The sequence below is a fragment of the Talpa europaea genome (genome assembly GCF_964194135.1).
Source record: "Talpa europaea genome assembly, chromosome: 13".
NCBI lineage: Eukaryota > Metazoa > Chordata > Mammalia > Eulipotyphla > Talpidae > Talpa > Talpa europaea.
Window position 1 is genome coordinate 96766061 of NC_140080.1, and position 72089 is coordinate 96838149.

Consider the following 72089-nt stretch of genomic DNA (forward strand, 5'->3'; position numbering starts at 1 on the left):
TATTATAAGAGTTATTAAATCTTCTGACTTCCCTATAGTTAAGAAAAACAACCAGAAACTTTATGAAGATTTGGCCATAATGCTCTTTTTTTAATTGTAACTGTGCATGATTATATTTTAACTATACATCACATTTAACTATACATCATATTTAAACAATAACAGAATTAGAACACTAATTACTGTGGGTAACACCAACATTTTAAGCAATTGACATTTCCAGATCCTCCCTGGTGCTGTAACTAACATCTGTCCAGCATCAGGACACTGAAAGCAAGAATGTTAGTTGACCCTTGTATCCCAGAGGACATCTTCTGTGCACCAGGTGAGAACTGTGCAAGCCACTGCCGTTATTTCTTAACTGAAGCAGAACAGAGTATTGGCAGGAAAATGGTTGTCTTTCCTTTATTTAGCTTTTACTAAATATCAGGTGCTTTTCTAAGATTTGAGAAAATTGTATCACTTAATCTTCACAGCAGACTAATTAGGTAGCCCAGTGACCATTTTAAAGATGAGTTCTTTGACCTAGAGACCGAAGAAGAAGAGAAAGCAGTAGAATCGCGTACACAGTTCTACTTACAGCACAATTTGGTTTGAGAGACGGCCATCTGCAACACTACGCTGTCCTAGCTGCCAGATATGGTGAGCGTGCCAATGTCTGTCGACTCTCAGCTTTACCAAGGAAAGGTTCTTCTCTTAATAAACAGAGCCACAGAGGCCATAAAACGTACCAACAGGAAAGGTATTACTCGGACTCTGGGGAAGCTGATTTTATTTGTTTAATCCTCTCATATAATATGCTAGGCTTTCCTGAACTCTAATTCTTATTTATATTTCTGAAATCTGCTAATAAGCAGTTGATTTATGGAAGTTAGAGACAATGGTTAGGCATAGATTCCCATCTATTGAAGTGCTTTTGGTGGTTTTGTGATGTCATTTCCTTGATGGATTGATGGTGAAGAAGGTCCTGCTGGCCACCTAATTGCCAGCAGGCTCCCAGGTGGATAATATTAAGCCCCACTTGTACCTCCTGTAAACATCTTAGTGATGCCTCCACGCATGAGCTCATGTCTGACTGTCACCAGCTGTTGTCTCCCAAGTCGTGTGCCTGTCCGCAGGTCCACTTCCCCTTAGCGTGGCCATGGCCAAGGTGAAGCATCCCTCATAAAGCACCTACGGAAGCGTCTGTGAGGGCGTCTCTAATGGAATGGCTGCAGGCCCGGTCTTGCAAACACTGAGTGGTGACATCAGGCTTCCATCACAGATGGCAAGATGTGATGTCGTGGAATTTCTCCTTGGAACTCAGTGTAGTTGTTGAGTTGGGGGTCTAAGCCTTTCCTTTATCTCAGGTCTGTCCACCAACACCTGGTCAGCTCACGACCAAATACAGCCAGTCCTTGGCTGGGCCGCTCCAGCACATTTACTCTCAGCCCTTCGCCTCCCCGTGCCTCGATTCTTGGGCCCTGAGACCTGTGTTCCTCTCCCAGTTCTAGCTGTGCCTTTTCTTTGCACATAGCCATTTACTCCACCTTGGTCCTCCAAAGGTTGTAAAAGCTTTTTCATTCTGACTTAGATCCAAGAGAAGAAATGAAATGTGGCCATTTGAACAGCTGCTTGGTAGGTAATAGTAACAAAGCAACTGATAAGATTTATTTGACCAAACAATTACTTGTACATAACAAAAGCATTTTCTTATTTAGATTTTGATGTCAAGGCCTGTCTTGTTCAAAATTAAAGAGATCTTCCTTGCTTTTTGGCTGCGTGTGAATTCTTAACTGGAAGGTCAAACTCTATCGAGTGTCATCAGCATTAGGTTTAGATTCTGTGACTTGGCATTGGAGGTGTCCCCTCCAGGTATGATATATTGGGATCCCTAGAGTCATATCTTATGAAAATGCCTTGCAATGTCATTTAGGATAATTTTGCAACATTAAAAATATTGTAATATATTCCTAAGTAAATGCATTTTCTGGCAACCACTTCTTACAAAGTGATTGTTAAGGTGACCAGTATGTAACATTTGTGCAATTATTTATAACTGAAAAACAAAATAATGGATTAAGATGATTTTAATTTTGAAACAACATGCTGGATAAATGATTAAATGGTAAATAAATAGATAATTCATATTCCTACTTTCCAGAAATCGAATTTTTAAAGTTAATTAGTAATTTGAATTTCACATATCTATGTAAAAATGTACAAGTTATACACAAAATAATGCCCAGAGGTTGATCTAAATATTCTTCATGTTATGCAAAATCATATCAGTCTTTGGGAGTAATGTCAGCTTTATGCTGATTTACAAGCACTACACAGGAGTTTATTAGATTTTATAAATGGTACTCACAGGAGTTATATATTATTCTCAAAGAACAATACATATTTTTTTGTAATAAATGCAAAATTTGCTCTTGGTTTAGAAAATCTAACCTCATAACAGAACTGAAATTAGGACTGTGGATGTGTTCTCCTTCCATTTCATTCTGAGTGTTACAGTACTAAACATCAGATCAGGTGACTGATTTTTAAAATAGTTAATATTACATTATAGGCTAATTACTTAGTAATAAAGACTGTCAGTATTCCTAGAAGAAAAATCTAATTGCATGGGGTTGACTGCCAAAGAAATTGCTCCACCAATAAAGTCGCTTTATTGGCTCAGCTGTGTAAATTGCCACAAAGAAGCAGCAATCGGAAAGCTAATTTCGTCATTAAATCAACATGTGTGAACAAGAGAACTTTACAATTATCCCACCTAAATAAGCTTAAGAGAAAGTTAGTGACAGGCATGTTGTGATTTTGATGCTTGATAGTGATTATAAATCCAGAGTTAAATCTATCAGTCAATTAAATAAAGAGAATGAGACACTGAATTCTTCCCTGAATGAATTTGCCCGTTTATTTCCCTTTACATTCTATTAAATGAAAATGGATCAACCTTTGTATAGACTTTGTTTTATGTGTTACCACTCCAGTACTTTACTGGCAATAAGTTACTGTCTTCTTAGTATTACTTTTCTAGAATGTCACATAGTTGGAAGCCTACAATATGTAGTCTCTTCAGATTGACATTTTCCCCTTAATAATATGCATTTACTGTTTCTCCATGTCTTCTCGTGGCTTGATAATTTACTTCTTTGTAGCATGAATCCTATTCCACTGTGTGGGTGGACCACAGCTTATTTATCCATTCACCTACTGAAGGACATCTTGATTCCTTCCAAGTTTTAGCCAAGTGAGGACACGGCTATCAACATCAGTGTGTGAGTATTTATATGGACATAAGTGTTCAACTCCTTTGGATAAATGTCAAAGAGCTCAACTGCCAGACTGAAAGAAAAGTATGTTTCATTTTGTAATGAGCTGCCAAACTGTCTTCCCAAGTGGCGGATTGTACCATTTCGCAGTCACTTGAGTGATTGATAGAGTCCCTGTGTCTCCCAGTCTCGCCAGCACCCGGGCTGTCATTGTCTGGATTTGGGTGTTCTCATGGCGTGTAGTGATATATCCCAATTTTTTAATTTGCTTTTCCCTGATGACATATGATGGGGAGAGTCTTTTCATATGTTTATTTGTACATCTGTACATCTGTTTTGGCAAGGTGTCTTTTAAGGTCTTTGTCCCACTTTTTAATCAAGTTGCTGGTTTTGCTGTTGTTGAGTTTTAAGTGTTTGTTGTATACTTGAGAAGCTACTCCTTGATTAGATGTGTCTTTTAAAAATATTTTCTCCCTGTATTTGACTTTCTTTCAGTGTTTTGACACTGAAAGTGACCCCTTGCAGGGCAGAAGTATTTACTTTAATGAAGTGTGACTTATCAATTGTTTCTTCTTGGATCATCCATTGGTCTTGTATCTAAAAAGCCATCACCAACCAACACAGCAAAAGAGACCCCTGAAATCTATTAGTAGAGGCTACCAGGAGGGAAAGGGTGTGAGAGCCAAGGGCTGAGGGTGCTCAACAGACAGTGTAGAAGGTTGCTGGGCTTTGGTGGGGGTGCAGGGTGAGAAGGTACATTGTGGGAGCTGTGAACTTACACCTCTGAAATACACGCAGTGTTGTAAATCAGTGTTACCTCAACACACGTCATTGAAATGAAAAAATAAATTAAATAAATGGATAGTCATCACCCAATCCAATACTGTTTAAAGTGTTAGCATTTAATTTTATTCACGAATACTATTTCTTCAATTTTAATGTATTGATTTTATCTCCAATTGCTAACAATTACCTCCCTTATTAATTAATAATATTTCAATTTTCTGGTTTGTAGATTAAATCTTTTATTCACTTAAAGTAATTTTTATGTAATAAAACTATTTTCTAAATAAGATAATAGTCAAAATCACATTTTACAGACTTTACATAATATCCTCATATTGGTAATTTCCAATTTTTGATCTTTAATTTTTTTAATTTAGCATTACAATTATTGTTAATTTTAACTTTATTTTGTTGTGGTTACAGCTTTATAGATCTGTAGCTTTATAGAACTCTTTTTTGGAAGTTTCATCATGGCTAAGTATACTTTGTATATAAATTAATTTTATGCTCATAACTTCTGACTTGATAATTCAACAACAGGAATGTGAACTTTTTTTCTGAGAAATTAAAGGATTTGTGCACAAGTAAGTTCATCAGTGCATTACTTACAAAATAGAACAATACAATCAATCAAATTGTAATCAAATCTGAAGAAGGACAAGAGTTCCAGAGCAGTTTCAAGAAAAGTGCTTGAGCATCAAAAATCTGGGGACTGGGAACTCCCACAGACAGAGGAAACACTGATGGAGAAGTACATAAACTAACACATTTGTAATTTAGAAAAGTCCCCATATTGAACAAAAAAATCTTACTGGAATATACCAAAATAGTTAATTATGATTGCCATGCATACTGCGTTGGGCACTCTACAACTTGCCTTCCTGATTTGATTGTGGAAAAATATTTTGGGCAGACAGATGAGCAAATCATATAGAGTGACACCCACCCAGGTACGGAGCCACCGAACCAAAGTGTCACCTTCTCAGTCCACCAACATAGATTAGAAGAGCTTCCTCACCCCCGGTCTTCACCTTCAAACACCCAATTTTAAAGGCTTTAGTGGAATTCTTAGTTAACGCTATTGGAAATCAAGTCTAACCAGAGAAAGGCTACAGATAATAGTTATACATGGTGCTCAATATTGTGATTTTAAAAGACTCACTTCAATACTAGGTGCCTTTTCCCCAAAGGACACACAAAGCAGAGAGGCAAAGAGAAGGTTGGCAAGCGGACCCTGCTCCCAGAACTGTCCTCAAAGAAGCCCTGGGCCACAGCTACAGGCTGTGGTTTTTAATGTTCCTTTGTTGGGAAATGATCAGGCACAAAGAGCAAATACCAGAATTTTATTCAAGGATTATTGTGGGTTTTTGAGGCATGAAACAGCAGAGGAGTCTGCATATGGTCACCACATTTCCCAGAATATGAGGTGCGTGTCCTTGAGGATGAAACTGAGGACATTTCAGAGAGCTTAGACATTAAACAGCAATATCTTAAAAGAGATCATGTTAAAGTTAAAATTAATCTAAATGAAAGAATGTCCTGAAAAAAATATACTTGAAAGGTCTCAAATGTATCAGACTGTTTTTCCAAGTTTGAAATCCATTAATGACTTATTCTTCAGTTTTCATTGTATGTGTAACTTTCCTGGTATTTGCCACTATCTATGTAAATGTGCATATTATCTATCCTTACTAGATTTAACCTTACAACACTGAATTGTGTAGGTCAAAAAATGATCAAATACCAGCAACTTCTGTGATTTGCATAATAAATGTGAGAGAATCTATATTCCATACCAGCTCAGAGGCAGGCAGGCCAGCCCCAGGGAGGGAAGCAGCGCCTGCACATGCCCTTAAAATGACTAAGTCCATGCCCAGAGTAACCTCTCTGGTGGGCACAAGGCTGGACCCAGCCCAGAGCCAAGATTCACCTCCAAGGATGAACCAGAGCTCAGGTGCCAGGATTATGACAGCCACATCCCTGACAGCAGCTGGAAAGAACCCGGACCCCCGACACTCAGATGCCAGTCTAGCAAGTGAGGGCAGGACTCAAGTCTCCACCACCACACAGAGCGGGGCACCCCCGGCCACAGCCTGTTCCAAGGCATCAGAGATACATTCTTGATACTGGGCTACTGGGCTTCCTTCCACCAGTTTCAAGGATGCCTCATGTGGTTGGAATGCACATGTGAAAGGGCTCAGCCACCCCTAAATCATAGTGTGGTGAGCTAATGTCGCCTCAATAAAATGAAAAAAAAAAACAAAATAGATTCATGTGAATAAATACATATACATGCATGCATGTGTGAGTGCGTACACTCACACGTGAACAGGTGCCACTTCAGCAGGTCATGCTGTCACCTGTCACTGTGTCTGCTTTGCACAGACTCCACTTAGAGCCTGGCAGGTGTGAGGGCCAGAGTGAGCATGGGTGTGGGAGATGTTGGTGCTGACGGCAAACAAGTACGTTTCTTCTTTCTGCCAGCAGCCAAGGTGTCTACAGTTTATTTGGGAGATAAAAGAAAATTATAAATATTAAAATGAAATGTAGTTAAGTCGCATGTGATGCCAGGGAGAAGAGTATCATCACTGTTTCAAAGCCTTACAAAGATAGGAGCTTGGGGGATGAGGGACAGAAGTCACTGAAGGAAATAAGAAAGGCTTCAAGAAGAAAGGACTCCCAGGGATCTCCCTGCTGGCATAGGCGTTTGTCCCATTGCCATCACCTCCATGGCCTGAGTTCGATCCCCTGTCAGGGAGCTGCCTACAGGGCACAGCAGACCTCTCCTGTCTCCCCGCTGCTCCCCTCAGCAGTGGATTTCGGTCAGTCAGCCTGTTCTGTTCCCCGCTTTGTCTCTGGTGAATCCTCTCAACCTCTCCACCCCCGCACTTCTGTCCTACACCCCTATTCTTGTATGCATAAATAAATAAAAATAAATCTTCAAGAAGAAGACAAGAAAGGACTCCCAGCTGAAAGGACTTTCACGGTGTGAAAAGAGACAAAGGAACGGGAAGACAGCGCGGTCACAGCACAGTGATAAAAGGTTTTATTTGGAGCACATGGCTCTTGAGGAAGTCATGGCAGAGCAGCTGGAGAAGATCATCAGCCTGAAGCCACATCCACTTGCCCCAGCAACCTCTGCACCAGGCCCTGCCTGCATGTGGTCTGCACCCCAGGCACGGAGGACCGGGAAGAAGAGGCCCGCAGAGCTCTGAGGAATCCGGCTGGTGGTCTGTCCTCCGGGGATCTCTTGACGTGCTCCCCATATCTGCTGGGCGTGTAAGTTTCTTCTTTGTGCAGAAACATATGACAAAGGGAGATGTGTGTACTCTCGGGGGGTCGGGCCAGCATTCGTGTCTGGAGTGCCCACTTCTGCTCTCTCCTTAACTGGTGGTTCTCCAGGAGAGAAGGGTCCTGACCGGGCCAGAGAGGGGGGCAGGTGGGGAAGGGCTCTCCTATAGACAAGGACTTTGGGTTCTGGGGGTGTCCTTATGACACCCCCAGAGGAACAGCAGCAATGTCCCTCCAAAGAGCTACACTTGAAGTACAGATCTGAAAAGTACTGTATTTTACTTTGTTTACCTAAATCAACATTGTTTACATCTGTTACATGAAACTAGAAGAAGAGAAATCTTGTGGTTTATTGCCTGAATTATAAATACCTCGCAATTCATTTACTCCAAGATTTGGTTTTGGATTAGTAAGTTTTTATTGATTTTTGGATTTCGAGTTTGTTACCCAAAGTGGCTGAGTCATGGTAGGGGAGGGGGTGTCCTCCACCGGGCATTTAGCTCCTTCTCCAGGAGTGGTTCTCAGCCTTGGCTTCACCTCAAAATCTGTAGAGCTTTCAAAAGCCCATAGCCCCAGGCTTGCCCCAAACCCATCCCCCTGGGAGAGGCAGCCAGGCAGTGGTGTTTCTTACAGCTTCCCACATTCAATAAGCAGCCAATACCGAGAACCGCGGCTCCAGCCAATTTCTCTGGGTCGCCGTTGGCTGAACTTCCTACATCTGAAATGCAAACGCCACGCTCCCTTGACACCAGACACAGTACTGACAATTCAAACGATATTTATATAAATCCAGAACTAATATGCCATCAATATGTTGTGAGACTGCCAGAAAATGACCCCAAACTGAAACTGACAGACCCTTGACCTGCTAATAATCTATTAAAATGCATTGACATTAAAAAATTGATTTCCCAAAAGGTAGGCTTATGATTTTGTCTTCTGTAAAGCAGACAGGAGTTCTGTATGGTGTGGGAAATTTCAACATTAACTGTTCCCAAATTGTCAGACATGCATGGTTCTGCAGAGAGAAGGGGGGGAGCTTTCCAGAACATTGTTTCCATAGCACTGGCATAAGCACTAGAAATTTCTTAATAAACTAACATATCTGCTGAAATATTTGAAACTATAAAAAACACAAGGAATACGATTCAGCCTCTTTAGATCGGTCATGTACAAATCACCCATTTTGCAACCACGAAGTAAATTTTGATGTAGTTATTCAACATTTAAATGCATAACAAATAAATCAAATGTACCTGTTATGAACTTATAAATCAAAGCAAAAGGATGTATGTAAATATATGGATCTTGCTTTTGGGAAACAACATGAGAAGCAGCAAAATCTGAAGACGGAGAACTCACTCCTCCCTGGGGATAGAAACTCCAGTGAAAACCCACATCACCCACTGTGCAAGACCCGGGAAGAGACACATCTGTGCTCGTTCCTTTACCCTAATATGGCGATAACAGTGGCATCTGCCTCCTAAACGCCTTTCAAGTTCAATGGGACAGTATGTGTGGAAAGCTTGGAACGGCACCTCACAATCACACAGGCCCCAGACGATGTGATTTGTCGCCCAAGCTGATGTTCTCTGGGGAGAAACACGTTTTGGAGCTAATATTGAATCATGTCAATTTGCTTTGCTTAAAAGGCGACCAATTAGTTTTGCAAATATAACTGATGAATACACACACACACACATGCATAAACACACACACGTAATGGTGTTTGACAAACTTCACATCCCACAGGTCTCTCTGGAATCCTTTTTCTCACATTTACTACAGATTTGGACTCAGATAAGTTTCAATAATCAATCAGCACAGTGATCTTTTTCATTTTATTAGGTGCCCAAGCAGAAAAGTACTGATTTAGCCATTGACAGTCACCTGCTAGGAGCCGATTTCATCAGGGAGATGTCATGGGCTGTCCAGGTAGGGGAACTCAGGCACACTGTTTGCACTCTGGGCTTGCTGCCCTCCGGTCCACCCAGGTGTCTTTGTACTTCCCTGCCCTTGAGCCTCTTTCTTTCATTCTCTTCATAGATAAAATGGGGCTATTAACAGTACTCGTGTTGTACGCCTGCTCCGAGGCTAGATGTTAGCTCGTGTGAAGTATAGAGAATCATGCCTTGTGTTCACTTAGCTTTCTGCAAATATGGAACTGGGGAGCATGGCCAGCTTTTAAAAATAATTCCAGATTCCAAAGAGCACATTTGAAAACTATTTCAAAAGTTCACAAAAATTAAACCTTATTTATGAACAGTTTTTGAGATTACAGACGTGCGTTGTCTATATAGTTAAAGACCCTCAGACCCTCACTTTAAAAGATTTAATAAAACTATTTTGTGCCCCCAAATGATGCTTAAAACATGCAGGAGAAACATGTTAGCCTTTGCATTATTAGAATTCTTTTATATGTGTCAAACCTGATTCTTGGCAAGGAATCAACACATACATATGCCGGGGATTAGTTTAAACACACTATTGATGAATCATATCTTAAGAGAAACTTAGGCATTTGAAATTGATTTTCAAATTTTATGTCACTTAAAGGGATGTGAATATGTTGATAAATGCAAATTTAGGCCCCTTTGTTGATCATTTTGTAGAACTGGTTCTATAGCTTTAATTGAAGCCTTACTTAGTGGCCGCGCTATCAATAGCCATCTTTAGAGATACAGATTTTATTGTTTATGGGCAGCGGGCAGTTTAGGTAGCAGCTGGGTCTGATACAACTGTGCTGTGCTGATACAACACAGCAAATTTATGAGAAAATCTATTTCTGTAAGTTGCTTCCAGAGGATTGTCTAATGCTTGGCAACCCTAGATCAACAGGGATGAAGGCATCAAAGACCCTTTGAAGACTTGAGTATTTTGTCCTTTGTAAAATGTACAAACAACTTCATGAAATTATTATTCATGAAAAATATCTCATGAATATAATTTTATGCACAGTTTAACATGAGATATTTAGAAGCTAAATGTCTCATAAATTAGATGCCTTAAAACATCATTTATGAGACATTGAGAATCAGGTTTCCTTAGTGTCTGTGTTCTACTTCTGCCTTATGGGATGCTGAATAAGACTCTTCATTCTCTCGCGTTCTTTCATTTATCTTTTTGTCATGAACTCCCGGACAGTATTTTCTTGGCACTTGCAAGAATAAAAATGACCATTTATTAAACACATTCTGTGCACAGTACAGTGTTAGTATTTAAAGGTATTATTTCTTCCTCCTGGGGATAGGGCACGAGTTTCCATGTGACCACTCTTCTCCCTCACCCCCCAGGGCCAGGTGAGTCTCTGCTGCCTTTGGAGTTGACACACCGCCTGTTACCTCCATTACCACAGGGTCTGTGCTTTTGTGAAACCTGCTTTGAATCACCCAGTCTCCATCTCGTCTGCAACAGCCATGCTGGGATTCCAGGTGAAAATAAATAGCCTAACCCAGCAGGCTGACTCAACTCCCGACTGGGGACTATCAAAGAAAAAAAACAAATCTCACTAACTTCTCCTCAGTGCCTAGGAGAACAGAAGCCCCCTGTTCTCTCTTATTGGGGACCAGGGCAGAGCCAGCAGGGCCTCTGCTGATTCTTATGAAGACCCCATTTTTTAAAAGATTTATTTATTTATGCATACAAGTGCAGAGGTGGGGGGCGGGGGTGAGAGGATTCACCAGAAACAGTGGGGAGCAGAACAGGCAGACTGACTGAAATCCACTGCTGAGGGGAGCAGCGGGGAGACAGGAGAGGTCTGCTCACCATGTGGATCAGCTCCCTGGCCAGGGATCCAACTCATCCTGCAGAGGCTGCGAATAGCTTCACAGTGCTAAAACTTAATCCTTTGCACCACCGGGGAGGCCCCTTTTGAGGACCCCATGTTGCTGCATTTTATCTGAAGACTCCAGTCAACAAGCCCCAAATTTCAAACACATGAGTCATTGTTTATAGCATAATTGATTAGTAAACCAATTAATAGACATTCTGTCAAGATCCTCAGTTTGTTAATGAGTTCGAATATACGTTGTGTGTTAACATATTCCCAGGCCCGCCTTATTTAACTTCTCTGCCAGAAACTGGTGCTTGAGCATCTAATACAGTTCACTGCTTATTCTCACACACAGGAGAAAATGTTTCTTATGAAATAACTTACTCAGTACAAAACATTTACAAATCCTGTGTAACTGGCACAGGGCTTCATTTTTAATAAATTGAGCACACAGTGACCAGTATGTCAGAAAGCACCTTATTGCCAGTAGTAACTACACATCTAGACTAGTGGTGGATCAGAAATGTGCTCACAGCCAATAAGAATGAGAGTCATCCTCACATACAGCATGTCAGTAGCGGAACTTCACTCATAAGCACAGTAGTTACCTAACCATGGATGGAAGCCCATGTCCTACCCAAAAGGAAATGACTCTGTACTTCCAAGGTGTTAAGGTATACACAATCCCTTTTACAGCTTAAAAGCACTTGACTTGATTTTAAAATCAAAGTCCAAAAAATAAAAAAAAAAAATCACTCCCAAAGCTGATAGATTTAAACAAATCATTTAGACTCAAATAAACACTGCAATCCCAATACTTTCTAGATTATGATATTATCTAATGCAAAATGACATTGTGTTTACTCACTCGTATTCCTGTGCAAATATTTACCTGCAAGATTTTTATACCTCATGTAAAAAGCACAACACCAGGGAAAATTAGTTACACATTGCCGAGTGTCAAGAAGACAACACAATAGCATTTAGTACCACCAGATAAGATCAGGGGCTGATTTATGGTGCTAGTAACCAGCAGAAATGCAGTGAGGAGCTATCTCAATGTGACCAGTGGGAGACTGCAGCAGAGGAAGGTGTCTGGTCTTCAGAGTTAATGCAGTGGCCTGTGTAATGGGATGTGGAATCAGAGTCATTATTTTTGGCCATGGTTTGGTGAACTTCTAGCCATTGCTTTGGGCCGTTTATTTGAGATCATCATAAAAATATAGAGAAGGATAGTTTGGAAAGTTAATTTTATTCTTTTATGAAAGATTCAATAAAAACTGATCGAAGACATTTTACTGTCCGCATGAATTACATATTGGTAGTCTTTTTATTACTTATATAACAAAAGATCTTTACTTTTGAGTTCTGTTTTACGCATCAGTGACTTTTAATATCTGGTAAGTGATTAATATGGATCCAGTAGGATAAGTTGTTTCCTATTTAATAGATAAGACACAAATGTTTAAAAATAGAAAAATACTCTTGAGATACTAGTTGCACATACCTTCATTTTTTTCAATGAAATTCAAAGATAGGAGGGGTATTTATAAGGATTTATTTCTTCGAATTATATGTTAAGCCTTGTTATCTTTACTAAGTCACCTCTTTTGTTACTTTTCCCCAAAATGTTTATATTTAATAAAGAATGGTACTACAACAGAAATGAAAATGGCAAATACGTCAGTTGTGATTACCACAGTTACATCATAGTATCTTCCTTCCTTTTTAGACTAAGCTCAGGAATTGAACACATTTCTCTAACTGACTTAATTCATAGAAATGTCTGTTAATGATCATTGATCCCTAAATGTCTTCATAGTTAAAATAACAAAATATTTTCCCACTCAAAATTGAGAGTATATTTAAATTAAGTTCTGACAGTCTAACCATGAAATCCGTTGTGCAAAATAAAGACCATTCTGAAAAACATGAAATCAGCCCTACCCTATTAAGATACAGAATCAACTTCCCATCTGATGAAAGTACAATCCATGCATGAAGAACACTTCCCCCAGAGGTGAAGCAATAATGTAGCTAATTATTTGACTTCACAATGGGTCATGAAAACTGTCCTGTTTTGTTTTTTTTATATATTTCTACTAGAGCCTTATATTTTCAAATTAGCCCTTCATTCTAAACCCCTGTTATTAAGCACCTAATCCATTATTAACAAGGGAAACAGCTAAATCCCTCTGCTCAAGAAGCCAAACAGCAAGTAATTAATCAATAATTGTAACTCAGTAGGTAAGTGGTCTCTGAGCTAGGTAAAAGACACAATCAAAACACAAAGAACTCTACTTTGCATTCCTCAAAGAAGATAATCCCTGGGATATGTTTTGCAGAGTAAGAGCTTTATTACTATCTTTAATACCCAAGGGAAGAGTAATTCCTTTAAATATATATATAAAAGGACTACACATTAAACAAAAACAAAGAGTAAATTAAATCTAGTTACATAAATTCTTGTATCTCTCTTACTAAGCGTGGTTAGAGATGAGTACAAGTTGCCATGATCACCATCATCAAAAATACAAATATTTACTTTAAGAGTCTCAAGATAGAATTCTCATCATAAAATGCAAAGATTTGTGGATAATACTGTATATGGAGTTTTTTGATGAAAAAAATGCAATCTCTTTCGCATCTAAAATAATGGGCACATGTAATAATGAGGAAATTTCTAAATATGAAAATTAAGTTCCTCCTACTTAATGTATTACATAGTCCATGCTAAAATGTGTTACCCATAAACTATTTACACGTCTCTATGATTATGAAGGGGCACATCAGAATGCAAATATCAACAAATTATATGTATAGTAAATTTTGCTGCTAGAGACTAGTTACTGTTTCCATCACTGACAAAAGATAAGATGCTGGTACCCATTTGTAATTCCACATAATTTTCATCTTTTGCAGCCTAGAAAGTTATTGTGTAGGAATTCCATGCATGATCCTAAATAGTTTTAGAAGGTTGGGGCCACCCTGGTGGTGCAAAGCGTTAAGCCTCAGCACTAAGAAGCAATCCCAGCCACTGCAGCATGAGTTCGATCCCTAGCCAGGAAGCTACCCACATGGGGCAGCAGACCTCTCCTGTCTCACCCGGTGCTCCCCTCAGCAGGGTATTTCAATAGATCCACCTGTTCTGCTCCCCACTCTCTCTCTGGTGAATCCTCTCACCCCTCCATGCCTCTGGCCTACACCCCAGTTCTTGTATGCATAAAAAAAATAAGTCTTTAAGTCTTTAAAAATAGTTTTAGAAAGTTGATGGTGAATAAAATAGATTTTCAAAGCTCTACATCAGCAGAATATTAGTTAAAACCAGTTCTCCTTTTGGCCTCAATGTGTCCATCTACAAAGCAACAATTTCTCTGGTTTGCTGGCACCTGCCATCTTTGGACAGAGACCCTCCTGATGCACAAATTCCACAGGCCCAGGCAAGCCCAGACAGCTGGTCAACTAATATTAGGGTGTGAAGCTGATGCTCAGAAGTCTGTAACAATCCTCCTGAGAGCACTCCCACAGAGTCAGGGGAAAATAGCCACTCTAATGTCTAAATGCCAGGCACTAAAATACAGAGGTCCTAGAACATTACTACAGAAAACTTAATCAAGTCATAAACATCCAAATGCTGATATTACCCCAAGGAATATATTAGAATAATAAACAGGAAACACTATTAAAATATATGGGAGGTTAAAATTGTGTTTTCATGAGTATTTTTAATGTAATCTTAACTAAGACTTTTATTAGGAATACCCAGCAGTAAACTGTTAATATGGACATCTGTTGAGTATTTAGACGGTAACTAGATACATAAAGGCTTAATCGGCAGTTTCTTTAGCATTTAAGACTATATTGTTATCAACATATTTTTCATAAAGAAAGTCATACACTACTGTCACTTATATTTATTACACCGAGGAACATTTTAATATAATAATGCAGATGTCTTCATTCTATTAACCCAATGGTGTACTTAAAGCCAGGATTTTATTACTTGTGCCTAGGGCCAAGCAAAGCCATAAACCTGCTAAATTCCAACTCAGCTACTGCTGTTGAGTTGTGCACATTTCGGTTGTAAATTATAATACAAAGTAATCAAATATGTATAAAAATGGTAGTCATGGAAGCAGTCTCCTGGATTCATCATATTTCATAAGAAATCAAGAAAAGAATTTGTAAACATCAACACTCTGCTCTGGGTTTATGAAATTCCCTTCCCGAAATATAACGCTCTTCTAATAACTGAGGAAATGGCCTGTCAATCAACACCACCTTCACTCTCTCCTTGCATCTCCTTTATTCACAGCTTATTTCCAAAGCAATCATATTAGCCACCCTGTCCACCTCCCTTTCATCCTGACGGTGACCACTCGGCCCTCCTGTGCTATTAAGGAGATATTAAAACCACTACATGATCTCTCCAGTGGCATCAGGCACACGCAGGGCATTTAGAAACATCGATTGCAAAATAACAGACTTAAAGGATGGGGATTTTTTTTGGTTTTGCTTCGAGCTGGAACAAAACAACAAAACAACCAAAATAAAGCTCACAGAGAAACATGGAATTTTACACTCGTGAGTACACAGAACAGGTGATGAGTTTGAGTATAAACGAGCTTGCTTTCTTTGCTTCCCTGAGAAAAAAATAAATTCTATGAAACATTGCATATGCTATGACCACTAGAACAGGAGCCACTTTCCACTCCAGTGCTCTTGGTAGCTGCATCACAGAAAATATAGTTTCTGAAGTGGCTAATTTAGGAAAGCATCTTCCCCTCCATTATGAAAATAAGGAAGAGTAGAAGAATGTGACATTTATCTTAATGTTGGAGACTGCTTAATAAACCTTTATAAAATTTAGATTTGTCATGTATAATGCATTGACAGGAAATTCATATTATTTCAGCTTTGTAAAATATTTCTTCTAATTATGAGGAGCTTGGAGTCCATCAGATCTTTGAGAGAATCCTAGTTCTGTCACACACTAGATGGAAGACCTTGGGCAACTTATCTAGGCTTCTGTCCTTAAGTCTGTTAACTTACAAGCTAAAGATAATATCAATCTAATTTGGATCACTAGGCGGAAAGTGAGTTGATTATATACAAATATTATGGCACAATGAGTGAAACATACAAAGAACCCAATAATTGCTACCATGTTATTAGAGTTTCATTATGATCATTTTAATCAGATTATTTTTATCATTGCAAAAACATTGACTAAAATTTAACAAAGCCAGGTGTAGGCATTATAGTTAACAATGTTTAAGTGTTATTCTTCTATTTATAAATTGTGGAGTTTATGAGTAGAAAATACAATATTCTTTAAATATTTGGAGACCCATATTTTGTGGTTTATCATTTTAAATACATAGTCATGGATTCTTCATTATATATTAATTACAGGGAGAGAATAACCTTCCTTTCTTTCTGCATGAGAATATCACTATAAATCTGTCTCCTCTCAATAAAGTTACAGCCTAACGAATGGGTACATCACCATGACATTGGTAAGTATTCACTGTAGTCCTTTCTAGGTAACAAGTGCAAACACCCCATACCTTCTGTGTGACACACACTCAGTGCCTTCCATGGCGCACCCAACAACCTTACAAGGTAGGTGCTACACCATCTGCTGTGTGGAGAGATTGTGGGACTTACCTAAAGTCACAGAGAGGAGACATGGCAAAACTGAGATCTGAACTCATGTCACATAATTCCAGAGTTTGTGCTCTTGACCCCTAAGTTACACAGGACTTCTGAGTAACTGATGCTATGAATCATTCATGACTCTGACTATTTCAGAACTCACAGTCAGTGTCCTTGATCTTGGGCCTCTGACCTCAGGAATTTATATATCAAGGAAGAGAAATACCCTGCAGTTTATGTCCATAGATAACCCGGTTTATCTCAGTTCCCAGAGTGACACTGTGTGCCTTATTTGTATTTTAAAAATCCTAGTTATAGATGTGATAAATCTGTCTAGACAAATTTGACATTCACTCCAGTGTTTGTGTGTTCTGGGAGGGGGGTGTGAGGGATAATGTGGTGAGGAGGTATAGGAAGTCATTATTGACAACTCTGGAACCTGTATTAGGACACTGAGGGAATTAATGGTACCTTAAAGGTGTGTAAAATGTTGCATTAAGCTTTAACTGCGTTTAGTTAGAAAATATGTTAATATTATCACATCCTTAAAGCATTTTGTGCAAGTATTCCAAAATATGTTGTGAAACTTAATGTCAAAATAATTGTCAACTCAAAATTAGAAATTTACTTCAAGTCAAAAAATTGTATTCCTCTTTTACTTTGTTTTTGGCAAACTACTCAATCTTCCAAGTAAATCAAGGATGAATAAACATCTCCTCCTGCATAAAGGAATGGCACAGATTAAAGGTAGTGTCACTTCCTGATGCAGGTAAATAGAACAGTGTTTATTTTGTATGAAAGAGATTGAGTTCACTGTATGAGAAGTCAGGGCCAGAGGAAAGGAACAGGCTATAATGAGATAGTAGCTTGGAGGATCTTTTCTTTTGTAGATTTTTTATTTATTTTTTAATTGCAATAACACTGGTTTACATCACTGTTCGTGTCCCTGAGGACTCAGGTTGCCATTTGTTGTGTTTTTTCATCTCCCCATTATTTACTTTCTGAATATTGAGAGTGCAGAGAGTCTGCTTGCCAGTAAATGGTGCTATTCTCGAGCTGGGTCTTCAGTACCTGGGCTTGGCTCAGTGTCAGCCTTCCTCTCTGGACCTGGCCTTGTCTCTGCAGTGCAACCCAGTGCATTCTAATGTGCACCTGCTCAGTCCCCATGTCCATCCTCTCCTGGGAGAAAACAGTGGAGGGGTTCACATCTTTCTGAGCTCTGTCTTCCTCACTGGGAGCCTGTCTGCCTGGCTGACCACAGCACCCTCGTTGATATCCCCCATGGTTAGATCCACAGCAATCAGCTTGGCCCTCCCCAGGGTATTAATCATGGTTTCCATCCTGATGGCTGCCTCTTCCCACACTCACCCTTTTGTTTCCCTAAAATGAACTTCTTCCTCCTCTCTTCTGTCAGGCTTGGTCAGCACTGGTCACTGGTGATCATGAAGGACTGCTGTTTGACCCCACATCACATGATGGTGTGAGTTCACTGCCTATCAAGACATTTCAGCTTCCTCTCCCAGTAGCAAAGTAGAGAACTTGCTCTGAGGACATCATCCACCATCTGTTCTCTACAGTATGTTAGTAGTTCTGCTTTTGGAGGAAGATTGGACTTGTGCCATAGAAGAGTATCTTTGAGGGCCTCCCTGGTGGCGCAGCGGTTGAGCGCTGGGTTGCGAAGCTGCCTGCAGCCTCTGCAGCACCGGTTCGATCCCTGGCTGCTCCCCGGCCACCGGAGGAGGGTCCCACATGGCGCGCAGGCCTCTCCTGCAGCCCGCTGCTCCCCTCAGCAGTGTACCTTGGTCCTTCTGCCTGCTCTGCTCCCTGCTCTGGCTCTGGTGGATTCTCTCACCCTCCCACACTTCTGACTGTACCCAGTGCTTGTATAAACAAAACAAACAAATAAAATAAATAAATAAATAAAACATGCCTCTGTAAAATAAAAATTAAAAAAAAAAAAGAGTATCTTTGATTCTCTATCAGACCTTGGTGGCCATGCATCAAAGCATCACTTGGTCCATTAATCCTGGTAGGAGCTCTGGAACCCAGATGCTCTTTTCAGAAAGTTCAAGTTTCAGATTTGACGTCACAGATGTCATCCAAAGGAAGATGGCACAGAGGCAATTTTGAAGGATCGGTTTTAAGAAGAGAAACATTTTGGTAGGCAGAATCTAGAATGAGTAAGTGACTGAGAAAAAGTAATAAATCAGTGAATTCAGGACTCAGGTTCCATCAGAAGAAATAAGAGAGCTCTCAGAGGCACATTAGAAACAGGTGGGAAGACTTGTAGACAGGTGTTGAGATCTATATAGAAGCAAAAATTGGCACAAGATAAAGATGCAGAGAGGTTTTCAATTAAGAGATAGGTAATTAAGTCATTTGAATATTCTTGAATTAAGAAAAAAATCAGAATGAGGTCAAATAAAGAGTGAAAATGGAGTGGAATTGTGCCCTAAGAGTTGAGGTTTTAAAATAGCAATTTTGAAAAAAAAATATATCAAGATAGTACAACAACCCAATCAAGGTTTGCTAAAGATTAATTGAAATAAATCCCTCAAAACCCCACCAGCACAGCAATGAAAAATCATAGAACATTAGAACTAAGTGAGAAGACTTCTTTGGAATTGTGGGTTAATCACTTATTTTCTATATTATTTTATTCAAGGTACTTAGAATTTTCAGAGATCTATCTGTTAATTGAGGAAAGAAGCTTGTGCTCTTGACCCCTAAGTTACACAGGACTTCTGAGTAACTGATTATTGTGAGGATGAATTTGCATAGATATATCAGATATACACATAGAGATCAATATCATCTATTATATAACAATATCTGTTATCTATTATATATCTATGTATATATTGCATATCAGCATGAAGGAATTCTGCAACTGTTCAAATCTTAGTTGTTACTGTTGTTCTATTCAATAATGCATGATATGGGAAGCGAGAAAATGGAAAATAAAATTACCCGGGACTGATAATTAGCAAGACAGCAATTGAGGAAAGAAGTGTGAAGCTGTCCGTGCAAGAAGTGAGGGCATGGACGTATGGAAAATCCAATGAGTTGAAAAACAGGAGTAAATTCAAGATTGATATCAGAGAGAAAATTCACATGTCAAGGGCAAAGTGCAAAAGAAATGGAAGGTGTAACAAGGAACTAGAAACTGGAGTTGAGATGGGAAATTTCAGGATTTCAAGACCACTGTCCAGTGGATCTGTGCTGAAGGTTGCAATGAGGCACTAACAGGTCACAGTAGATGTGTCTGCAAAGCTCACAGACACCAGTAGATGTCTCCTCCTTAGTTTGTTCATAAAATAACCAGTATTTCATGTCTGATTCAGTGTAGGAAGGCTTTATTTTTTGTTTTACATGTGTCACCTGTACACTTAGGTAGCCTGAAGCTGCAGATAAAGTTTAGATTAGGATGTATCACCCACACCTTGTCCAGGAGGTCCATGCCAGCTCTTCCAGGTACCAGGGTCCATGACAGTGAGCTCTTTGTTCCCAAAGAAAGTAATGAGTGAGCACTTGGCTAAGGCATGAGCACTGGGCGCTGCTGACTAAATGCTACAGTTCCAGGACCTCAAACAAAGCTCTGTGATGGCATCTGGAGTTGGCATCTTAATATTCATCACTGTTAGCTTTGAAGTGGAGACATTTTATGAAAATTTTTTTAACAAAGAATATTTTTAGATTTTTAACTATGTGATCTATATTTATTATTAGCAGACAGCTAGTGAATTGGTATTAAACATATTACTTCATGTGAGTGATCATTTAATTCCCATATTACCATTAACATTTAACTCCCAGGTTGTCTTTCTCCATACCTCTCTGCTCCGCACCCCTCCTTTGATTGCAAACCCTATAGCTTCCACATAGGATACAATTTTCATGAAAAAGGTTTATTTGCTCTTTTTCATGATTCTATCGTGTCCTAAATCAGGTTTTGTGAAAATTTCCAAACCTCTTGTCATATTAAGAGACAAATCTGGTCAATGAAAATTATTCTAAACTTGCTTATAACTATGGCGTAAATGCTGTTATATAAAGGCCCATGAGTCACTGATGCAACCATCCAAGTGAACAGACAGACAAAGCAGGGCAAGCCCTCCCCACGGACGGAGCTGCTCTCTAAAACAAAGCTTCTGAATAAATTTTCTCAAAATTGCTACCAGCTACAGAGAAAAATAGGGAAGAACAATAATCCTCCCCCAATTCGAACTTAATATGTTTAAGAGCAAAAACTATTTTTCTCTAATTCACTTCACAGCGCGTCCTCGGGGGCCCTATCTCGCCGCCACCCGTGACCCACTTCCACCTGCCTACACGTCTCTCAGTAAGAGACAGGTGTCGCTGTGGTTTTCCTCCCGTTGGGATGGACCGCCTGGCCTCACACCCTAACCATTCCAAAGTATTTAACTCCTCTGTCTAAAACTTCTGCCGTGCCAGTTGCTCGCCCCTCCTGCTAAGTGAGTCCTGTAAATAGAGGTGGAAGTTCTGGCCCAGGTTTTTCAGCTCCAGCCAATTCAGGCAGCCCATCTTGGCCAGAGTTCCTTGTTCTTATATTCCGTGTTTTTATTTTTTTACTTGCAGGGTGGTGGAGTCTTACACATCCTTGCTTCTCTGTCAACGTTTTGAAAAGGGTTGCCCTGGCTCTTAAGGAGGTACCTGCCTAATGAATGGGATGGAACTACATGCAGATGAATGAGGGATGAATACCCTGCAAAGGGCCGGGGCCCCCCAGACTCTGGAGCCTGACCCTCATCCTCCCATTCTCTGCACCTCCCTTTTCCCAGCCCCCCACCCCACTGCAGGACAAAGATGCAAAACAAACAAACAAACAAGCAAACAAAATGCTGGGAAGGGCTGGGAAGCAGCAAATGGACTGAGACAGTGTTTTATTTCCTCTGATGCTGGTTTGGTTTGCATTGTTTTGTTTTATCCTCTGCTCAGTCTCCTTGTCTTTGAATCTTTGAAAGTCTTTTCAGGATTAGCCTCAGAAGTTGCAAAAGCTCAGCACCCTTTCCTAAGGGCACAGAAGTAAAATACCTTTTAACTTTTTTAAAACCAAGAGCATGATAATATTTTAATGCTTTTGTTTCCAAGCTTAGCGTTGCCTTTCTTTTCTTTCTTTCTTTTTTTTTTTTTCCTTCTCTAAAGCAGGGCCATTTTACTTGGGGGGAAGAACAGAAGAAGCTGCTTTCTAGAAAATTTAGATTAAACCCCTCCCTGGAGATCACACCGATCTCTGAGCCTCACTGCAGGGCTCCTCACTGCAGGGCTCGGCACCTAGGAGCAGGGCCTGGTGGAGTTTCCAGTGAGCAGCTTCCCTGACCTGTTTCATCTTCAAAGGGGACAGACTATCCCTTCACTCTCTGTCCTTCAGCAACTACAGGCCATTTAGACGTTTTGGTTAAATAAATACCATGACGCCATAAACTGCCTTTGCAGGGAGCACTGGGAGGAGACACTGGTTGGGGTGATTCTCGGGATCTCTCTTCCCCCAGAGGCAGCAATAAGAGCACAGAGACCCAGGCTGACAGCCGGGCGCCACCTACCACAGATCTGGCCGGTGTGGGGCACTTGGCACGTTTTCAGCCTGATAGTGCATGGTCTGATAGTGCATGGTCTGATAGTGCATAGTCTGATGGTGCATGGTCTGATGGTGCATGGTCTGGTAGTGCATGGTCTGGTAGTGCATGGTCTGATAGTGCATGGTCTGATGGTGCATGGTCTGATAGTGCATGGTCTGCAGGACCTGCCCGGGGGTCAGTGAGCTCCCATCTCTCCAAGCATGTCCACATTTTTTCTAACAAATCCTAAGAGGTTAGTGGTCTGTGATTTTCTCTATTCTCACTTTCCTCGCCTTACTCATAAACATTCTAGGACGTAATATATCAGCTAGTGTGCATCGTAATCAGCTACAGTTAAAAGCATTTAGCCTCATCTATATTCTGCCCAGTTAGAGCCGTCTTTTTTACATGAAGTGTGATTACGTCTTCTCGAATGCAAGCTTTCTGAGACTTTGCCCCTGCAGCCTCACTTTATTGCTCTTTGCAGAGATTGCCTCTGACACATTGAAGGCTGGTGACAAGCAGGCATCCGGCAGGTCTACGGCGGCATTTCTTGCAACAGCTTTGGCTCTTTTCATGTTTTTCTGTCACATTATTTTAGCAGTAAAGTATTTTTAATTAAGTCACAAGCGTTCTTGTAGACGTAAATGCTATTGCACACTCAACGGATGTGCTATTGCACACTTCAGAGTGAGATGTGAGCATAACATTTATGTACACCAGGAAAATAAATACGTCGTTGGCTCACTTTAGGGGGTTGGTCTGGATCCACACCCAGAACACCTCCCAGGGGTGCCAATATGTAAAAAATAGTCATAACTTAAAGCTGAGTACAGGTTCATTCTGCTTCTTGTGGCAAAAGAACTTTGTGAAACAAATAACCACAATACACTGTTTTTAAAAAAAGACTGATCTTTATTGATTTTAATGTCTATAGAGCCAGGGTGGTGGGGTGAACCTAAAGCAATATCAACGGTCCTTTGGAGGCCCCAGGGACTTCACAGCGGAGGGGCAAGGAAAACTGGCCTCTCCTCGCTTTCAGAAAGGCCAGAGGCAGCAGCCCCTCCCCCTCCCTCACAGGTAAACTTCAGAAATGTAACAGGTTTGGCCCTGGACCATGTAAATCAAACCTCTAGGTGATCCAGATATCCCCAAGATATCCGCATCCTTGGACTTCACTGTTTTTTCCTTCTTTCTGGACAGCTGTGCAGTCCTGACAAGGCGAGTACCCAGGTAGCTCCGTGCCGGAGGCCTCTGGTCCCGAGTTCTGGGAGGAGGGCTGGAGTCAGGGTGTGAGGGGGGTGAGCTGTCAGGCAGTGTGTGTGGGGGGGTCCCTGGTGAGGAAACCTCGGGTCTCAGCCCCCTGTCTAGAGTTCATCCCAAAAGATCTTCCTGCTGACCCCAGTCTGGCCACCAAAAAGCAGCCTCCAGTTCCGTTCTCTCTCTGTGACCCAGCTCCAAAGCCAGCACCCAGGTACGGAGGGGTTGGCATCTGCCCCCAAACTCTCCTCCAGAAAAAGTTTTTCTCTTCCCAACGCCGAGGTAACCTTGGTCTTCATCTCCCAGAGACCGAGGCGGGGCTCCAATCGCAGGGCCTCGATCCCACTGTAACAGGGTGGTCCCCAGGAAAGGGGGAGGTTCCCTGCCCCACCCAAGGAAGGGTGGAGCTGAGCGGGGAGAGGAGAAGAAGGAAGCAGGATGGAGCCAGAAGGAGACCTGGGGGAGGCGCATGGAGCCTAGAGACACATGAAGAAACTGTGCTTGTCTTTTGGTCGTGGACGGGGTGATACAGATGTGGGTGAGACCCGTGGGGAGATGACAATGGCAGCTTTTATCTTGATTTTGATTTTGCTCTTTTCCTTCCGGGCTTGTCTGGTTGTTTCTGACTCTTTTCTGTGGGTCCCCACTGGAAGATGCTTTAGACTTGGGGCAGGCTTTGGGGCCTTGCTCTGGGCCAATCCCATTTGGATGCAGTTTTACCCACGAGGGGACGGGTAACTTTGGGTGCTTCACTTAGAAACTAGACTCTTTGCCTTACCTGTATTGTTTCCTAGTTTTATTAAAGTTCCTTCCCATTAAAGTCTCATATATTTTGTGTTGATGCGGCGGGTGGCAGAACCCATTTCGAATAGGCAGGTTTGGGGGTTTGGGCTGCCCCTCTCCCTGTCCTATAACACCACTACGAATAGCCAGGAAGAAGATCTCAGGTCTCCTGGAACTTAGTCCAGCTGTAACCTGGTTTATCCAGGGGGAAAGGAGAAATTATATTCTCCTTCCCTGTGGGGCTTAGAAAAATTACACGAATGGCCACAGGTGTGTAATGCTTCTAGACACAGACTCTCAGAGGGCTGGACTGACCAAGCCAGGCAAGTCTCAGTTTCCCACATCGTCCCTCACTATTAACTAATATTACCTACTGGGTCTAATTATAGTTGAGGAAATAAAGGAGTGACAGCTTTTTATTTAAAATACTTTCTATACAAACAAGTTCAAACAGTTAAACAGAAGAGAATTTTAACTTTTGCGTGGAAAAGGTGGTCAGTCAGCTTACACACTTTTTTTAACACTTAGTCAGTGTGTTAAGTCATAGGAATTTCAAATCCTATACTAAGAAACTTATTAAAATAGCCGCTCCCTTTTTCTTTGCTTATTCATGGCCAATCTGTAAGGTTTAAAAGAAAGAATAAAAATAACTACGTATAGTGTACCAATTAAGGAGCATGTTTCCTGTGTTTTGTATATTATAAGGACAGATTTGGGGGTCATGCATGGTCATTTAAATATATACTTTTACACATAGAACTGAGGGTGCCCTGTGTTCAGGATTCCCAAGTGTTTCTTTATTTGCCCACACGTAATATGAAATGATGGTAATGACAGGTTGCTGAGATCAATAACTGTCAAGATGCAGACTTTGTTTTCATAGTTTCATCTAACCTGTCTCTTATTCACTTTGAATTCTTAATACAGACAAGCATGCTTGAGTCCATTATATGATATCCTGTTGAAGATAATATACAGGGAGCAGCTAACACAGAGTGTGGAGTATCATTCACACATAATAAATTGTGGCATTGGTTGTTAGAGTATTGTTTGCTCGAGTCTGAGGCAGATTTGGAATAAATAGGGACCTGTGCAGAAAAAGGAAGCTTACTTTATGGACAAACATAGCCAAGGACCTGATGGCATGTCATCTAATTAGGTGAGTCATTAACACCTCATGATACCCAGGCTTACCTACCTCAGTGTTAAAAGTGTTCAAGAAAATCAGGACAGTTTTCTTACATAGCAAGATAAGTTAGGGAGGAAGAAAGTATTTTAGAAATATCACTTGCTAAAATTATCCTTCGTTGCTGCGTGGGATGTAGAAAATAACCTGGGTGTTAGTTACTGTAGCTCTAAAAGCAAGTTCTCTGAGGAGCCCTGCAGTGATACAGATGTTATGTGCTCGTTCTGACCTCACAATTTCCCACAAACCTGCATATTCACCTTTAAACATCGGTCTTTGCCTTTAATATGCCGTCGGCTGTCCTCCTGCTCTCATTTAGCTAATCTAAAAATAGATGTTTAAAAACCAAAAGGCAGTGTGTTCCCTGTTAATTGACATTATCAACAGGGTAAGTATTTTTGAGGAATTTGCTTTTTCACAAAATGACTGTCAATCCACCAATACCACAACTCCCCGTTATGGAATTAGATATGAAAATATCAGGAACTTGTTTTGAACCAAGCAGGAAGCTGATATCACAGGGCAATCAATTAACCTAAAATCTAAGGAAACACAGACACATTCAAAAAGTGATTGCAGGAGATTTCATTCCTGGGAAGGAAACAAGTAGGAAAAATTTAACTGCAATGTTTAACAAATTGCTGAAGACTAGGTGTGGGCTAAGGAGAGAACATAAAACCTTACAGACAAGAAGAAGAAAACATGAATGTATTTAGTGGTAATATGGTCCACCTGGCAGGCTCTTCTCCCCAGAGACCATCAGCAACTCACAAAGAGGTTGGTTAGGCTGTGGGGAAAAAAAGCCCACCTCATGGAGAAGACCTGCAGGAAAATGATTAATGGGCAGAGGCACAAACCCAACCAGACCCTAATCCCCCATTTCTCCTGTGGAATTAAATCTTTAAATGCTTCAAGGAAGACCAGCAAACTCTGCTGCCTTTCAGGCTCTTGTGAAAGCAACTAGGAAATGGAAAACAACAATAACAACAGGTGTGATGGGGAGGGCCATGGCCGGAAGGAAGGTGAGAGCAAGTTTCAGATGTTGCCAGATGCAGGAGGGGCAGAGAAAGTATGTCCAGCCCCCCAAAGACCCAGGGACACAACCAGTGCCTGCTGAAAACTGAAGCTTAATCATGGCGTGGAGAAGACTCTCCCCCGCTCTCCACCACCAAGCAAACAAGCGTCAATAACAAGAGAGTTTATTGCTGAGACATTAGTGCAGAGAAAGACCCTTTCTGAGGCCTAGAAAAGGAGGGAATACCCAAAGCTGAAAGTAAAGTCAATATTGAGAGAGCCCATCTGATAAAACGAGTTACTCAAAAGTTTACACTAGAGGAGTATGAAGTACATGGTGTACTCAGAGCTACAAATCTCAGCTCCATCTTAACTCCTGTTAAGATAGATTCAATACCCTGCCATAAAAACATAGCAGAAGGAGGGCCTGCTTATTTTCAGGCATGAAAAATTTTACCTGAATCTCTACCAAGTTAAACAAGATGCCAACACTTCATCAAAAATATATGAAGTGTACCAAAAACCCAAGAAAATAAACACTGTCAATAGACAAAATAATCAACAGAACCAGACAGAAATATAGCACATAAGTACTGGAATTATCAGAAAGAAATCTAAATCAATGATTAGTATATAAAATGGAATAAAATAATATAGTGGAAATATGAATAAGATGAAAAATCATAAGGGTTGTTTCATCAGAAAGATACACACCATATGAAAAAATCAAATTAAAATGCTAGAAACAAAAGTGGTAACATTAGCAATGCCTTCTTTGGGGCTCACCAGTAGACTTACTAGAGCCAAGATGAGATTCAGGAGTTCATATAGATCAATAAACCCTTAACCCAAACAAAAACACAAAGAGAAAACTAAAGTGAATACACACACACACACACACACACACGTACGTGGGAAAGCCCCAAAGAAACACTGCATGCCCCCATGAGGACGAAGGAGATCAGCCAGTGCACAGGGCCCGGTAAGGGTGCAGGATGCAGAGCTGCTGGGACTGGGGTTGCTGGTAGGAATGCAAAATCATGCAGCTACTTTGGAAACCAGTTTGACAATTTCTTATCACATTAACCACACTCTTCATAAGTAAAATTAATTTCATTAAATATAATGAAAACACATGTTCAAATAAAACCTGTACTTGACTGATTTATAGTCAATATATTTGTAATTGTTGAAATAAAACTATCCAGTAATTAAAAGGAATCAGTCACCAAAGTACAGATGAATAGTAAATATCTTATGGGAAGTGTGCATGTAGCTTGCATGCTGATTCCATCCACATGGTCAAGAAAAGGCACAAATATAAGTTACTATGAGATCAGTGGTTTCCAGAGGCAAGGCATGGAGAGAAAGGCAAGTGGGAATTTGGGGGAGCACAGATCAGCTCTCTACCTTGATTGTGGTGGTGGCTGGACTGTACAACTTTGAATTAACTCACAGCCTTGAGCCCTAAAAGTGTAGGTTTTACTGTGTGTAAATTATGTCTAGATTAAAAAAGGAAGCTATATAAAGATCCCACCAGTTTTTTTTTTTTTTTAAATCAACAAGTCAAGCATAAATTGACCTCCAAAAATATAACCACCAAAATGATAGCCCATGTTGGTTTAGGAAAAACATTACAGCTAATTACTCCAAATGGTTTTAGAAATCAGAATTAAGTTGCATTTTTCATAATATTGTAGAGATTGTTGGAGGGAAATTATGACTGACTGGAAGCAAATGGGTCTTTATTGAGTCCACAATTAATCAACATTCAAATCTGACCACTTAATCATTTTGGGAAGAGACTGGAAAGATGCGTACTTCTGAAAGGTATCCCAAATTTACCTATAAACTAGATCCCAAATTCTTTTTGTTTTATAAGGATTTTTTTTTCTCTAACTCCCCGACTTCCCGGGCTCTCCTGCTCCCTGAGACCATGCTGAGGAAGTCTTGCCCATTCCCAAGAACTTCACGGGAGCTTAACCATTGCCCTTCATGAAGGAGACCCACAGGTGAGGTGAGCTCCTCTGCAGTCTGTCTGTGACCTGGGATCTTGTGTTTCACAAGGTCAAAGCTTTTACCACCATGTGGATTGGTAGTGCTAACTCTGCCACTCCAAATCCCGCCAACCTTCATGCCTGAAGAGCTGTGACTGTTTCTGACATCTACACCTCCCCTGCACCAGTCCTAATACATTCGTGCATAAAATCTTGAAGTCTGGTTGACAAATATATTAAGTCATCAAAACAAGCACTTCAGTGCTTTGATTTAATTTGGTGTTTTATGCTTGGCCCAAAAAGATTATTAAAATAGAATATTATTAATTAATTATTAATAGTATTAATTCATAAATTAATTTTATCCTCAGATAGGTTTGAACTTACACATGTAAAAAATAATTGATTTGTGGATTGAAAAGAGAAACTTTGGCAAGATAGGCATCTGGCCACAATAGTCAATTAGAGAAGCCTTATTGAAAATTGCTGAGGCTCCGGGTGCTGTCTGGTGCCATAATCTATAATTGTGTGAAACCCCAGCCAACCAGCCTCCGCTCAAGCCTTGGCTTGGAAATCCAGCATAGGTGCATTGAAAAACTTCTGTATTGCAGTTGCTGTGTGTAGCCTAGAGAAAGTGATGGTGCCTAGCTCATAACAAGACATAAAATGAGGTAAACTCGTAAGCATCTGGCACATGGTGAGGTTTCAATAAATGTTGATCATTTCATCAGTGATATCAACTGGCCCCTGAGTAACAGACCTCTAATAGAGAGGCCAAGGAAACAAAGCTCTGAGTTGATGCCTTGCTTAACCTTTTAGGTAGAATCTGAGCAGTGTTAGTATCTGAAACAAATGGAGGAAAACTAGGGCTGTGACTATTATAATTTAGAATTTAAAAGATTTTTAGACTGTAAATAAAGTATATTCTCCATATTAATTACATTTACCAAAAATAATACAACCTAGAGAAGGTTAAGTGTCTCTTTTTTTGAAAATTATTTTCATGTAATTTAACATGTATAAAAACACATGTTTATGTCTATCACATAAACCCAATTATTTTTAACATCTCTCTTCTTGCATGACAGGACAAATCCTTTGAGATTTTCAGGGACACTCTGGGAAATCTCAAAGTCAATTCGGAATCAAGATTTCATTGAGGATTTCACTCTAGGGTGTAAAATACCAAAAATGTCAAAAGGTCTGAAGACCTAAGACCTCAGGTCACTGTGAAGCAGTACTTAGCTGCCTACTGTACCGAGTTAGCAATGAAAAAATTCAAAGTAAACATAGGAAATAACAAAACAAGCAAGCAAAAGGAACAAGAACATCACTATTAAAAAGTGGGAGAAAGGTAAAGAAATACCTTTTTTTAATCTCTTATCAAGAGCAGACTAATCATTGGAAAATACTTTGCAGTTTCAGCAGCAAAAAATACCCCAACAAATTCTGGTTTTGCATTTTGGTCTTCAACACCAAAGCTCTTAAAAAATAAACAAATACATAAACCCATGCTGTTTTAGCCAGTACTGATATCACAGGATAAAATTCCTTATCTACATTCCATGTTCTCAAATCATCTCTGACTTTTTTATACTTTCAGTTTTTGTCATTTCCTTGTTTGATGTTAGGATAAAATTACCTTTCTCCCCATTGTACAACTTCTCAATGGGGAAAAGACCATACATAATGGACTCAAATATAGTTAGCTTCTCCATACCATATAAAATAAAACTCAAAACTGTTAAAACTCAAATACAAGCTTAATAATTGTTTCAGCAGATTAGCTTACATAGACATTATTAACAACATCTGTTGCTTAACAACATTACTCTAAGGTTGTAAGTTATCAAAAAGATTTGGGGAAGTGCTTTCCCGCAGATATAATGTTTAACATGGCTAACCAGCATCCAAGTTATTTTCCTGTAATTTTTCACAGCATTTTTTACATTACTCAGGTGTCACAAAAGCAAAAACCCTAAAAGTTAGGGTTAGAAGGTGAATACCTAGGGCTCTTGTCTCACAATCATGCTTGATAGGTAGTGATTTGCTTCTAGGGCATCTGTGGTTGAACGTATGTCCTTAATTGAATTTACAGTTTATGGACTCTTAATCACCCAGTAGGCATAATATTTCTTTACTTCACTAATAAATCAAAGTGGGGTACAAAATTATGCTCATATTATATTTAATGCTGATAACTCAGAAGGCATTCTAACTTTTATTAAACCAAGAATACAAAGTGAGTCTTATTTGTCAAGGATTCACTCAACTCATGTGAACTTGAAAAACATTTGGGTTAATTTATACATATATGGGAGTTATAGGAATATTTCATTTAATTTATATAAATGAAATAATCTAATCTAATTTGAATAGTGTTCCTTTATAGGACTTTATGAATCGATTTGAGCTCATCTTTGCGAAGAGGTCTAGCAAGAGAAATAAAGGGAAAATATGGCCCTTATTATTTTCTGCACTAAAATGAAGACTAAATATAATGTGAGGCCAATCTTTGAGTTCAGCTATAGAAGTTTGGTAAATTCACAGCTATTGCCAGAGATCTCTTAAGATTATTGCAAGAATCAGTTTTATGTTCTCAGAGTGCAAGCTGAACTGTCCTTTCTTAAGATGAACTCTTGCCATGTATGACAACGTGAATGGAATGGAAGGGGATGATGCTAAGTGAAATACTTCAGAAGGGGAAATGCAAATATCGGCAGGTGTCACTTATATGTGGGATGTAGACCAACCAACTGAGTGGTCAGACGGAAAGAAACAATAACAAACTCTAAGAATTTGACTATGGATTTGAGGCGGGGGTGGGGGACAGAAAGCCACATGGGGAGGACCCAGTGGACTATGAAGGAGTTTGCAGGTAGGTCCCTGGTGGGTACACACAAACCAAAAGTTGTGATCTTGTACTTCTAATCGTACAGTATTGTAAACCACCTGTCACCTCAATAAAAATAAATAATCCTTCTTTATTGGCAATACATTTTATTGAAATGACTGAGATGCAAACACATTTCGTTAGAATATATGTAAGATAGATATTCTAGTTAATCATTTTACTAAATAAGAAACACATATAGAGAGAGCACATAATTGTATATGTTTTTTATTTAACAAAATGATTCCCACATTTTGTCTCTCTTTCTAAGAGGAGGTAAAACATCACAGCTCAGAGAACAGTCCGAGAGTGGACTGCTAGCTCTACAATTCAGTTGGTTTGAGACCTTGACCACATCATTTAATCACTTTAAACTTGAGGATGTGAGTGTGTCCTTTGTAGGACTGTCATAATGATGAGATAGAAAGGTAAGTGTGCAGAACTCTACCTTTTACCTGGGGCGTGTCCAGGGCTGCATATGAAGGTTTATCACTCATCGCAGTGGGGAATTAACACAACTCCTGGGCCTGCAAATTTGTTCCTATAAATAGGAAGGAAGAAGGAAGGGGTCCATTTTCATTTGGACCATAACGTCCTACTGAACCTCTCCATAGCAGATTCTTGCAGTGTGACTAGGGAAAGAAACCAGGAAGGCCTCTCAGCTTGTCCTGCCCCAGCACTCAACGGTCTTTGCAGTAATGTCTTAAAGATACTTGAGATACGAACATTGGTGATGAGTAGTAATTTCTTGACCTCAAAACATCAAAAAGTCTTTCTGAAGTTTTCAAATCATACAATTATGTCAATTTTTGCATTTAGCTAAAATAAAGCCACATTTTTGTCTTTCTAGAACTTGATGTAAGGGAATTCCCCGAGGCCACTCTCTGAAGCTTTTTTGCATACTAATTATTCAAAGGTTTAAATCACAGCAGCAGCACCATCTATTGGGGAGGTTTTCCTGAAACAAAAGCTTCTGGAAGTAAATATAAAAGAATAAATGTTTGTTCAATTTGAATTCTCCATTATGTCAGTAAATAATTTGTCCGCATGTACATGCTCAGGAATGGGTGAAGCCTGCATGGGGCTCATTGCTTGGTGCTGTACATTTTGAAACATTTAAAAAAGGAAAAATTAAGTATCAAAAGTAATAGGCCTTAAGGGAAAATAAGTCTTCCCTAATTATCACAGGCTGATGCACGCATGCTTTTTGCCTGCTAATGATTGGGGAGATGTGGCAATTTCCTTTAAAAATCCAGCCCTTGTCATTCTTTTGTGCCAAGGTAATTCAGATGCAATGGACGAAGAGCAGATTAGGACATGATCCACTGATTAGAACTTTCTGTTGGATTTATTGCACCAGATGGCTTAATTATTCTCAACGCTTCTCCATCTCTGTCTGTCAGGGAGACCAGATGTAATTTCTACCTTCTGGTGAAATAGATTCCTAAGATTGAATACAAGAAATGAAATATGAAACATAGACCAAATAACTGAGATAAAACCTTAGTGGAAGTAAATCTGTGTCCCCAAGCACAGGTACCTGCAACCGGTTACCTCTTCTCTCTCTCGTGAAAGCTGGTTTGCAGAAATAGCAAGGTAGAGGCCCGTGGAAGGCATCCCACAGTGGTAAGTTCTCACTATAAATACTTGTTTATACTCAATAGCCACACACACATGCAAACACATATGTGTGTGACTGTGTAAATAAAACATAGCATTCATGCTTTCCACCAGCGCCATTCAAATGGCCATACATTTAAATTTTGCTTCTTCTTAAGTCAGCTCTTCGTTTATGATGTTCATATCATGTAAAATGTGCCAGAGTGCTGAGGGATGTCCCCGGATCAGCCTGCTTAAGAAGGATTTCATATCATGCCTTATTTGTGTGTTGCCTTGTCTGTCTTCTAAAGATGTGATTACTTCTAGCATGTCTCTTGTCTTCCCAGGTAATTCTCCATCTTACCTAAGCAAATATAAAACTGTCCCTAAAGGAACATAAGTTTACCCTTTAGGAATGAAAACAATGGAATTACTTGCATTTGTCCTCATTTCACTTTAATATCTTCAAGGTCAGCTCATGAGCTCATCCTATATCCAGCCATGTTCAGGTGGGAGGAAAGCTATTGGGGAGACTTGGCAGGTCAGGTCGGTGACCAACTGAAGTTCAATATTCAGTGTCAATGCCTAAAGATCATTCTTTTCGTAGGTGAGAAATGTGAGATCACATTGTTCAGTTCAGTAAATATATATTCAAATTCTAACTTTCTACCCATGTTCCCAGCCCACCACCAGTTTAATTGGACATCCTCCAGGCTAGTTTGAACACTATTTTAAACAAGAACAATAAACTCTGCACACACTGAGTATATCTTCATTTCTCTGTCATCATCCAAAAGCACACGGTCTGGCCCCTGGGCAGCAACCCGTAAAGTTGTGGAATGAAAGGGAAGTATCTGTAGTCTTTTCCCAAAAGAATAGATCATTCTTCTAAGTAACATAATTGCTCTTTCCCCTGACAGTTTACAATTCTAGAACAAAAGCTGTGCTATGACATCTTGACATGGTACTTGGGAATATGAAAAAAGACAGGATCACATTTTCATGTCCTGAATTTGTTTTCAGTGATAGACTTCCCTCTGGAAGTAGACTATTTATGATCCAATAGTTACTTGACTATAAAAAAAATAGCAATTTAAAGATAAATAACAATTCTAATGTTAATTTTAAAGCTGGCAGTCATCTAAGAGTCCTGTAAGAATATTGCAAACGAGGGATGTTAGTAATGAGATTGCTGGTTTTTTCCAGTAATGTAGTTATATTTTAGGTATGATTTTTAAGTCAGTTTCATGATAAGCATGCACTCAAGAATACAATAAATGATCAAGGAAAGAAATTCAAGGAAACATTAGGATGTTCTATAGCTGACTGGACTTTGAATGCATGAGAAATTGGTAAAAGGATTTTAAAATACTCTTTTAAAAATTATACTTTAGCAAAATAGGCTACAGTGCCACATTCCGGTATCGCCAACATTCTCAAACTCAAAGTTTTGGGTTTTTTTTTTCCCACCTTAAGTGAATTCAAAGGGATGTCACCATTCCCAAAGAGTGTGCGGGAACAATAATAAAAGCTAAGACATTGCTAGCCAAGTCACACACTGGTAGAGACTCGTTAATAAGTAGCCTCCATTCTGTTAGGACAGCTCCAATACGAAGCAGCATTCTAACCCTGGGGAGTCCTGCCACAGGCATTAAGAAGAGGGAATGAAGATTTCTTTTCCAAATTAAGTTGTCAAGGAGCTCATTTACACTGCACACTGAGTGTATGTGGGCGAACTGATGAAGATGATGATTTATGATGCTATAGACACTTAAGTGATTCTAGTGATGGAAATCCACAGCAAAATCCACTTAGGAAGATAAAACAGAGCTCCTATTATCTGTAGGAGGTGAAACCACGTGGCTTTTGCCCTTACACATTGCAAGTTATCCTACTGGGTTTGGGAATAGAAGGAAAGCTCATTTACTTAGAATCCACATTTTGGTCTAAGGTTATTATACAGACTCACACACATGCCATTTTTTAAAAGTCTATATTCGTTGGCTCTACTTTAAAGGAATTTGGACAAGACTCTTTTCTCTTTTTTGGAAGGAATGGTGAGGACTGGATCTGACTAATCATATCATGGGTAGCTATGCAGCATATCAAACTTAAAAATATCTCTACGTGTAGCCATCCATCTGGAGAAGCAGTAAATAGACATTTTGGGGAAATCTATCTGTAAAAATATATGTTTGAAAAATCTGAGCAAATACATCAATGATCTAGACTAATGTGTTGGTAGCTGGGGATGTCTTCACCATGTTTCATTGAGAAACAAAAAAAGGTAAAAATGATAAAACCAAAATGGGAATTGTTCTTTAACTTCAGTATAGTTGATGGGTTTGGTCCTAAAATGCTAAGAAAATGAGTTTTAAGAGTCTTATGAGACTTGATAAGTCCTGATCTTACTCGAATTTTTAAATGTTTATGATACACAATTTTAGTGGCAATGTGCCAGCTTTAGAAATAAAATACCAATGGCAGGTAAATTCCTACATAAACAAGGCAAATGGGCAAAACTTCATGAAGTTCTGTGGTTAACCCAGTTTTACATTTTTTCATAAATGTTTTCACAGTGAGCAGCACACCCTTTGGAGACACTCAATGTGACCTGCTTCCCCGAGCCCGAGCATATTTACAGCATCTTAAACACAAGGGAAGAGTTTCATTCTTCTGCGGCTATGCGTGAGATTATTATATGCTTCCTACGCTGCAGAAGTAAAATGAACATTAACTACTTATTTTCAGAAACATTCTTGTATTGCAACACTTATTTCCTTATAAAAGTTTGCAAACTTATAGGGACAGGTTGACAGAACATCTTTCTGCTCTGTGTCAGGCATGAGGGAGTATCTTGTGCTTCTATTTGCTTCTTAAAGGGATTCATCAGATGTTCCTCTCACATATTTCTAGCTTCCCGGAGAATGTGGTCAATCTGTCTACTTTATTTTACATCCCATGAGAAAAATCAGGCTTAGACGCTCATTTACAAGCAACTAACATATCTGTAATAGTACTTTGAATGGCACTTCATAAGATCAACTTCCTTGGTAAGACATCCAGGAGATATTACAAATAAAAGCATGGATTCAGCAAAGGGTTTGGTTTGCCTTGTATATCTTTTCTAACTCTGATGCTTGATGAAAACAGATTTGACTAAAGAAAAAAAATTTCCAGACTCAAAAACCTGTGACATCTCTACAGGATTCCATGAGTTTCCAGGACAGTATTCCACAGGCTTCCATTGCCTTCACCCTGAGGAGCCATTGTAAGCGCAAACTTAAAAAATGTAAAGATTTATTAGACATGACTTAAAAATGTAAGGCATTAGGATGCAAAAAAAAAAAAAAAAAGGCTCAGGAATTTCAGATGGTTGGAACAGTTTCTCAGGATTTAGAGCCGAATCACCAGGCTTGTATTCCAATTTAACTATCTTTTAAGTGAAGATAGTATTGTTTTGGTAGCATGTACAGCTTAGTAGGATTAACATTCATTACTGAAAGCAATGAAATTTACTAATGTCATAATATCAGTGGCTCATTTTCTGCTACTGTTAAAAATGTTGTAGCTCTGTGATTGTATAAAATCTTGTTATTTTGCACTGGAAAGAAAGGTGGGCTTGAACCACGCAAGATAAATAGCAACCAACAATTGAGCTAATAGGTAAATGCAAAGATTTTGATATGCTCACGCTATCATCATTCCTAATCAAATTAAACTTCAATACAGTGCCACAGTTTTTAATGGGCTACTTGAGAGTATAGAAATTTCCCTTCCTGCATGGCTAGCGGACATTTATTTTAAATAGTTGTCATAAATGGCATGCTGAAAGGCCCTGTTTTAAATGGTCTGGCAACCATGGGCCTGAGCTCTGGGGCCCTCTGGGCAGGCCTGACCCTGGCCTGGGGGTCAAGAAGGTGGCTGCCTTATGGCGCTGTTGGGGCACCAGCCTCCAAGGAAGGGCTGCAGCTATTACAAATGGCTCTTTTTTTCCCAATGTAAAGAATATATGTTTCAGATTGTGAGCTGACCTACGTATTTCTGTAGACCATGCACATGTGCTTCATCTACCACAAAGATCCTTGGCTGAGTAGCACCCAGGGGTGAGAATGTCAGAAAAACTGTCGCCTCCAGTTTGGCTCCTGCCTAATGCAGTTTCTGGCAGCCATCTCAAAAAATAAATAAAATATAGGAGTGGAATAAACCAAATGAAGTTGCTTTCCTGGTATAAAACAACTCCTGAAAAAATGTACTTTTAGATTGGCAATTTAATAACTTATTTATTAGACAATTTAACCAAATGACAGCCTGTGTGTAATAAAGTTGTAAATACAAAGAACTGTTTTACATATTAGGAAGCAATAAAAATAGCAAATGTTCATCCATCTTTCCGTCTCTGAAGTGCTGGCTTAAGATTTGCAGTTTGTTTCAAATTGAACAGAAGGGGTTAGGAATGAGGGGCAGAGAACGAAGTCACATGGGCAATAAAACCCAGAAATAAGTAGCCAGCGTCCTGCTGTGAGTTACCAGCATTCATAAACAACACTCTCGTTTAAATGTTTGGCTCCTACTTAGAGCCAAAATACTCCAAACTCTTTTTAATGAATACTTCTGGATCTTGTTCCTTACAAAAAAGGAGCAACATTTTAATTCAAATTAAATTCTGCACCTCTTCTACGTTTTATCTACACTAAAACCCACTATCAGACTTTAAAATAATCTTTTTTTTTTATGTCATGGTACCTAATGCATCCCCGTCCTCAAATGTCTTAGAAATCCCTGATGCCATCCTCAAATGTCTATTTCCTTTCTACCGGTGTTCTGATTGAAATATTGGATGGGAACTTGTATCTACATCAGTGATGTTAAGTGATAAAAGCAGATTGCCGATCCATAAAGCCTTTTCAAAGCTGCACGTAGCATCTCCCCTGAAATAAATGTGTATGCACTGAAATGCATTCCAGTGTCACAACCCCAGGCCATGGCTGCACCTGTTTCTGCAGGTGTGTGTTCATGTGTGTATTTCCTCAGGAGGCCAGGGCTTGGGTATCCCAAGTCCTGATGCTTGATCTTTACTTCCACACGTTCTGAGAGCTCGGAGAAGACACGGAGGAGCAAGCCAGACATCAAACCCATTTATTCTGATTCTTAAATTATAACTTTGTATCATCAATATTTTGGTTACATTGTTACACAAATGACAAATTAACATCTGGTTTGAGGTCTCTTCTTTGATTGCTTTGGGATTAGTGCCATTTCCTTAGCAGAGGAGTCCTGCGCCCAGCAACCCTCAGCTGTGTTTTCATAATATTGTACAAGGTGCCGGAATGGGGAGGATCTGCAGGATTGCTCCGAAGCGCCTCCACCACTTGAACTTCAGGGACTTCCAGGTGGGGCCTGCCAGGGCTGGAAGGGCAGTGTGGCACATCTCCTCCCTTGGCAGATCAGAGGAGGGTCCTGAGGGCGAGGAGCTGGCCCAGTTGTCTTCCAAGCACCTGATCCCACAAGCTCACTCGGAGGTGGATCCCAATACCTGAAAACACTGCTGGCAGGCCCCCAGCAGCCCCGCGCCCACGTGACTGGGGACTGGGTGACCACAACTCCCCCCTCATCCAATGTGACTCGGCCACCAGGCGCAGCAGGTTCTAAGCATATTCCAGAGTGTGTCCCAACCCAGCGAAGCAGGCCGTGGGTCCTACAGGTGCATCGGAGAGAATGTCTTGGAAAAAATTAGCAGAATTATTCATTTCTCATGTTTACTTTGATGTGCAGGTATCATTTTTCTGGTTTGGTCTCATCCAAAACAAAATACATGGTATTTTTTTGTTTGGTTTGGTGTCATCCAGGAGTTTAACACACATACACACACACACACAAAAGAAATAGGGGTGAGGAGGGAGAGCTGAGTGTGTGTGGGGGGTGGGGTGGGAGTAAAGCTCTTTGAGGGAAAAAAACAAAACCACACACACACAAACAATACAAAACAAAAGTCGCAGTCCGAGTGCAAAACTTGCTTCTCCGGATAAAGCACTTCTTGACAGGTGTACAAGCCCTGCCCACCCCCCCCCAAGCCTCCCTGCGCCCCGGGGAGGGTACAGGAAGCAGGTGGAGCCACTCTATCTCTTAAGGCTGCACAGACACACGGAGAGCACAATTCCAGGGCTGGCCCCCAAGTTGCAGGCTCTGTCCCCCAAGGCCCCCATCCGTCCTGGGGTGGCGGCACTCCTGGGGGCACCAACACCACGAACAGACAAAAGAAGAGTCACCGGTCCCCACAATAAAATCCAATATTGACTTTACAATCACGGGGACGAATTCGCTCAAGTCGATCCTTTCAAGCCTCCTGAAGACCTTGTCCTCTAACGCTAACGAGGCCAGTTCCCGCGGAATGGTCGCTATTCAAAGGAAAAACTGGAGATGCAGACGGAGCTCGTCCCCTGACGCCATCGGTCTGGTGGAGGCTGGAAACAAGGTGTCCTGATCGGACGAGTTCGGGGCCTTGGGGAGGACGGATTCCGGGGTCCAAGCAACGTGCGGCCGCCGCTTACAGGGGAAACACCAGGAAGCCGGAGAAGGTGGAGTACTTCCAGCCGCCCATGAGGTTGCCCCGCTCCAGCTTGAGGTGCACCTTGTCCTCCCTCTCCATGAGCAGCAGGACGCCGTTGCTGGCGGCCTCCCGGGTGACGTCCTGGTCCCCCGCGAAGGCTGAGATCACCGGGTACCCATTCTGCATTAAACTGACCTAAAATGCAGAGGGGAAAGCTCAGCAGGACAGCAAGGACCCCCTTCTGCACACCACTCCTCTTCGCCACCCCCCTCGGAGCCCCCCATTCCTTAGAGTCCAGCCGCCATCCAGGGCCCGGGCCCCTGAGGCCTCAGCTGCTGCTCCACCCAGACCCCAGCTGGCCCAGGTCTGGGGGGCCCAGTGCACAGAGGGTGGGGCCTGCAGGGGGGAGGTGCGACCCCCACCCAAGGCTCCCGCGGGCCGTGACCTACCTGGATGGTTTGTCTGTTGTAGACCTTGACCACGTGGAAGCTGAAGCTATAGATCCCCTTTCTCGGAGCTACAAATATACTGGAGGCGAGGTCGAAATGGTTGCCAATATTCACTAACACCTGCAAAAGAAGGGGACACAGCACGTCCCGCCAGGCCTGGGCGCGGCAGACTCCCCGCCCGGCCGTGACCTCGGGCCGCAGGAGCCCAGCCTGGCCGCCCGGCCGCCCAGGGAGGAGGCGCCGCCGCAGTGGAAACTCCCCTGAGGAACTGATTTCCAAGGGATTCTCACAGAGGGTCATTAATAAGGATGATCTCAAGACTATCCTATCGATGCACTGAACAGCGGATGAAAGTTCTGTAGGTTGGGGGCAAGGCAGAGTGCGCTGCTAGAAAGACAGGAAGGTGGAAAAGCTGCAAAGTGAGTCTGAGCAGGTCTGGGGGGCGGTGGGGGCGTCCACATCAAGCTGTGACAGTAAGAGGCGCCCTCCCGCTGGGCAGAAGGGCCAGGTCAGGTGCTAACTTCCAGCGGAGTCACTGCTCAGGTGAGGAAGCCCAGTGTGAGGGGGGTGCATACAGTAGGGGCTCACTAATGGCTCTTTAGGGAAGAGCAGGGGGCACAGAAGTGGCAGGGCCTGTCTTGGCTCTTTCCTCTGAGTCGCCTCCCCGCACATTCCCTGGGTTGAACCATGACGTCATGCAAATCAACTTGATTAGATGAAGGGAGCGTGGAAACCCTCCGCTCCACTTGGGGATTCCACAGGCTGCAGGGACTTGATGAAATTGGCCACGAATCCGGACCTCAGGGTCCTGGCAGTGGCTTCTCAGAGTGAAGGGGAGAGGCTTCCCAATGCCACACGCAGAACTTAAAGAGTGGGGGGGTCCCACATTATGAGCCAGTCTCATTTCAGACATTGCACACTGGACCTGGACACACTGTCCACCTCCTGTCCACCTCTGTCCACTGTCCCACTCACAGGCCAATGCACAGCTGGATGAAAACAGTGCAATGACCCACCCTCTCAGCTGTAAAACACACAGCCAAGGACAACATTCTGGACTAGAGACTGTCCCGGGAACAGAAAATAAACCTTAACCTTTTGCTATTATTTCTTACTCACTCCAGGTAAACAGCATGCAGTTCCCAAAGCCATTTACATGCTGCCAGCGGCACTGGGGGCCTGTGCTAACATGGGGGACCAGCCTGCATCGGCTTCTCCTCAGAGCACCTTGCAGACCCCCAATGGCAGGACCCCCAGCGACACGCTCTGGGCTTCACAGTCAAAGATGGGGCCCTTGGGTGCCTGTTCTGACTGTCCAGGGCTCTGCCCTCAGTTGGCCTGACATGCAGTTCTAAGGAAGACGACTCCTCAATCCCAGCCCTTAGACTCAACCACCTCGACTCCCTCACCTCAGTGGCAAATTCAGGCTCCTGCTGTAGGTGGAAGAACCTTCAGCAGCCCCGACACTCCGCTCTTGGTCACTGCCCCGGGGCATCCGGGGAAGCAGCCCCTTCGCCTACAGCTTATGCAGGTGTGACAGCAGAACCCTATCACAACGGGACCTGCCCAGTGTCACTGTCTTGGCACCAGAATGAAATGACGGGTGGGAAAGTGCTGTGAAAACTATTTGTAGGACATCGCAATGCAAATAAAATAGCAACCGCAACAACACACCAGGAAGATCTTAGAGAGCACACAGGCACCTCCTAATTACTCCATCCTGATCTCCTCGTGGGTACCCCCTCCAGATATTTCAATGCCTTCTCAATTAAAGCAGACGAAAGAGAGATTTCCCCCTCCATGTACCAAAAAAAAGAAAAAAACACCAAAACCCAAACTCCAAACACATATCCTTAACGAGAATGAGAACAAATAAATATCCCTCACTAGCCTGAAGAGAGCAGCTTCGCTTTCTGAGCGTGGATTTCTCGGATGGGGCCGAGAGATGGGCAGTCGGTGGCTAAGTGCAGTTACCGCTCAGCACCAGTCCTGCGAGCAGCGCCGCCTGAGGATCCATTTTGTGGGAAGTATTTTGGCACAAGGCAAGGCCTGACCAGCCAAAGTCTGAACCCCACTATGTGTTCAAGTTGTTTCTGAAACACAACAGCAACCCAGGGGGGTTGGGGGGCAGGAAGAGGAAGGTCACAGCCTCCACTCCTGGGCTGCAAAACCCAGAGGTGGGATGGCAAGGCCAGGTCCTACCACTGGCATTTCTTTTTTGAAATAAATGTGTGAAACCAAGTGGCTTAGGGCACTGAGGTCATCGCTTTGTCCTTTTTCAAAAAACTGCAGGCAAGCCTGCTCTCCACCTATGTCTCCACGCCGCGCAGCCTGTTCTGAGCCTCCGCATTGCACAGGGCAGGCCCCTGCTCCACTCGCACGAGCACAGCGACCAGGGCTGTGTTTAGGCAACCTGCCCTGCTCTTTCCTGAGCTCTCTCACCGCTGCTTTTCCTGGAAGAGCAGCATCCTTTCAAAATAGCCAAAGGCTCCCTCTTTCTGAGAACGGGCTGAGACTTCTGGAAAGTCCCCTTCCTGAGCAAGAAGCGTTGTAAACGCACCCGGGGAGGCCGGCCTGGCCCGGCGCCTGCAGCCCACAGCACAGGGGCAGCCCCTCCCCACCCCCGCGCCGCGCCCGGCGCCCAGGACAGCCCGCGGCCCGCGTGCCCTTTCGGGGAATTGTTTCAGTCTCGCAGCTCTTCCCTGCTCGGGGAAAGCAGGGGCGATTTTACGGGCCTGCCAGCTGGGCAGGCGACGACTGAGCTGCCAGTCATGAAAAAGCTACCCCTGGAAAGAGGGAACCCGGAGGCCGAAGGCGCCGGGCCGGGCCGGGCCGGGCAGGGCGCGGGAGAGCCGGGGAGCTCTGCGCCCCGGGAGTCCGGCGCGTCCTCGGCGCCCGGCGCGGGGCGAGGGCAGGCCCGCGGCTGACCTGGTCGAAGTAGATGGTCATGGTGCGGTTGCTCATCTCCGACGGCTCGTGGTTGGTGCTGCGCGTGGCGGAGAAGGCCACCTTGGCGCTGCCCGAGCGCACGGAGATGCCCAGCGAGGAGGTGACGGCGCCGTCGGCCGAGGGGCTGGAGTCGCACACCACCAGGCACTTGCCCTCCAGCACGATGGGCTCCGTGTCGTTCTGCGCCCGCACCGGGCAGCCGGCGGGCAGCAGCAGCAGCAGCAGGGCCAGCGCCGCCACCAGGCAGGAGCCGCCGCCCGCCGGCCCGCGCAGCGCCCCCCGGCGCCCGGGCATGGTCAGCGGCGGCCCGCGGGGAGCCCGGCCGGGCGCCGGCATCCGGGCTGGGGGCGCGGCGCGCCGGGGCCGAGGCGGGCTGGGGCGCGCGGGGCGCGCGGGGGCGCCGAGACGCACGGGGCCCGGGGGAGCCGCTTCTGGCCTGGGTCCCCGGCCGCGGCGCTCCGGGCCAGGGTCGTCCTCGGAAGATCGGCGCCCACGGACCTGTCAGGGCAAAGAACCCACACCCTAAGAAGGGGGGTGCCGCGGGGGGGCGGGGAGCAGAGGCCGGCGGCGCCCGGACAGGATCGCGCGCGGCCCCTCCCCTCCCCGTCTGGCACCGAGTCCCAGAAACACCCCGGCTCCCCGGGCGGGGGTCCCCCGGGCGGCAGGGCGGAGCGCGCAGGGCCCCCACCCCCGCCCCGACCCGCCCCGACGCGGCCGCGCCCCCGGCCCCGAGGCAGAGCCCGCCGAGCGCGGGGCGCCCGGGCTGCAGCTGAGGCGCGGTCGCCCGCACGGTCGCGGCACCTTAAAGGGCACCTTTTCCGTCTCCACTTTCCCGAGGAGCCTCTATTTTGCCGCCCCGAGATGGTTTTTAAGCAGCGCGCTAAGTGGAGAGCGAGTCCATGTTCGATCCAAAGACAGAATCCCCCGAAAGCTCTTTGGGGGGAGGGACGGGAGGGAGGGCGGGAGGGAGAGACTGAATCAAACACCCGCTCGCCTCGCGCCCCCCGCCCGCTCCCCGGGGCGGCCGCGCCGCCCGAGCCCTCTCCGGGCGCAGGGCCGGGGACCCGGGGACCCGCAACCGGCCGGGCTCGCGGCGCAGCTGTTGTTCCCGCTGGGCCGAGCGTCCCCAGCCGGGGGTCACCCCCGAGCTGTCCCCCAACTTAACGCGCCGGTCGCGGCTGCCCCCGCTCGCTGCGCTCCCGCCGGACAGACCGCGGCGCGGGGAATCCGCTCCCGCGCGCCCACGGCCACGGCCACGCCGGCGCGGAGCCCCCAAGTTGTGCCTGGTGACAGTTCTCTGTCCTCAGCCAGCTCGAAACGCTCGCGCGCTCCCCCCCACACCCCCCACATCCCCCTCCTCTCCCCTGCGCCCCGCAGACTCACCAGGGTGCTCCCCACCTCGCGGGCGCGGAACTCAGGGGCGCGCGGGCGGGAGGTGCCGGCAACTCCCGAGACCAGCGAGCCGCGCCGCGGGCAAGTTGCTCTGCCCGCAGGGGACGGGCGGGAGCTGCCGGAGGGGCCGCCCCCCGCGCGCCCCGGCTCCCGCGCCCCCCACCGCCCGCGCCCGCGTCGGTACGCGCCTGCTCCGGGGCCGCCCCGCGCCCAGCACCGCGCTCGGCCCGGCCGGGCTCGTCCCCCGCCCCGCCCGCCCGCGGGGCCGCAGCCTGTGGGGTCCTCGCGCCCCGCGGGACCGGCTCCGCCGACGCGCGGGGGACTCGGCTCGTGGCTCCCCTCCGGCTCGGCGCCGGCTCCCCGCGCCCGGCCCGCCCGGCCCGGCGCTCACCCCGACACCCGGAGCGAATCCTCCCGGACGCCGCCCGCGAGGCTCCGGCGCCCTAGCAGCCCCGGGCGCGCGTCCTCCTCGGCGCCAGCCTCTCCGATCCGGACTCCGTCCGAGGCTTATTCCTGAGCGGCGCGAGCGCTTTCATAGTTGGGGGGCCAGTTTCCCGGGGGGAGAGCGCGGGATGGACAGCACGAGCTCGGGTTCCGAGGCTTCGGGGGCTGCTCCTCGGGATCCCAGCCTGGCGGCGTCGGTCTGGGGGCTGCGCGGCGCCGGCGCCGGCCCGTGCGCGCTGGTCCCGCCTCGGGGCGCCGCCGCGGAGCCCTCGGCGGAGGGCGGAGGAGGCCGGCCCGGCTGGGGCTCGGCGGCCGCAGGCGCGCGGGGGTTCCGAGCTGCGCCCCGAGCGCGGGCAGACGCGCAGCGCGGACGCGGGGCGCCCCCTACGGGCCTGCAGGCTCCTCGCGGCAGGTGCGGCCGGCGGCGCTCGCGGCGACGTGGGGCGTCCCGGGGCGGCGCGCGAGGGGTGCGGAGGGTTTTTCCCGACCCCCTGCGCGGCGCTGGCCCCGCGACGTAGCGGCGGCAGCGAACCCCGTCTCCCGGGCGCCCTGGCGCGGGGCGGGGGCGCGGCGGGGGGGACCCCGGGCCAGCGCGCACGGGCCGGGGGTCCGCGCCCCCCGGAGCGGGGGTTTAAACGCGTCCTTCCCTCGGAGACGCGGGTTCAAAACATCATTAAAAAGACTCCGTGCCCCGGCTGGCACCGCGCGTCCTGCCGACAGGCTGCTCCGAAACAGCCGGGCCGGGGCCGCCCGCGGAGTCCGGGGAGGCGTCTCGCTCGCGCCGTCCCGTCGCGGCCTTCGGCGGGTCCCGCGGGTTCGGGGCCGCCCTCCGCGTCGGGCTGTCCAGGCCGCGTCTCCAAAACCTTTCTTGCCACACACCCGCGCGTGGCCGTGGCTTCCAGCTGCCGGGGCCTCTCAAGGGTCTCAGCCCCGAAGATGGAATTTATCTCAGGTCAGCTCACCCGCAGGGGCGCGCGGGGACACCCGCGAGGGGCCGGCGGGACGCGCGCGCTTACCTGAGCCGAGACGCGCGTGGCTGGAAAACCGCGGCTCCTGGGCCAGCGGGTCCCACTTGCTGCGCCACGGAGCAGAAAATGGAAATGCCCCCCGCCCCCCGCTGTTTTCCTCCTAAGGAAAGTCACTGAAAATTAGGGACTTTTCCAACACGCCGGTCCCACTGCTGGACTCGGCCAGGAAACTTTTTCCGAGCCGCCATCCTCTTGCTTGCATTTTTGTGGGGTTGGCAGAGCGAAAGAAATTGCTTTTCCTCACTTCCCCACAGCTGCTGTATTCCAGTTTTGCATGGATGTGACACTTTTATTGTCAAATGCACCGCTCGGTCCTTCCATCGTGGAGCCTGGGGTGGACAGGCATGGATGGCGAAGGCCACCGGAGCCAGGGCGGGAATCGGGGGGGGGGCACAGACTGATCATTAGAGCAATTTGGTGATGCTAATTAAGTCCCAGTACCGCTCACACATCGATCCATCTTTAAATAACAGTTCTAGCCAGCAACTGTCTTAAATGCTGCGCTATAAATTTCTTTTTGACGAATACAAATGCAAACCAGACTGTCATCATGGCCTTTGGGGGGGATTAAACCACGCTTGTAAGTGACAACAACAAAAAAAAAATGTTTAAATCATAGAGTTAAAGCCTTAATCTAGACCGCGAGCAAATTGACGGAATGAGAGCAGAAAGCTTGTGTAGAACGGGGGGGAAAAACAGGTTCGGTTTAAATTCAGACTCGAGATTATTTTTAGAAGGAGGTTAGTCATTGCGAAAAGTAGCAGGTTGAGAAAAAGGACATTATTTATTCACTGATTTAATTGATCGGTCTACCTATCAGGCGGTACTGAGGTCATGGTTGAATTTCACCCATGAATCTGCTGAGAAAACATGGGCAGAATTTCTGTGACTAAGACTTAACAGCAAAAACTTCCTCGAGTGACTGCAGGGATCGTGTTTTCCCTTCCAAGCAGCTGGTGGTTACTGCTGTCATCGCGGTGGATGGACCCCGAGCTCTTAAGTGCAGGGACATCTCCTCCGAGAGTGACAATGTGAAGCGTTTATTGAGCACCTGTTAGGTGCCGGATCGTGCACCGTTTCCTTTTCTAGGATACAACAGTGTTTAACACCCATCATCACCCCGAGTTAGACAGATGGTCCCGCAGAGCTGCAGAGGAAAGTAATGTGGTGTTCAAAACAGTCACAGAGGAACGGGGATCATTCCAATTCCCATCCTTTGATTTGTCCTGAAAATTTATTGCTAATGGAGCATGCGTTTATTTTCTTCGGTGGAACGAGCCCTGAGATACATCTATGTCTGACTTTGTCTTTTTTTTTTTTTTTTTTGCATCCTCATTTCTTGCTTCTTTAGATTAAGGGTATCATATTTATGATTGTTCTAAATATGTGATAAGAATCCCCATGCATTTCACACACTTAGATGTGAACACTACACACTTTTAAAAATAAACACATAAGCATTAATAAGCAAAAATAACTTTGTTTTAAATTTTATGGAGGAATTATTGACAGATACAATTGCATGTTTTAAAAGTACATGGGTGGCCCTCCCCAGTGGCGCAGCGGTTGAGTGCTGGGTTGCAAAGCTGCCCTCAGCCTCTGCAGCACCGGTTCGATCCCCGGCTGCTCCCCGGCCACTGGAGGAGGGTCCCACATGGCGCGCAGACCTCTCCTGCCGCCCGCTGCTCCCCTCAGCAGTGTACTTCGGTCCTTCTGCCTGCTCTGCTCCCCGCTCTGGCTCTGGTGGATTCTCTCACCCTCCCGCGCTTCTGACTGTACCCAGTGCTTGTATAAATAAATAAATAAATCTTAAAAAAATAAAATAAAATAAAAGTGCATGGGTGATGATCGAATACACCTTCATTACAGAATGGTCACTGAGCTTAGGACAATGAGCACCCATAATTTCACATATTCGCCATAGTTGACGCTTTCTAATCGATGTGGTGAGAATGCTTGAGATCTGCTTGAAACTCTTAAGACCTGCCTGGATGTTTCAGTAACTGTGACTATTAACGGTGTCAACATGCTGCCCATCTCAGAACTTACTCTCCTTAGAACTGAAAATGACCCTTTGACATGGTTCCCCCATTTTCCCCAGTCCCAGGCACCTGCCATGCTATTCTGTGTCTCTGTGAAACTGTCTGGCGTGAGAGCACAGCTTTTGTCTTTCTCTATGTGGTTTATTTCACTTAGCACAACGTTCTCCAGATTCCCCCATGTTGTTGCAATGGCAGCAATCACTTCATCTTCATGCTAATACGCCATTGCGTGTGTGGAATATCATGCATTGTTTTCATCCGTTCATCCAGTGGAGGGTGCATCCATTGCTTTCATCTCTTGGCTGTAGTGAACAATGTTGCAATGAAGTTGGAGCTGGTTACGGTGCTAGGATAGACTGAGTTGGGTACTGGGTATATGTCCAGAAGGGGTATATAGCTCACATGATCGTTCACATTTTCCTTTAAAATTAAACACTAAAAATGTATTTTTCTAAAAGTATTAGTAATGTATTTCCAGTGTAATATAATGGCATGTTAGAAGGTTATTGAGATATGGAAATAATTAATAATTCTAAATATTGCATACTTCTTAAGTTACCCATGCTAGACTATTTAAAGATGGATGCTTCTATTTCTCAGTGAAATAAGAACACATTGGAAAGCATGTTAACTCAAAGATAAGTAGCAACAATGAAAAGTCTAAATGCTTATCACTTTGTGTGCACTTCACTCCCAAGAAATAACCCTTTAGAAATCTAAAGAAAAAACACAAGGAAATAGCAGCTTAAGTAAAAATCCTCAGTGATTGGAACCAGTTTTAATTTGCTTCAACAAAAGACTAGGAAAAGTTTGTCTATGTAACCATTAGATTTGTAATGTTGACGAACATGATTTAATAATCTGAGAAATAGCTAAGTATTTGTAGACTTGGTTAAAAAACTCAGATGAGCTGGATTCCTGCCAGGCTGGCGTGTGGCATGGCCTGTGTGAGTCCTCTCTGCCAAGGGGCGTGCGGGGCTGTTCTCAAAGACCATACAGCAGTTTCTCTGACATACATTTCAACATTCAATAAACATTCTTTTAAAATATGTTATTTAAACTTTGCTTTTACTAGCAAACGAATGAAATACAGAGCAAACTTGACCACAGCTTGATACTCTATTTCCCTATTACATAATGAACACCTTGTAAACTGACTTTTTATTCTTCTAGAATGTCTTTTACAGCTTGAAAAAGTTAAGTGTGGTTATCTGTTTGGATGCACATGTTAAAGGGAATGAGACTTTCTGAGGCAAGAGTGTACAAAGATACAAAGTAATCTGTTTTCTTGTTACCCCAAATCCCATGCTAATAAGGCATAAAGGTAACACTAGCACCCAAGGAAAATGAGTAACTGAATGAACTTCTAATATTTAAAATATGGCACATCAGTGGACATAGAAATTGTATGTTGGAAAAGGAACTTTTTTTTTAAGATTTATTTATTTTTATACAAGAGCCGGGGTACAGGACTCTTGCTGGCCAGCCGGGGATCGAACTCGTGCTGCAGAGGCTGCAGGACAGCTTCACAGCGCTGCGCTCAACCCTCTGCGCCACCAGGGAGACCCGGAAAAGGAACAATTTATCTTAATTCTTTTCTGTTATGTCTCATTACCCCATATAATCCTAACATTTAATTTCTTCTGTTTTGCAGTAGGAAACATCTCCTTACCAATTTGGGTCAATTGTCTAATGTTAATCATTTGAATCCCATCAAAACAAAGGTCTTGATCAAGAAGGATGCCTTTGTCATCTCTTGTTTCCCAATTAAAAGAAAACATTATTGCCAGATAAAACTTCCTTCTCGAGCTCTTGCTAAAAAAATTGGGTTGGTCCAGGAGATAATAGAGGATCATCAATATGCAGCTAAAGCATTTCTGGGTTTTTCCATAAACATTCTTTCTCATAGCGTAATTGTTCATTGTTCGTTCTCAAATGAGATATATGGATGTTTTCGTGACTCTTGATATTCAGGACATTCTGAGGACATGTGATACGCATAAATTACATGCCTTTACCTAGAAACTATATTTATTTTTCTTTAAATATTTACTATTATTGTTTTTATTTATTTTATTTTCTTACAACTGTTCATTTTTTGTACAGTAATTGGTTTCTCCCCTCAGATGTAGCCCCCATAATTCTCCCACCACCATATAACCCATGAACCATATTATTGTTTTATTGATATTGTTGGTCATTCACAGATTCATTTACTATTCTCCTTGATTAAAAAAAATCATCATTTTTAAATATATAAAAGCTAAAACCACAAGAATCACCAATTTCAGCAAAAACCTTTGTATAATACAAATGCCAGTAAGGGGCATTCCTGGGTCATGGAGACGTGACCACTAGCAGAGTTAGATTAAGATAGACCTGAGTTAAAGGTATATATTTTACTTTTTATTGTCTGTGTGACATTCAGCAAGCTATAAAAACTTAGAAACAATTTTTAGATAAGAACATGCATGGCCTGTGAGAAAACAAAACTCAGTCTTGTACTTTCACAAATTTCCTATGAGGTAATAATAGATGAGTTTCCCCTCCACAAATCAACAGTAAAGGCATGTCCAAGCAGTTGTTGTCATTGTGTGTTGTTGAAGAAGAAGGCTTTAAGTCCAAAGCTTTTGGAGCTGACTATAAACACTTTAAAGAATACTGTCACCATTTTGACTTTCTGAAATATGTTTTATTTTCAAATTAATATAGAAGCTATTGTTCAGTTTATTCTTAACTGAGAACAACTCTACACCCACAAAAAAAAGCAACAAATCACAGGACATGGTGGAGTTAAAGGAGTGGAAAGCTGGGGAGTTAGAGAACGGTGTGGTAGGTCTGTGGTTAAGGGGGTAAGAGGCCTGACTATAAGGCCAGTCCCTGGACTGATTAGCTTAGCAGACAGCAGTGTCAGTTGCTTGGCACCGGCTCGTCTTTGAGTCCAACAAGGAAGTTCCACCACCTTAGTAACCTGCCAGTCAGAAGGAACTCAAACAGTGTCATTTCTGCAAGCTAAACTGTGGGTGGGAAACATGAGTCCATCATCAAATAAACGTGACTCCCACATTACCTGCAAAGGCTGTCTGATGCAGCCTTTATGTTCTCAGGCTATTTGGTAGCTGTAAATAATTATTTTATGCTTGATGGTAACTTGATCTTGAGATTATTCTTTGGAAAACCAGCACTAAAGAAATTTTAATCATTCACATGACCCTCATGTTTTAATAGTGAGCAACGTGAAGGCTAGTGTTTGGTAGATGGCAGCTTGCCCAAGCCAAGGACAGCTATTTACCCTTTCGGAGACGCATGTCAGATGCAATCCACTATAAAAGCTATTATATGCTGATCAGAAGTTTTTTTTTTTTTTTTTTAGAGAAATATGGTTACTCTCTGTGCAATATGCAGGAACAAAAATATGTGAGAAAAAGTGAGTAGTGCCTGGTTGTGTGAGCAAACGTTAAGCTGCACCACACCACTAGGAACTCTGATCCTGCACACACCGCATCCACTCTGTCCTACTGTTAGGGGGAAAAGGCTGTCCTAAAGCTAATCCCATACAGGCTTTGTGGACTCCACCCCCACCCCAGGCCAAAGCCAAAGACACTGGGAACTCCAAATCCCATCCCCACCAAAGGGAAAGTGGCTGGGACCTGAGGGTGGGGCTCAGCAGCCAGGTTGGGATAAAGCCAGACATGTGGGCTTTGGGGGGGGGGTCCCCCATTTTGGTTCTCCGCCAGCTCGCAGCATCTGGCCAGCTCTGAGAGTGCCTTTGGGTTTCCAGGTTGGCGGATCGGGTAGGACGCATGAAAGACTTTATTTCCCTATTTTCTCCCTGAGTTGTACATTTTCCTTAATTCCCTTTCCCTTGTAAATAAACCTTTTATGAACCTTTTGTGTGTGCCTGCAGTGGAGTATTCATAAGTCCCTTGTAAGCGTGGGTGAGGACCCACAGCCAGGCAACCGTTTTATATCGGGGTTGCAACGTAACACCACCAGCACTCACTGCTCCTTGGTTCTCTTCACCATGAAGATGTGAAGATGGATGGCAATACTGGATTCCTGAAGCAGAGGAAGGCAGCAAAATGGGGGGGGGGTGTTCACACATGCCCGCCATCCCCCAACTGTAAAATATATGAATAATCTGGAAATCTGGCTAAAAATGTAGGTTTTGAATAAGTGAGACTGAGGTCGGACCTGGACCCAACATTTCCAAGTTGGCGGCTGATGGCAAGCAAGGCTGGTGCCTGCGGGTAGACGCTGAACAGTAAGATTGATTGATTGATGAATAGATTGATTCCCCTGGGAATCAATCAACACCTGAAAAATATCCCAGAGGTTTACTGTTAAGACATTGATGAGGAGAAAATCCTCCAGTAATGCAAGTTCAGCTTTCACAGAAAATGGCCGGATGATCACAGAATAAACATGAGCCAGGGCCCTCCGGGGGGATTGCTTGGCTGTGCTGCTCCCGGCGGAGAGCTGAAGCGAGGTTCTGGGGCCTGTGTTCCACACATGTCATTTCAAAAAGAAAAGAAAGCAGGTCTGCGTTAAAATCTTGCACAAAATGTTAGCACTGCTTTTCTAAAGCCTCACTTTTGGCAAGAAAGATTAAGAAGAGTCCAGAAAACAGGAGAAATAGTTTCTAAATGCATTGTTAACTGACAAGAGGGACATTTAATCTCCCTCCATGATTATTCTATGGGGAACTACTCCATAAATGTCATGAAAGGAATTTCCACACATTTGGTATCACAAGGCAAACACTGATCTGATGCTGCAAGTTGTATAACGTGAACGGTGAGGAGCCCTCTGTCTCCTGATCAGGTGATATGGCTCCTGCCTGCCAGTTAGAGAGGGTGGAGAAATTACCATTGGGACCTGCTAAGAACTGGCTGATGTAGAAAATCTGTACACATATACAAAAGCAAATGCTCTAGTTGACATATCAAAATATTCCTTATATGAAAGGTAGGCTGTGTTTACGTGCCACCAAAATGTCCTCAAGTTAAAACTTGAAAATCAGCAAGATAAGGAACACAATTCAGCTCTCGGCAGGTTACTGGAATTCTATTTGATAAACCTTTGCTGCGATTTCTCATGATAATCTACAAAAAAATATGGGTTTCCCTTCAGGACCCTTGTCACTTCCAATAAGTATAAACATTTGGTAAATGTCTAATAGAGCCGAGGCACCGTTACACTGTGTCATCATTTCTCAGGAGGAACAGCAAGACACTTAATGAGCCCAAATGCAAAACACCAGCAAAGCTTGACGTGGTGTTGCTGAGAAGTCAGGGCCTGGAGACTGGTATAGTTTGAGAGCTGAGCTATAGCAGAGGATTCATGGAAAGGTAGGTTTCGATAAGAGAAAGCAAGTACTTTCACTAGGGAAGGGACATTTATAGGCATTTTTACCTGGCTTGCAAATATGCAAAACCAAAATTCAGATCAAGAAAAACAGCATGGCATGAATTGCCTTACTTAACAGAAGATTTTCTTAAAAATTAATTTTGAAAATACTCTATGTGACTTTAACTTACAGTGGTTATAAGAATTAGATTAGGTTTTAGGTTAATGCATAATATTATTTAAAATGTTTTACAAAAAACAGTTTTTAAATCTTGCACTAATGTTAATATATTTCATGATTTACTTCGTCATTAAAAACTTTTTTCTAAAATGATATATGGTTATATTCATATATTTTTTATTCATTTCATTCAATTTTGATGAACAACATATTCAACAATAAAATTAACACATGGCTTGCCCACCCACATATTGTATCTTCTGTGTGATCAGATACCAGGACTTTTAATTTTGCTATTTTCAGCACAGCTCACACACACCAGTGCTTGTTGGGAATTGTAGTTACCTTTGAAATTGATCAACTGATTCTGTTGTTCATTAAATAGCATTTTTGGGTGATCCTGTCCTACTCCTCATGAGTTCACTGTCAGAACTTCCTAAAGGCCAAAATGATTTGAATAAATGCAAAAACAAGAAGTGATGATAAAAGGACATATTTTTATTAACTCACTAAGAAAAATTAGATCGAACAGATTTTGAGTCCTTTTTTTTCCTTCGAAGGGGGCAATATAGAGGTTTCAGATTTCTGTAGCCTGGTCCAGGAGACTCAGATGTGCAGCCCGAAAGTTGAGCACCTTTTAATACAGTGATTCCATGTTAATGTTTGTATTCCCAAGAGGTCTAACTCCAGCCTGAGGTGGAGTGAGAGAAAAGAGGGGAGATGGGCCCATTGAAAATTTCACAAAGGTTGGAGAAATAGAAGATCTAGGCTGACCTTTGTCTTTCAAGTGCACAAGGTCACCAAACTCTGTCTGTTCCTCAGCAGAATGACCTTGGGTCTCCAGCCATATATACACACGGCTGTCACGAGCTCCTCAAGGGCTCATAAAGCAGCAATCATTAATAGTGCAACAGCAGTAAGAATGCACACACACACACTCACACACGCTATTATTTACACAAATACCACTGTACATCTAAAACATGAACCACATAGGTCAATATGCCTTATATGACTCGTATTTTCATTGAAGAGATAAATACCCTAACCATGCTGACTTAGGTGGAAGGTTTAAACTGAAAAGTGCAACTTGCTCTTTCTGAAGCTCTGATTGTAAAATTATGCTGACCTTTTGCATAAAGAAGTCAACTATTGCTTTTTTGTTGTTTTTTAGAGAGCTTGTCTCCAGTTCCTCTGGTTTCTTAGCTCTTGTTTCTCTCTCTCCTGCTTTGCCAGTGCCTTTTGAATTTACTAATTAACAAGTATATCAGAGCGAGGGATTTTTTTTTAACAGAAGAGATTTAAATTATCCAGCCTTACACATACCCAATTCTTTATATTTCTCTTCAAATTTTAAGAAAATCAACAAATCCCTGACTTGACCGTGTGGTTCGAAGCCACCTCTTCTAAAATGTGATGAGAACAACATGGACAATGCAAAATGAAAGTAAAACCCATAAAACGGGTGGCAGAGCCAGTGACTCACTCGCATGCCCTCATTTTCCATAAAAGACATTACGATGCTGACACCATGGGCCAGAAAACATCACCTCCAGGTATGCAGGCGCCTGAGAACACAGTTAGCAAGAATGCATTTCCTGGACGCATGGTGCGGGGAGGGAGAAGGAGGCTGTTGTTACTGGACTCAAGGCCGGTCTTTTGAGCAGGACACCAAAGACGCTGGACAGAGTGGACACGTTTATGAATAGACACAAATCATGTTATTTCATTTGGGGGGAATAATGGGGAAAGAGCGAAAGAAACTTGTTTTTAAAAAGATGACTATCAAGAAGACTTTAGGCAAGAAACTATTATTAATTGCATTAATCCTATTTCCTTCTGTATTTTTTAAGTTGCTTTTCTGGGATTGTATTACTTTGGAAATGATTTTTATTAAAAGGCATGGAATACATTCCCATCTGCTGTGATGGCATATTTGAAATAAGTGAGGAGAAGGGATGGGGGCTTACACCAGGGGCTTGAGAAGAGAGAGTGTCATTTTTTAATTTCCTCTTTAATTGTGTGTATGTGTATATATATATATATATTATTGCAGTAACAGTGCTTTACAATGTTGTGGGGGATTTGGGAGCACAGGTTCAAGCCTTCAGAAGTAGGTCACCACACCACTGCAGTCCATTGGCCCCCTTCCGGATTTGCAACCCCCCTCCCCCACCATTCCTCTCCCCCTCTCATAGCCTCAGATCTCCAGGAAAATTTCTAGGTTTTGTTTTGATTTTGACTTGAGGAGAGAGTGTCTGGTGCTTCTCTCTGCCTGCCTCAGCCCCATGCCCTACCTCATAATTTGGAAAAGACCAAGATGGATCTCAGGGCCAGCACCCCCAAAGCAACTCTGGGAAGAACAGTTGTAGGTACGAATGCAAACTAGCCCCCCCCCTTCCCTCAGGGATTTCAAATGTGAAACACATAAATGAAAGGAGTTATAAACTTCTTTTTACAGATGTAAAAGACTAATTGAAAATAAATCCCTGGAAAAGTAATGTTGAATCCCAACAAATAGAGCTGGGAAGTTAATTAGCAATTGGAACAAATGTGTGTGTGTGTGTATGTGTGTGTGTTTTAGGGAAGAATCACTCAGTGAAAATGCAATTTCAGTCAATGGAAACATAGACAATATATTTTAGTGATCTAGAGCTTAAATTCTTATGTTTGGGTAGTTTCAGTAATGGCTGGTTTACCACCGCAAGAAAACTTCCTAACCCAAGGAACAGAATTTTTGATGAGATGGGGTGGTGGGAGCAGAACAAGATTGCAGCCTGGAAAACTGACCCAAAAAAAGGAACATGAGTAATTCTGATTGATGCTATAAACTCTTAAGTAAAGGTCTGAACCAGGAGGGATTTGAAACATTCGGTGAAGAGATTTGAGGTGACGGTCAGATGCACCCTTCAGCCCTGCACCTGCCCTCATCACCAGCCTCGGTGCGGGCTGAGTGTAGCACCAGGGAAATGCATCTTCCTGTAATGAAGAAATTCTAGCGCATCCTTTAGGTCTCAGTCCTTCAGGGAAAGAATTAATAACTAATCACATAATCTCTTCTATAATTTATTCTTCATAATCCTTAGCATATCACATGACTAATAATATTTAAGGAGGAAAAAATCATGACTATTAATATTTGTTGTTTTCATTACACCCTTTGCATTTTGGTTTAGTGAAAAAAGTCCATTTGAGTCATATTACAAAATTTGTATCATATTATAAGATTTGAAATCCATTATGCCTGATTTACCTGGTGGATGTTAAGCTGAAAGTGACAAGAATAATTTTGTAAAGAAAAATAAGCTCTTCTGCCAGCCTCCCGGACTTCTGCCAAAACCAAAACAATAAAAAATATTTTTTAAAAAATAGACTTTGAGAATGATGATTGCTTCCCTTCTTTTCAAATTTCAGTTCACAGATTTAAATGCTAAGAGTTTAGAATTATTACATAAAAGTGATATGTATTAAATATTTTTCCCAACCATACTTTATTAACATCAATAATCACTTTCATAAATGAGCACTTGAAATGCACTTCTAGTTCAAAATATTCCAAAAATAAATAGAAATATATAGTTATAAATATAAACAAATAATATTTATTCTATCTCTTAAATTATAATTATATATTGCTATATTTTAAATACATTTTAAAGATGTATTTAAAATAGTTGCTCCCGTCAACCTGGGTATATATTAAATGCAAAAACTGGCATAAAGACTTTTGAGTTTCAATACACACCAACTAAGCAAAATCAAATACCTCCAAAGGGAAAAAAATGAAGTTCAGGAATGAAAGAATTTCAGTGAGAAAAATCCTAAACATAGGTTCTGAAAACTCTAAGCCATAATGTCAGGCGAAGCACTAAATCAAAGCTAAATGCAAAAAAGAAAAAATATCCGAGGGCTCCCATCTCCCCCCTGCTCCTGTCTGCCCCCAACTCCTCAGTATTGATTACAGAGAGAAAATAAGCAACAGGTGAAAAGGAGCATTTCCCCTTCCTCCCGGCTCGGGGAGGAGCTGTGCTGAGGGCTGAGGGCACGTGTTTAAGGGGAGCGGGTTGTAGAAGGAACGAGCCGGTGGGGACCCCAGGCCATGCAGACACCCCTGTCCAGCTGGTGGGGACCCCGGGCAGAGCAGACACCCCTGTCCAGCCGGTGGGGACTCCAGGTCATGCAGGTGGGGACCCCAGACCAAGCAGCCACCCCTGTCCAGCCGGTGGGGACCTCAGGCTGCGCAGACACCCCTGTCCTGTGGACCCGCCACCTTCCCTTGTGGCACTCACAGCCAGAGGAGGACGCGATGTCCGGGGGTCACTGGAAGACGGGGGGGGGGGGGGGGGGGCGGGGGGTGTCAGTCCCAGCGCTCCAGGCTCCAGGGTGGGGCCCAGTGGGTGGGTGCCGGGAGGAGAGGGTCTTGCTCCCATTTTGCTGGACACCACCTGGAACATTGTGCATCACATTTAATCTGCCCTTTCTCTCCATCAGGCTTAGTTTTCGCGTATTTAAGCTCAAATCTGAAATGCACCAGCAGTGCCGGCTCAGCATCCTCCACAGAGCAAGGCGAGGCCGGGCCTGGGCTCCCCAAGCTGTGGGCTCACCTGGCTCAGCGCTGTCCCGGAAAGCATCCCGGGGACCCGGGCACCTCCACGCCGCTTCCTAGGGGAGTCTCCACCCGCGCATTGGCTCCGGGGTGGGCTGGAGCAGCGGGAGGGCTGGGGATTGTGGCTTCCAAGCTGGAGCTGGGCCGTCCCCTGCGGGGAGCTGGTCAAGTTGCGTCCTGAGGGGGACACGCGCAACCGCCCAGACCCAGCAGGAGCGCTTGGTGGACTTCAGGGTGCTTGGCTAACAGCACAGGCCACACCGGCTGGAGCCCACACCTTTCTCCTTCACACGGGGAATACAGTCGGGGTCCTCATACCCAGGGGTAGTGATGCAGACATACAAGAATACAAGAACAAGAAAACATTTAGGGAGCCTGACTTGCCCGTCCACTCACCCTTTCTGTCATCTGGCCAAAGAACATTACCAATGTTCTCCATGTATGTCCAAGAATGTTCTAGCACATACATATGAAGCTCCATTGGTAGTAACCACGACTTACTATTATCTTAAAAAAATAAAGAAAATTCCCCAGGCATGGTTTTGTTATGGAAACCACGTTGGGCGCCAAACTGTTACAGAGCAGCCCTGATATAAAAACGAGTTGCCTGGCTGTGGGTCCTCACCTGAGTGCTTAAAAGGGACTTATTTATACTCCACTACAGGCACACACAAAAAGGTTAATAAAAGGTTTATTTACAAGGCAAAGGGAAATGAGGAAATGTACAACTCAGGAGAAAATAGGGAAATAAAGTCTTTAATGGGTCCTACTCCTGCCGGCCTGGAAACCCAAAGGTACTCTCAGAGCTGGCTGAGTGCTGCAAGCTGGCAGAGAGCCAAAAAGGGGAACCCCCCCCCCAAAGCCCACGTGTCTGGTTTTATACCAAACCTGGCTGCTTAACCCCACCCTCAGTTTCCAGCCACCTTCCCTTTGGTGGTAACAGGATTTGTCTTTCCCAGTGTCTTTTGGCTTTGGTCTGGAGTGGGGGTGGAGTCCACAATGTCTGTATGGAATTAGCTTTAGGACGTCCTTTTTCCCCTAACAGTTTGAGCCCATGTTCTGTGAGCTTCGTGTGGTTTGAGGGAGAGGTGATCTGTGCTCACTGTCCTTTCTGCCTCCACTGCTGCTCAGAGTAGAAACCCTGCAGGACAGTTGTGGAGTCAGGAGCTCTCCTTCCTGTGGGGACGGCTGTAAGACTAATGGGAGGTGAGGGTCCCTTTAAAAGATCTTGAAAAACAATGAGAAGAGTGAGAAGTAAACCAGCTGAAAACAATTCCTGCCAGGTTCTGAGTGTGTTGAGATGTGCAGGAGCAAAGATGCAGGATCATAATGAAACACTAGAGACAGCAAGGGGGTCAGAAAGGAATCTTTAAAACCAGCAGGGTAATCACTGGGATGAGAGGTAAAAGGAGGAATTTATATACAAATGCATGCCTTCAAATCCCACTCATAAAAACTGAAAATGATTTTAGCCTTATGTTGTCTTCCAAACAGTTACTAAAGGAGGAAAATATATTATTTTCAGTCCTCCACCTTCCCATTGCCGTGAACTCCATGGTATGATTTTCCTTCTACATTAGTTGTAGCACATCACTTATCTTTGCTTGGCAGATAAATAGAAACTTGGTGGACCTAGCGTGTGCCGCCTCCTTTTACTTTAATTTTAATTTGACTTGTTAGTACACCAGCTTTGATTTTCAGTTCAAATAAATTCAAACTGAATGAAAATAATGGGGGGAAAATAAGACCCAGAGTCAATGCAGGACCATTTGTTCAAAGGTGGAGCGACGAAAAAGGACAGCTTGCAGAACTTAGTCCACGAATGGGCACTCGGGCAGGAATGACAGTGATGCGGATGTCCTTGACATCCCAGTGGATGAGGGACACTGGCCCCTTAGGTCACTGTCCCACTGCTTCACCACCCACACGTGTGCCAACGCCCCCAGGGGGAGGCGGGCGGCAGGAGGTGTCATGGGGAGAAGGTGGGCTGTGAAAAGCCAGGTCTAGGAGGGTCAGCAGTCAACACAGAAGTTGTTGAGGAAATAAATTCTACTTTTTCCCCAGGCAGAGGAAGAACAAGTGGTAATTCAGGAATGGTGAGGTCAGGAGAAGCTTTATTACTCATGCATGAGGCCCCAGACCTGGGGAGCCCCATGACTTCTGAGCACCTGTTTGAAGACCAAGGGTTCCTTTTATACACAACTGTGTCCAGATCTGTTCCATGGGTGACATTGTTTTTCAGCAGGCGCAACCATTTGCGGCAAAGTCCCCAGCAAAGGGGGCAAGGCAAGGGGGGAAAGATGCAGGCATCCTGGATGGCCTTGGAGAGAGAGACCAGCTGGTTGGTTGCCGACCTTGTAGATAGGAGTGCTGAGGCCCTGGCCATGAGTCTTGACAGGGAAGGAGCTGTGAGTAAGCAAACTTGTTGATGATGCCTGTGTTGGAGTGTTCATTGCACCTGGGCTGGAAGTTCTGCTGGACTCTTCATTATGTTCATTTGCTCAATAATATATTTTCACTTCAAAGTCACCTCACTAGTGTTTTCCCTGCTGTGTACACAGACATCATTAGAAATGAAAGCTACAAGTCCAATCTGCAGCACCCGCTCTCCGGGAGGCTGGCAAAGTCAGGCCGCGTGGATGCGGCTGTCCTGAGTGCCCACAGGGCCACATGTTCTCTGGTCCCGAGCTGCCAGCCCACCAGCATCCGGGCACCAAGTGATTTCTTTTGGCCATTTGCAGGTTCACTTTTCCTATGAAAGGATGGCTTTCCCGCCCACCCCTAACCACACTTGCACCCTGTGGGGCCTGGGTGAAATAAGCTTTCAGCTCATCTCAGAAGCAGACAAAAGCCAGCTCAGACCACACACTCAGAGGGTGGGGGGGTGGTTTTGGATTGAATGGTGCGTATGTGCTTCTGGTTTGCTTTCCTTTTAATGTAAAACACAAGTCATTATCAAATATTTAAATAGCAAATATGGTATTGATAGCCACACAGAAGATACCAGGGAGGAAGAGCTGCTGAAATAGCAGGGTCCTTGCGAGCTGGGTGTGTGTTTGAAAGGGGATTTGGAGGAAGGCCCACGCCATGACCTCTACCAGCCTGGAGGCCAATAGCATCGATGCCGCAGATCCATTTAGCTTTCTTGAGGATAATACAGGCTGGAGGACCCAAGGATGACATTATTTTGTTTAGACTTCTAAAGGGCACTTCATATGGCATAGGAGATGAAAAGCCATTTTGAAATGTGGTCTCTTGGGGTTGCTGAAATCAAACAAAATGCATTGAAGGTGGTGAAAAGAGAGACACAAAGCCTCTCGGCCGTGTGCTGAGTGTAAGGCACGCTCCTCTGTGGCATTTGTTAATTTTTTATATACCCATGGATCAAATATATATCATTTTGATCCTTTTCTCCCTGGGAATAATAGCATCAGCTCTGTGCACTGAGAGCTGGAAGGAGCACATTGCCCTGGGCTGGGTGGGGAAGGAGCAAATCTTCCCAGCTTCCCCTCCCCCATATACTGTCCCCAGGCTATTGTTCAGAGCAGTCAGGGCTGGGCTGACAGCCCTTCCCCTCTGCACCCTCCTCCTGCCTTGAAGGGCATGGGATCAAGGTGACTGGTCTCACCTGCAGGAAATGCACACACCACCTGTGTCCTCAGGACAAATATTCTGTCTTTTCTCAAAGGCACAGAGCAACCACGTCCCCTTAGAGGTAGTTGGCATCTTTGTGCCCCTGAGTTTTACATGTTCCTGGTCTTTTCAGCCAATGCAAAGGTTCCAAAGCCTTCAAGACAGCAGTAATAACCTGGGGGGTTATAGGGATAAAGTGGAGCATGATTTGTGTTGGATTAAGTTCTTCTTAGAAGGAAGGATGCAGACATGATGGATCAAGTCCTGTCACCCTGATTGATTTACTTCTTGCCCTGGGATTTCACTCCAAGCAGAGTCAAGTAGTCATGACAGAGACAAAACTCCAAATAATTACCATCAGATCCTATGCAGAAAGAGTTTGCTGGTCCCTGTATGAGACCTGTACTCACACAAGAAGGTTTACATTGTTATGAGAGTTTAAAATATAAAACTCAATTACTCAGAATAACATTGCGATAGCATAAATGGTACAGAGGCTAAAGATGAACATATATGTGTATATGATAGGCTATATGAGATATGTCATGTTTTATGAGAAATAGGAAGGCTTCAAAGTACATAAGCATTAATCTTGACATGCTCTGGAGGTCCCTAGGTTATAATATATATCATACGTAAATGTATTACTTGGAATAACTTTAAAAAAATGTAAGTTTTGGAGCCACACTCAGGAAACAAAACAAAACAAAAAAATACAGATATTTTAAATTAACTTCCTTAAAGTTATGGGGAACATAAAAAATTAATCTTTAAACTGGAAGGGGAAAAGGACAATATTATAGAAAAGCACTTGAGGCTTGGAACAAAATTTTCTGATTATTTAAAATGTATTCATTCTAAGCCTTTCATAAGTTAAAATAGCACCCGTGACTTACACACATCTTTTCTTCCTCTGTCTTTCTCTTTCTCGCTCCCTCTTCCTCCTCCCAGCTTCAATTTAATATAGCACTTCTCTGATGATTTGGCACAGTCTCCCTCTCTAACAGGAACTTAAGATTTTGGACCTATTAGCAGTGCATACATTATTTATTAACATGCATCAGAAGTAATTTTGCAATTGGCAATCTTCAGAAAGCTGCAGAAAATTAGCCTCCCACCGCCCCTGCGCATCTTCTTTCTCCGCAGTCCATGGCAGATGCAAACATTTAAAAGCGAGCCTTCTTTGCTGTCAGTTGGATAGAGAAAGTATAACAAATTGCTTGTTTCATTCACAATTTCCCCTCTGTCCATGCAGCAATAAGTTGTGCATTGGCATGAAGGCTTAAAAGCACATAAGCATTCATCTCAAAATGCACTGGAGGCTTGGATGAATTATTCTTACACATCAGTTTGGGGGAGATAAAAGGTGTCCTCACAGGCTAGCTCCGATTTTGCAAACTTTGCCAGGTGGTCTGCATTGCTAAGTCATGGCCATGTTGCTGGGTCACAATGCCAGGCTCCCGCGATGGCTGATTACAAATAGAAGGACTCCGAGCAAGGCACCTACAAGTGCATTCCTTGTTGTGTGTGCCTGCTTCCCTTTAGGGAGCAGTAAGCAATGTGCCCGTTTGGGACTTCTTTTACAATAGGCAACAGCTGTCTGAAGCAGCCATGCATCAGAGAAATTAAATGTATGTTGTGATGGGTGAGGATTGATACAGGGTGTGAGTAGCATGGCTGGGGGTGTCGGGTGCCAGTGTTGGAGGCGCAGGGACACAAATATAATTGAGCCATGCTTGCAGAGAGGACAGCATGCACCCAGAGCTCAGGAATGCAATTATATAGACAAAAATAAATATTTGAACTTGGTTAAATATTCCCTCTCCCTAGGATGAAAGATGTCAACTGAAGTTTCTATTGAATCACAATTTTCTGTGTATCATTTATTTTGTTAAAGGGATTAGAACACATTTGACCTAATTTGACTGACATGTGCAGGTACCTTTTTGAGTCACTTTGATCCAAAAATAGTGAGTGTTTTTTTTTTTTTTTAATCTCACTATTTTGTTTTGCTTTTATTTTTGGTTTCAAAAGAACCCAATTTAGCACAAATGCTGAGTGCCTATTTAGAGTCTTTGGAAACAGACAATAGTGGAAAATGAATCCTACTTTTAAGGAGGCAGTTTAAAACGATAGTCTTCCAAGTATAATTTAGGTTTGATGCAATGTGAAGATGCCTTCGTGATTCACAGGGTTTTAGGAGCTGGTTACCTTAGTGATTTTATTTCTCTCTCTGATGCTGTCTGACAGTTGAGATTTGCGGGTCACACCTGCTGGCAGAGGATGGTTTCCAACTACAGGATATTGAAAGAAAGATGCTTGTTGGGCGTGGAACACAGAATCCTTTCCTGTTTTGGCAAATGATGCTCAAATAGTGCAAGTGACATTGTGGTAAGGTTTGTGTCTTAATATTCAGAGAAGCTTCGTATTGAAGCCCGCCCTCTGGCAGGCAGTTATGTGGATGTAGACATAGGACCGATACCTGTGCACACCGTGGAATGGCAGGAAATACTAAGTGTGTGCTGTGAACCCAGACAAACAATTACAACTGGGTAAAACCAGGTCTACATGATGAAAAGGGAAACAAAAATGGCATAATAAACACAGATTAAAATGTCACAATTCAGTGAAAGGAAATATATTCAATGAGCAAAGTGTCATGGAATCAGCCGATTCAATGATCCAGTAACATAATGTAAGTAATGCGTTACTTATATAAGTCCTGACATAAGAGCAGAAGATGCTTTTGAGCCAAGACGTCATGGCCTCAAGTGTGTCCTCCTCAATGTGCGCGTCCTCCAAATCCTAATGTCCAGGAGATGGTCTCAGGAGGGGGGTCTTCTTCGGGAGGGACTCAGGTCAGGGGAAGGGACGACCCTTGAAACTGGGATAAACGCCTGCTCAGAAGCGGCCCCAAGAGCTCTTTGACCAGAGCCTCCATGTGAGAATGCAAGAGAAGGTGCTCCTGGAGCCCAGAAACCCTCCTAGACCCCACACCTGCCAGCAGCCTGACCTTGGACTTCACTGTCCAGAGCTGTGAGGATCTGTGCTGGTTGTTTCTAAATCCCACTGTCCTTGGTGATTTAGCAGCCTGAACGGGCCAAGACATGAGGGATGTCAAAAGGGAGCTTTGTTTAAACCTGGTGTCTCAGCTTCTGGAAATTAAAATATAAATTCCTCCCAAGCCCATTCCATACTCGACGGGAGCCCAAAGTGCTTCCGAAAGCTTCTGCGAGTTCTTCTGCAGCTCGTATTCTGGGAGTCGCCTCTGCGTCCAGATCCTTGCAGCCTGGACTGTTCCTGCATGACGAGTCATCTCACCACTGCTAGGAGAGGTTCCAGCCTCAGGCAGCCCTCGGGGTCTCCACACACAGCCCCCATGGGCGAGATGCAGGGCCGGGGCGGGAGGGGCTGGGGTGGGCTGGGAAGGAGTTTCATACCTCAGGCTTCATGCATGGTCTCCAGTCTTCAGACTAATCTCCCCTCCCGCCCCCCTTCTCTGGTCTCTTCCCCAGCAAACCTTCAGAGCTGCAGGTGCTGTTATGTGGAAGTCAGTCAGGCTCTCTTAAGCCATGAGGCTTAGTTTAGACCCGTTTTGCATTTCAAACCTCTCACGATATTTGGCAGATCAAAAGCCTTCTCTTGCAATAAGCTGTCAGAGAGCAATGGCGAATCTAGATGGTAATACTATTCTGCATTCCTATTTATCCTTTGCGTGGATTAAGTCAACCTAAGAAATAAACATTTTCAATTAGAAATGAAGGACGACAGTGCAATTATTAAGATGGATTGGACTCATTTTCTTAAACAAATATGCTTCCATCTCTTTCCTCACTTAGAATCTTCTGAGATTTTCACTTTTTATCACAAGATTTTTTAATATTCGCCTCTGCTGTCAAATGCCCTTGCACCATCATTCCATACACCTGACACCCTGGGTGGGAACAGGTCACATTCTGAATTTCTGGGACTCCTTAAATCATTGTCATTCCACCGAGGGGCTCCCTCTTCACAGCAGGGAGCTCACCACGCCCTGACCCCAGGTTCTGGGCGAGTTGCTGCGGCTCCTCATTCTCACCAGCCCCTGGTGCTGACAGTGCTGCAGATTTTCCTCGCTCCAATCTGTGCATCGCCGCCTCATGCTTTTAGCTCACATTCCCCTCGTGACTCGTGACGTGGGCCATGTTCTCACCTGCGTGTGTCTGCTAGCTGTGTACCTTTGCTGGAGCTGTCAGCGCCAACCTTTCACCCGTTTCAAACTGGTTCTTTGTTTTCTCTTATTTGATTCCAAAAGTTCTTTGTGTATTTTGGATAATGGTCTTTAGAGAGAGACCACTTGCCATTTTACCCCAGGTTGCGGCTTGTCTTCTCATTCTCTTGACAGTGTCTTTCACAGAAGTTTTTAATTTTAATGATGTTTCATGGATCACACCTTTGGTGCGAGAGCTAAAATGTCAGCATCGGACTCAAAGTCACCTAGACATCCTCCTATGATATCGTCTAGGGATTTTACAATTTAGACACTTCTTATGAGGGAGCAGATAAATGTAGGGAGAAAATAAATGGCAGCTGGAGCGGGGGAGTAAGGGCAAACAAAATAAATTCAAGTGAGGGTGCAGATGGCAGGGCTAGCTGATGTATGTCCCTGCACACGGGGTGGGGGTGGGTTCTGGGGCCCAGGGGGATGGATTTAGAAAGATCATGGTCTGTTCTGCTGTGTGAGCGGAAGACTAGGATTTTCAGAGGACCGAGCATAGGATTTGGGGTTTGGGATATGTGAGAGAAAGAAAGAAAATAAATATGCAGTGACGAGGTGACCTAAGTCATCTTCCTACAGGATTCGTTTTATTTCCTAATTGTTGTAGTTGAAGCATTTAATTCTCCAGCAGCCACTGGAATGAAACACCAGAGATGAGTCAGAATGAAATCGTCTTCCTGGATTGTAGCATCCACTAGTCCTCATCCTAAACCTGAATCTGATCCTTCTGGGTTTTCTTTTCCAGCTGTCAATTATTTTATTCATACACCAACATTGATTGTGAACACACAATACACCCGAGGATGTGCATGTGCTAGAAAACAAAGTAGACAAAATTTATTAACTTAAAACTAAAACTGAACTTAAGCTAGAACTTAAAACTAAGGCGTTGGCATTGGCTGAACAATCATTGATTATTTATATTCGACTTCTGGTGTCTGTCCTTCCCTGAATGGCTTTAGTATGTGTGCCTTCTTAGTGGGAACTCTGCTATCACTTCTCTGGAAAAGGAGCCTCTGCCGTGAGTATCAGAGGAGCAGGGAGGACCGGCTGTGTCCTTTGCTCAGAAGACAAAAAGGGCTTCACGTCAAGTCCTCAGTGATCTCCAGCCAAAATGCTGCCTCCAATGGCGGGCACAGCTTTTGCACCGGATCTTCAGCTGATATTTTACAAGGTGCAGAGGGATAGATCACAATGAGAACACAGTGGATAAAAGCATAGAGACATGTTCACGCTCACTGCTAAACAAAGGTTATGTAAAATGAAATGAGAAGACACTCCATTTACATTTAGAGGTTGTTTTAAAATGTGTCCTCAGTGGCAAGACAATCGCTCTTGCAGCAATGCTGGCAGGACTATGAAGTGGTTCAGTTTCCAAAGCGGTAACAGTCAGCTCTGCTCTGAAGTCCTTTTTTAAAAGCATCTATTCTAAGCCAGATTCTGCACTGCAATAGGAAAAAAGATACCGTTTTTCTTTTTCCTAAAGGAAGTTGCAGAAATTTGGAAAATTACTCGGAAATAGATTTCAAGAGTTTTAAAAATAAAAGTTTCTTCTAACTCAATACTCTTTATCTAAAATACTACCAGGGAGTTAATTTCAAAAAATGAGTGTGACAGGTGTGCACAATTATTTTCACCATCAAATTTTATATATATAATATGTATGTGCAGTTTCTTTGTTATTCCCTCTTTTAAATTTATATATGTATACATATGATACTAAATCCCTAAAAGATAGCATCATTTAAAATTACACAAATAAAGAATGTTGATGGTAATGGAAATGTTGATAATAAAAGATAGGCTGATCTTTTTTAATATTATGTAATATTATATTTAATATTATGTAATACTGTATTAATATTATTTAATATATTATATGATACTATTTAAGATTATATTCATTTTTAATATTATGTAAGTTATGGCAAAATACATGTAAGTGTGTATATGTGTGTATATATATATATTTGGAATAAGAGTACAAATAAATGTAATGATATATTAGCAATTGTTACATTTAGAGCATTTTGATATTCTCTATATGCTTTCTCTTTAAAAAGAATGCCCTATAATTGCCATACATTAATTTATATTCATAAAAAGCATATATTTTCAGAGTGGAAGACTAGAGAAAAATTTCCTTATCAATGTATCATTCTACTCTCATTTGCCTACTTTTTTATTAGTATGTTCCATATGACTTAAGCAAAGCAAGCAGTGACATCTGAGGAAAAGTAAAGTGTAAATCTTTAAGGTGCTCTGACCTGTCTCTACCCATCCCCCCAAAAAAAAGAGGAAAAAAAAGCCAACCACACAAAGAGAAAAAAAAAAATCTCCCACTTGAAACAGAGAGAAAGAGTTGCATTGCTCTGCAACCTCTAATGCTCTATCCTCTTTGATTAAGTTGGCATCTTGCACTGGCGCCGTGTGAAGGACCCCGGGTGTGAGGAAGTCCCCAGGTCAGCCTTTGGCTGGCACTTACTGGCTTCATTCTGTCTCTGATGCGCCTTGTTGTAAGGACATGGATGGACTCATCACCATCTATTTCGTTTCCACCTCGAAAGCAAACATTTAAAAATGCTGAGACATATGCTGTGCTCTGCGTTCAAGGAACACTCAGCCACGTGACAGTGTGCACTCAGCACCACACCGTCGTGGTCACAATAGCACAGAAGAGTGAACAAAGCAGCTGAAGGCCATCCTCAAACCCAGCTCTGACGGTGGATTAATAAAGAACTTCAACTCCTGTGGCCTTAGGCGTTTGTAGCTGGCGGGGGGCTCTGCCTTCAGACAGACCTGGGTCACCAGTGAGTTAGCAACATGGGGGCTTCATCTCACCTGTGAAATGGAGATGCCACCCCCGGGTGCTGTTACGGGGATGGGTACCTGGTACACTGCAATGTCAAGGTGATTAAAATTTCAACATGGAAGTTATCACTGAGTCACCAACCTGAAGATGTGTGAACCCCCGTAGCCAGGGAAACCTTCCTTCTCTACAGAAGACAACTGCAAGGAAATGTCGTCGGTTGCTCCGGGAGGAAGCGGGGTGCACACAACATGCTCTCCACTGCGAGGTGTGGGGGCAGAGAGACACTCTGGGAGCACCCCTCACAGTCACCGCAGGGGACGAGGAAGAAATGTGGGAACACCTCTCTACACAGTGGGTCCCACCCTCCCCAGTTCCCGGGGTACTGGTGCCCCCTTCCACTTTTTGTTACAAAAAAACACACAAAAAGAAAGTTTATAAAGTTTTGCTTTTGAAAAACCTTTTATTTCATGGTCCTTTTTAACCTTTTCCACTTAATCCATTTAGTTTTACATTTTTAAAAGCCTTATTACCAGTCCATTTGGGTTCGTGGTAGTCCCCACGTGGCAGTGCAGCAAGAACTCGATTTACTGATTTCTCACTCCTTTCTCCTAGGGAAATTATTTTATGTTTCATCTGCCCGGAAAATGCAGCGATGGTGGAAGTTCAGGGACGGTGTTTCTCCTAAACTGCTTTCAGCTGCAATGCAGAAGGTTAAAATGAAATCATAATGGATTCAACTTTCCTTTCTTCTCTTTTTTTCTCCCTGAAAACACCCTTTACCCTTTATTTCCTCAAAGTGGTTTAAAGGGGAAACTTCGCCATTAACTGTGGCACCTTCTCTTGGATGGAGGTCTCCTGTCATCACTCAGCTTTCCACATCAGATGGAACCTTGTGATTTTACCTTCACTTTGATGTCTACCGTCTAGTAAAGTGTTTGTCCTTGGGTGCCGTCCTCTTATTGTTCTTGAAAAAGAGAAGCGGATGATGAATCTGACCACTAATTAAACTGCTGGAGTGGGAATGGTATGATGGCCTCCCTTCTCTTATGAACCATTAATACTGAAGAAGGCGGGGAAATCTTCTCTGGACATTGGAAGCATAAACCATTCTGATTTGGATAAGAACGGCCACTAATGTTTTCACCTTTCCAACAGCATGATGAAAGTATCCACCAGGAAAAAATACATACAGAGGACTCACCTTAATTAAAATGGATCTGTTTATTGAATATAATGCTTTTCAGTAAACTTTCCAAACCACTAAGTCGCTAGCAAGTGCCAGTTTCAAAAATATTAAGCGTCATTGATCTGGAAGAATTTCACATTCCAGAACCAGGTAATAATTAAAAAAAGGCTGCTCATCTTTTTGAATGCTTTTCCAGAACTACAGAGTTGATTGACCTGACGCCTCCTGGTCATGCTGTTTGTCTTGGAAGATTGCACAAAGTCAATATTGAAGTAAGGAGATGATGACAATAAAGCATTTTGGAATTGCCGTAGGTCCATGGCTAATAATCTTGAATAGGAATATGAAAACTGGAGATTTGCTGTCCTCTTTCAAAAGCAAATATATTTAGCTGTCCAGACTACTCGTTTCAAAACAGTAATATAATGAACACAGAGAAAAAAACATACAGGTGACTGCAATTTCCTCTCTTAAATCATTATCTCCAAAAAATGATTGGCAGTTTCTTTATGTCAGAAATCCCCATGGTAAATATACATACTAAAATATGTTTGGATAGATTTTTAAACCCTTTTAATTATGAAATAGGAACTCGTGAAGTAGACTGTATTAAAGGAAAATATCCAGTTTATTGAATTATTGAGTAGAAGGCATTGCTATAACCACCCACTACAACTTGACCAGGACAAGGATGTTGCTAGGAAACAGGAATCCCCTCTAAGTTTGTTCCCAACCTCCTGCTGAGCTACAAAAACCACCTGCCTAAATAGTATGCCTTTAATTCATTGCTTCTCTCCAATACACACCTCTAAATACTACACTACAGTTTTATCTGCTTATGAATTTTATATAAATGGAATTATCTGTATGCATATATTTTACCTGCCTTATTTGTTCACATTAAACATTACATTTTTGAAAGTCAGTTGTACTTGATATGCATTGCAAAGTTTAAGGTAATAAATACCCTGTAGGATTAAACCACAATTTACTTATCCTGCTGCTGACCACAGGCATTTAGACTGTGTGGAATGCTGTGATGATGCACCACAATACAGGGAACGGTTGTGCAGGAGCCTCTCCTCCTGGGGTACACCCACCTCCAAAAGCTAGGAGGCCCCTGTTCCTCCAGCCTTCGACCTCAGTGCCCTCCCAGCATCCCCCTGCCTAGTGACAAGCCCCTGCCTTGACATTCCTCATCCCGACCTTTAACGCCCAAGTCCTTCCTCTGCCTTTAGCAAGAACCAAGTTGGGTCAGTTTTGCGAGCATCTCCCTACACTTGATGTCTCCTAATTTTAGTAATTTTCCGTCCACTGACCAGCTCACTCTACTAGTTAACCATAAGTCCCTCCACACCCAGGAGACTTACTCCCTTGGGAGCCGAACCTGAGCTCTCCCTATGGCGATAATCTTGAATGAAGCTTTCCTTACTGTTTTAGCGAGTGTCGGGGTAAGTTTTGGCTTTAATGGTGTCTACAGTGGAATGAACTGCGTAGTCAGAGAGCACGGTATTAGGGCATAAGAATCTTTGACTTAAACAGTGTTTCCTGTTTTCTGTCATGGGTATAACAATTCACACTTTGACGGTTAATACTGAAGTTCCTTGAGGTCCCATTTTCGCTTTCCCTTGGTTGTTTGGATTTTAGCCTCTCCTGGGGATACAGAGTGGATGTAATTGTTACTTAAACGATGTGTTCCTGGTCACTAATGCGGTGAAGCAGCTTTGCCCTTGTATACTGACCATCCCAGCCATTGGAATAGCCCCTTGAGGTCCCATCATAACTTCTTTTTCTTGCTTAGGTGCTTAACCCATTTTCTCAGGGTCGTCTGCCTTTTTCTATTAGAGTTTAGACTTTTGCTGTTTAGTCTGAAAGTAGTGTTTGGTGATCCCATATGTTAAAAAATAATCTTTACTCTTTTAATGCTGTATCTTGGTTGACAAAATTCTTACATTTAATGCCATTCAGTTTATACTATTTTATGGTTGAGGGTTTTTTGAATTCTGTTTAAATATCTGTCGATGTTGATATCATGAAGCTATTCTATGAACTTAATTAAATTTATTTATTTGCCTGCTTAGCTGGTTAGTTCATGTGTGTACATTGCATCTATATTTGCAATCCCTGTGCAG

General features: G+C 43.4%; 1 protein-coding gene across 1 annotated transcript; it reads right to left on the reverse strand.

Annotated features, from left to right (window-relative positions):
• Positions 1 to 39625: 39625 nt before the first annotated feature.
• Positions 39626 to 43362, reverse strand: CBLN2 (cerebellin 2 precursor; the record flags this gene model as incomplete). The annotated part of the gene is made up of 3 exons (XM_084252157.1): positions 39626 to 39823; positions 40078 to 40197; positions 43006 to 43362. 3 exons carry the CDS (start codon positions 43360 to 43362, stop codon positions 39626 to 39628), a joined length of 675 nt encoding a protein of 224 aa, XP_084108283.1.
• Between the last annotated feature and the right edge of the window lie 28727 nt (positions 43363 to 72089).